The sequence below is a fragment of the Podarcis vaucheri genome (genome assembly GCF_965113315.1).
Source record: "Podarcis vaucheri genome assembly, chromosome: 3".
In the NCBI taxonomy this organism is placed as follows: domain Eukaryota; kingdom Metazoa; phylum Chordata; class Lepidosauria; order Squamata; family Lacertidae; genus Podarcis; species Podarcis vaucheri.
Window position 1 is genome coordinate 95,184,255 of NC_138761.1, and position 71,885 is coordinate 95,256,139.

At 44.5% G+C, this 71,885-nt stretch overlaps 2 protein-coding genes and 1 long non-coding RNA gene across 3 annotated transcripts in view; 1 reads left to right on the forward strand and 2 right to left on the reverse strand.

The window, feature by feature from the left end:
- Positions 1–1,900: 1,900 nt before the first annotated feature.
- On the reverse strand, positions 1,901–28,027 carry TRIB2 (tribbles pseudokinase 2). The gene is made up of 3 exons (XM_082218369.1): positions 26,054–28,027; positions 20,228–20,520; positions 1,901–4,526 (listed from the first exon to the last, which is right to left on the reverse strand). The coding sequence occupies exons 1-3, from the start codon at positions 26,321–26,323 to the stop codon at positions 4,058–4,060; spliced, it is 1,032 nt and encodes a 343-aa protein (XP_082074495.1). The 5' UTR covers positions 26,324–28,027; the 3' UTR covers positions 1,901–4,057.
- On the reverse strand, positions 4,939–6,200 carry LOC309529981. The gene is made up of 2 exons (XR_014218579.1): positions 6,126–6,200; positions 4,939–5,095 (listed from the first exon to the last, which is right to left on the reverse strand). It is a non-coding gene; the product is annotated as an uncharacterized lncRNA (long non-coding RNA).
- A 42,702-nt stretch (positions 28,028–70,729) lies between the features above and the next one.
- The window catches only part of LOC309528688 (putative CENPB DNA-binding domain-containing protein 1), a gene marked incomplete at its 3' end in the record, with an annotated part of 3,098 nt that continues 1,942 nt past the window's right edge, over positions 70,730–71,885 (forward strand). Inside the window, exons 1-3 of the mRNA XM_082216292.1 lie at positions 70,730–70,802; positions 71,413–71,484; positions 71,649–71,885. The exon at positions 71,649–71,885 is cut by the window's right edge and continues 314 nt beyond it. Coding sequence (XP_082072418.1) covers positions 71,675–71,885 — 211 coding nt within the window. The 5' untranslated portion in view covers positions 70,730–70,802; positions 71,413–71,484; positions 71,649–71,674. The remainder of the gene's footprint in view (positions 70,803–71,412; positions 71,485–71,648) is intronic.

A 71,885-nucleotide genomic window follows, 5' to 3' on the forward strand; every position in this document is an offset into this window, starting at 1 on the left:
CTAACTATTTCCACCCAAACAGAACAGAAGCTGCTCACAGAGGCTCCAAAGGGAGGTGGGCTGAAGTAAGAGAAGTTGGAAAGAGGTGGTGGTGAAATTCAACTCCTCTTGCCCAAGCAGCCTTTTTTGTTAAAAGGAAGGAATCGCGGCCTGCTTTTTTCTAAGGGCTTTTTCTAAAGCACATTTATTGTAGGAGTTTAATTGGAAAGAGTTTCTGGTAATTTAAACTCTGGCTGCATTTAAAAACCAATTTCTCTCCAAGTTTACATATTAATGATTTCCCCCCCGTTGCCGTTCTGAGGAACAATACGAAACTGCAAGACGGCCGCTGCAGAGGCAGCAATAATTGTGCCAAAAGCCACAAGGAAACACTCTGGGAGGAATCTCATCTCGTCAGATTCTCTTGGATGCAGAATGCACCTCTGAAAGTGAGACTTTATATGCCTTTTTTTTTTAATTAAAAAGTCATTACCTGAGGAATGGTAGCTATTGTGTGCTTACAACAACCTGTCCTCAGAGTGAAGGGGGGAAAGTGATGACATTTGAGAAAATTTTAAACTTATTTATCAGTTGCCTAGGGATTACCCTATACAAAGTGACTAATAAATTAAATGAATGAATGAATCTCTGTATCAACAGTTGGTGCCAAAATATTCAGCACACTTTGACAAGTGTCCTGAGCCTCCCAACTACAGTGGTACCTCAGGTTACAGACGCTTCAGGTTAAAGACTCGGCTAACCCAGAAATAGTGCTTCAGGTTAAGAACTTTGCTTCACGGTGAGAACAGAAATCGTGCTCCGGAGGCGCGGCGGCAGCAGGAGGCTCCATTAGCTAAAGTGGTGCTTCAGGTTAAGTACAGTTTTAGGTTAAGTACAGACCTCCGGAACGAATTAAGTACTTAACCTGAGGTACCACTGTACAATGCGTCTGGCTAATTTTAACCTAATAGCCATCTCATGAGGAAAGGTCTGTGTGTGTAATTCTAAACTGCACCTTTCATAAACAGGACTGTGTTGTTTTGAAATGCAGTGAATATGCTCTAAAATAAAAGGAAAGCATTTTAAAATCAGCATCTCTAAGCAAATCAAGCTTGTATGTAGCAGAGTTAAAATCAAATGTTTTTAATTCAGACTCTAATGCAGATTCAGTCAAATATCCCAAGTCTTTATGTCTAGTATTCAAGTCTGACTTCAGAACTAACACTGTTTTTTTGAAAGAAAAATTCACAGGAAGCTGCATTATACAGAATCAGATTATCCATTGTCTACATTGGCAGGCAGTGACGCTTCAGGCAAGGAGTCCTTGTAAGATTCCAGGGGTTATATCTTGGTCTTCCTGCATGCAAAACATGTGCCCTACTCCTATGGGCCTTCCCCCTTTATATTTTCAGAATCTTGTGCTTGCATGCCTCTAGCCATGGGTTAAGAAGGGACGCGGGTGACGCTGTGGTCTAAACCACTGAGGCTTTTGGGCTTGCCGATCGGGAGGTCAGCGGTTCAAATCCCTGTGACGGAGTGAGCTCCCATTGCTCTGTCCCAGCTCCTGCCAACCTAGCAATTCAAAAGCACACCAGTGCAAGTAGATAAATAGGTACTGCTGTGGCGGGAAGGTAAACAGTATTTCCGTGTGCTCTGGTTTCCATCACGGTGTTTCGTTGCACCAGAAGTGGTTTAGTCATGCTGGCCACATGACCCGGAAAGCTGTCTGTGGACAAACACCGGCTCCCTCGGCCTGAAAGTGAGGTGAACGCTGCAACCCCATAGTCACCTTTGAATGGACTCAGTCACCTACATGGCTTAATAATGAGACCCATGTGTATAGGGCAGTAAACTAATAATAATAATAATAATAATAATAATAATAATAATAATAATAATAATAAAGCCTTCACAAGTTGAATTTAGTTAAATATGCACAATTTTGTTTATTGAAGAGATTAGGACAAAAAACATTAAACCAAATACAAGACAAAGCACCAGAGGCAGTAAAATCCCACCATGCACATCACCAATCTTTCCTCCTACAAGTTTATAAAATAATAAACATTGTTGTTTTGTTTGTTTTTAAAAAAGAAGAAATCCCTCAACACAGCACCATCTTCAGAGTGTAAAAACATTACTCCTTTATATTCTTAAGATACCAAAATAGAACCAAGGCAGGTCAGCTGCAGCTTTGTCTCTTGATAAGGAACTGTGGAACTATCAACTTGAGAGTGGGATCGAAACCTTCCCTGCCAGAGCAGGTGTATAGCATCCATACGTCAAATGCCAAGTACGCACATGCCACATAACTATAATTAAGCACGAAATTCAAGTAACATTTACATACTACAGAGTCCACGTGTACCTATCCAAAAAACATGACCACTTCACAAAAAACGCATACAGGCAGTAACATCAGAACAACTGAGGTACCGGAAACACAAATATTTATGCCAAGAGATCTCTGTTTTGTTTGTTTTCTTGTGTCCCCACCCACCCCAACACCCCCTCAATATCATACAGCAATATAAAAAGCAGTAATAAAAATCATTTGCCAGTCTAAATCAAAATGAAAGCTCTCTAAGGAAGGTGGTGGCGTTGGGTGGGCGGGCTAAAATAATAGTAAAAAATAAAGTATTATCATTTAGGGACAGGAATACCTGAAGAGCAAAACAGAAGTGTGTTAACTACAGCATGTAACATGTCACCCCCAAGTCAACCCGTAATTAAGTACTGGCTTAATTCATCACAACTGTGACAGTTTAATCAATAAATAAGTCTTGACAATACAAAAAGGTGCATATTACCGTGTACTTTTTAGAAGACAGATCTGTGTCGTGGTAATATTCAGCTTATTAATAGATCAATGAGAAGAAAATTAAAAACAGTATCCTGTTTAGAAAACGAAAACAAGAAAACCCAAGTCATTGCCTTTCCACAAAGTAAGTGTAGGGGTGCCTTTTCCCCTTCAAATATAAAGAGCTCTTCTGATCATGTTCAGGGGTGTCAGAGGAAAATTTGTTTACAGGGTTAGGGCTTTCCCCCTTTTTCTTCTTTAGGTGATGCAAAGGTGGCCTTCCCCAAATATTGTGGTCAAAATTTATGTGCAGTATAGTGGAAGCCAGCGTTTTCAATCCCGGTTTAGAAGAAAAACACATAACCCCAAATATGGACAATTATTCTTTTTCGCTGTTGTCGGTTTTGCTAATAAAAAAGTCAAATACATCTGAATGTCTGAATTGTAACTGCTTCCTGCCACAAAGCCATTTGACCAATAATAATAACAATAATCAAACTAACCCTGAACAGCTTTTGAGTTTTCATCCCTTCAAGGGATGTGGAAAAGAACATTTTAAATGTTAATTCCTCCTGGCCCAAAATAAAATAAGGAATCTAGGAGAAACGTGAACTTTAGAACAACCTATCAAAAGGCATGGTTTAGCACCCACTTCTCGTGTGTTCCTTTTTGTGCGCTACCCCCCGCCCCGCCCGACGAAAATGAATCCCACTTGTAACTATTAAACATCGGATTTTTTATTTTTTTTGGGGGGGGGGGAGAATAATCCAGGAAAACAAAGAATAAAATAATAGCTAGTTGTACCTTCCCTGAATAATGGCTGAAGTTAAATATCTAACAGTGCGATGCCAAGATGCAAGTTGAGGCAAAAGTTTCTATTTACTGGGAACTGTAAATACATGAAACAAAACGGAATCAGGAGTGGATTAGTGGCTGCACTGGAACTTGGGATGCGTAGTGTCCTTGGCTCCACAAAGATGAGAAGCTACAGTCTCTCTGTGTGCTGCCGCCTCCGTTATTTTCTATGTCAATCTAACTGAATAGCAACGATTCCTCCCATCTAAACCATCCACATGCTACATCTGTGGTTTTAGCTCACTTATTGGGCGTTCCTTCTCCAACCAGGAAAAAAAAGAACTCCAGGTTGTCTCTCTCTCTCTCTCTCTCTTGCTATCAAGCCAGGCTGAGACACAGATATAATTCTGCACGGCCAGAAAGGACTCCCTTCATGTTGTCCCTTCCTGGCTATGCAGAACCCAAAACACTAGTCCCCGACGCTCAGTTGAAGAACGGGTCCGAGTCCTCTTCCATGTTGACGTCAGGCACCAGCTGATCCGTTGCTTCCTTAGCACCATATCCTGAATTAGACACATTAAAATCTGTAGAAAACCAAGGGTGGTCCAGAATTTCCTGCGAAGTCAGCCTTTCTGAGGGCTCCCGGCGCAGAATGCTACGTATAAGGCATTTCGCCTTGGGGGATAGAGTCTCTGGAATGCTGAACTGCCCGCGGCGGATCTTGCTGAAGAGAGAGCTAGGCTCAATGTCATGAAAGGGATAGCGTCCAACGAGCATGGTGTACAGCATGACTCCTAGACTCCACACGTCGGCCGCCTTGCCAGAGTAGCTGCCGTTTGTGTTCAAGATCTCTGGGCTCACGTAGGCGGGGCATCCATGCTTATCGGAAAGGGAGTCATCATTCCCTCGCAAAATGTAAGCGTCTTCGAGGCTCTCCAATTTTACTCGAGTCCTGTGGGGCAAGAAGAGACAGGCCACAGTTAGACTCACTGACAAATACCCACGCAGTTGCCTTGTTGCGCCAAGACAAAGGACATTCAAGAATGATCACAATCTTTTTTTCAATTCTTGGCCCATCAAGGGAGATAATGTGTACATGGACATCAGCGTCTGAAATTCTCCAGGCACTGGGAAATGGCCCAGGTATTTCCCAAAATGCCAGAAGCTGGTCCGGCAAATGAATATCCAGGGAGTTAAGATAGGCACTGACTATTTCAGAAGTTTCCTTTCACACATATCATTGGACTTGTTGGAAAGCAAAACCCCAGTGGTTTTTAGTTTAGAAAACCGTTGGCTTGCAGAGAACTACATAAGCCAAATCAAAGCCTATCATGTCCATTACTTTTTTACACTTTTTTTTAAAAAAAGAACAACACTTGAGGTGCTTTATAAACACAGCTAAAGACTACACTGAAAAGATACCAATGTAACTCATAACCCAATACGTTTTCCCTCCAAGGCATGGTTTTACCATTAGACACAATCCCCATTTCTCAAGTTTAAGGTATTTGTTTCCTTTTGCTTAAGGTATTTGTTTACAAATTGACATAAAGTGATTTTTTTTATTATTATTAACTCAAACAGTTATAAGACTACCCCTAAAATAAAAAGAAGAAAACAGTAACAAGGGCAAAAAAACCCAGTAACTTCAGATCATGTTGACTCACAGGAGAATTTTTACTTGTGCAAGAAAAAAAGTATTTAGACATGCCTTAGAAGTCAACCAGACTCTCACACTTAAGTACAGAAAATGAACACAAGTGATGCAAAGTCATGTGTTTGTTTAGTATAGCAACTGGCCTCTGCAGTAGCCTCGTAAGCTCTGGAAGTTTCCCAGAAATCTAGCACCCCAAAAGGGTTCATTTATTCACTAAATCTTCCTTTCCTCTAGTTTTCACCCACACCCACTCATATCCACAGACAACCGAGCACTTAGCTCAGTATTCTACCACCAGCTAGTTAGGTTCTAGTTTAGAAAACAGATAGCCAATAAAAAAACTAAAAGCATCCAGCCATATTTACCAGCAAGTCCTTTTGACAAAGACCCTTTGGACAAGGAAGTCATAAATTGCTTTAATTCACTAGTTCTTACCTAACAGGACAGAAGCTAGCATTTCACCATGGCTAAAAAGCTATTGTTGATTTCTCCCTCAGTGCATCCCCTACATTCCAAAACCTTCTCAAAAGCAGCAATCGCATGCCACTGGAAGTCAACCTCCAGTTCTCAGTGTCAATAAGGAAGTAGTAAAACTTGATTTGATAATGTCCCAGCTAGTCCATAATAATAAAATGTGGGAAACGCCAGTGCTAAGGGATGCTACTCACCAGCTTTCAAAAGCCCTAGCAATGTATTATATGCTTTTTATCCTATCAAATCACAAAGAGGATCTTTTATAATTTAAGAAAGCAGTGTGGGAATGCGACAAAACAGTATTTGGGAAAGCTTGCATTGCTGATGTTGTCCAAGGCCTAACTGAGGTGATAAACCTGTGTCTTCTGGACTATACCACTTCAGATGGGGCTTGTGTGATTGAATTCTTATTCATTAAACAAAACTTATTCTACATAGAAAAGTAATATATGCCACTGAGTCAACTAGACTAGAAACTTTCTCCCTAACCTGGTACAGTGGTGCCTCGCAAGACGAAATTAATTCGTTCCGCAAGTCTCTTCGTCTTGCGGTTTTTTCGTCTTGCGATGCACGGTTTCCCATAGGAATACATTGAAAATCAATTAATGCGTTCCTAGGGAAACCGCCTTCAGACCAGACTGTCCCCGGACCTCTTCTGAAGGCTGGGGGGGGGGACAAGGGCTTTTCTTTCCACCCCCAGCATTTAAAAAAACCCCGGGACAGCGGAGGACTTCTCCGCTGTCCAGGCGATCTTAAAATGCTGGCGGGCGGCATTTTAAAATCGCCCCGGACAGCGGAGGACTTCTCCGCTGTCCGGGGCGATTTAAAAGCCCCTGGGAAGGCAGGCAGGGGGGACAAAGACTTTTGCCCCCCGCCAGCCTTCAGAAGAGGTCCTGGACCTCTTCTGAAGGCGGGTGGGGGGCCAAAGTCTTTGCTCCCCCCCCGCCTGCCTTCAAAAGGTGTCCCCGCTGCGGCGGGAGGTGTCCCCTGCCCCCCCGCCCGGCTTCGGAGCACCGGGAGAAGCCATCTCCCCGCAGCCCCTTGCTGCAAAAGACGTCGGGGGAAGCGGGGAAGCGAAGCGCTTCGCTTCCCGCTTCCCCCGGACCTCTTTTGCAGCAAGGGGCTGCAGGGAGATTGCTATCTCCCCGCAGCCCCTTGCTTCAAAAGAGAAGACCCGCTGTCCCCGGGGCAAGCTTCGTTTTGCGAAGCAAGCCCATAGGGAAATTCGTCTTGCGAGGCAACTCGAAAACGAAAAAACCTTTCGTTTTGCGAGTTTTTCGTCTCGCGAGGCGTTCGTCTTGCGGGGTACCACTGTAGTTGCCCATGTAGAAGGATATGAAAAATAATTAATGAAGGAGCATTGTCCCATGAGGAGCGTTCTGTCCACCAAACAATCTGAAGTGGTACATACAGCCCAAACAAAAATTATGCCACATCATTGAGAACTAAATCCCAGGTGCCATGTTGAGCATAAAGTAGGGCTGGATGATATATTGACTCAAACTGATTTGGAGTCCATATTATGATATCGGTTTCATAATTTTTGACCTGGCAATATATCGTGAATCATGATACAGTGGTACCTCTGGTTGCGAACGGGATCCGTTTCGGAGGCCTGTTCGCAACCTGAAAAGAACACAACCCGCCTCTGCGCATGACGTCATTTTGCACGTCTGCGCATGCGGCAAAACCCGGAAGTAACCCTTTCCGGTACTTCCGGGTCACCGCAGGACACAACCTGAAAATGCAAAACCTGAAGCAAACGTAACATGAGGTATGACTGTATGTGTGTGTGTACGGGGGAAACCGTGAAGCTAGACAATGCCTCTGCGTAGTTCCATCCTTATTTCAGACATCATGATATATTGGTATATCATTAACCCTGGATCCAGAAGCGCCTTTATTACATTTGCAACCCTGGACTCCTTTCATAAATAATCATAATCATTACATTGGTACCTTGGGTTACAAACACTTTGGGTTACAGACTCCACTAACCCAGATGTAGTACCTCAGGTTGAGAACTTTACCTCAGGATGAGAACAGAAACAGTGTGGCGGCGGCGCAGCAGGCCCCATTAGCTTAAGAACAGTTTCAGGTTAAGAACGGACACCCGGAACGAATTATGTTCGTAACCAAAGATGCCACTGTACTTTGCTTTCATTTCCATGCCATTCTTATATAACTTGACTACTTCCAGAAACAACTGTTTGCTTTTTAAAAAAGCACCAGCAAAAGCTGCCCTTGATTGCTTTGTCTCTCTTGGAGGGCCGATTCACGTTTACGATCTAGAAATACTATGTGCACAACAGACACCTAACCTATGTGTGTGTGTTACCCAGCAACACACAATGTGAGATATATGGCCTATTTCCACTGTTTGTCCGCTTCCAAAAATAGGTGGAAGGTTTGCAGAAATCCAGGCCAACGTAAGCGCAGCTGTAGCTGCACGTTGAGTCGCACATTTTGCCTGATGTACAACGGAGGTGCTGCCAGAGTGCTGCACATGCACCCATTTCCAAAGGGGCAACACACGGACCAGCTTTAAGTGAAACCCAGGAACAAACATAGAAATGAACTATTACGGGGCACAGCCACTATCTCTTTAGCTGCAGTCAGACACAGCTTGCTCGAAGGATGAACAACCGGAGGCAAGCAAGATCTGAAGCATATCGCCTTGACCCTTCCAATTCTTAATCAAGGCTTACTTAAAAACTTGCTTGCAGCTTCTCTTTTAAGTCTGCCCCCCTCACTGATTGTTTTGCAGATAACAGCTTAGGACACATCTGCTTACAGAGGCATTTGGGAATGAATATGACCATTTCAGATGCTGCAGCTGAATTGTTCCGGATAGTTTTTATTGATCTAATGTGATTTTAACGATGCTTAAATTAATTGCTTTATGCTTTTTATTATGTATGCTCTCCTCCCTGAGATCTTCCTTGATATGGGGAGGTTTACAGATGCAAATAACAAGCAAACAAATAAGAGCTAGAAACTCAGATATACAAGCTAGGCGCCAAATGGCTCCTTAAACCAGGGTTACAGTTGCCAAAAAGGAACACCTGTTTGCCATTTTGGGGCCAGACAGCTTGAAAGTTGTATTTTTCAACACAACCTTTCATTTCCTGAAATTATTTCTGATTGTGCTAATTAAATACAATGGATAGAATACTACAGGATATGTTGCTGATGTGTGAAAACATGCACTTCCAGATGGTGGGAGACATCAGGCGCCATCTTGGCGCTTGGTCACAAAATGGTTGATAACCAGGTGCAGAATGCTCCTGGCGAATTTCGAATGCTGAATACAAAACAATGACACTTGAGGTGATTTTCTCAGAAGCACATACCATTTATATCTCACTTACAATCTGAGGGAGCAGGGGGAAAGGTCATGTGCTGTATCACTGAACTATACTTCTTCTCCATGCCCAAGACCTGTGGAAGCCTATTTGTTTCCCAGTCCCCACAAATGATGTTCCCATATAGTTCTAGCACAAGTTCAGCGTATGTGAAATCCCTACCACCAAGTGTTGCCAGCTTTATCATAGACAGATCCACCCCAGCAACAGATCTTTTATCAACGTAGGAGGGTTGGTTAGTTTGGGTCTCCGGAATGAAATATAGAAAACACAGAAACTCTGAAGAATATAGAAGCTGCCTTTCCTTTGTACACCCTGTTAACTTAAGCATGTGTCATGCTGAATATGCATACAGGGTATTTGCTTTATTCTGTTCATCTCCTGGCAATTTATGTAATCATCATCCCCACCCTTTTGCCAACCCTGTTTTCCCTCAATTATCTAGCTGCTGCTGTTTCAGTCAACATGCAATGCCCATAACTGCCACAGATAAGAAACCAGAAAGCAGCGTGCTTTTTGTCCTTGCCTTGGTTACCTTTCCAAAAGATTTATGCACTTCCCATGTCTCTCTCTCTGTTCTTCTGTTTATTCTTTAGCAGAAAATCTGACATTGGAGGGTCAGGAATCCTCCCCACCTCAACTCTCGTCTCCCTTCCTGAGATATCTGTTGCTTAATGGACTCCGGGTTTTTTCTGAACAAAAGGGTGTCCTTTTGTTACATGTCTGACTCCTGCCACAAAGACTGGAATACCAATCTTGGCTTCGTTTGATTCTCAGCACACACGCACACACCAACCTTTTCTATACTGTACTGAAGAATCAAGACCTGCAGTCACAGCAAAGCAGATTTTGTTTAAACCAGGCCACTGAACAACAGCTGGCCTTTATCTGCATGTTCCACTATAATCTCTCGCAGGATAAAGAAAAAAGGAGGAGGAGGAGGAGCCATGCTTTCATCCTGCTGAATGGATTGGACCAGAGCAAATACACCGTGGATCGAAGTCTGGGTAGCTTTTTACTCACACACGGAGGGAGAGAGAGAGAGAGAGAGAGAGAGAGGGAGAGAGAGAGAGAGAGAGAGAGGCTTCATTTGTTCATAAAACTGATTACGGGGAAAGTACAAGAACCCTAAAATTATTTAGCATAGACAATTGCTACCCTAGTGCATTCGAAGAGTAAGAGAAACAAAAGCATGACACATTATGATTAGGAACTGCGGTATTGTCCATAATTTTGGTTGTCTTGGCATCACAATCTCAAATGCAGGGAAAGAGAGACTGCCTGCAAGACAGTAGGAAAGCCCAGGACAATGAATTGTCACCTCTCTCCCAAGTCTGTAGAAGTGAATGCCAGAGGGTGATTCTTTGCATCTAGCACATGGCAGAAAATGGGGGGGGGGGGAGGGAGAGAGAAACATGTCATTTCCAAATTATCTGCAATGTATAAAGAGTAAGCCACATTGTGTCATGAATCCAGGGTAGGCGCAGACAGCAGTGACCAGGGTTGCATTTATGACCAGGGTTATATTTATGGCATCGCCTGCGATGCTCTTTTTTCAACCCAGCTGCTAAACAAAGTGCCACAGGCAGAACGGACACAAAACTCCAATGGATATTTCAAGCAGCAAGTTGCCAGCATCACATTTTAGGTTAGAATCTAGATTTAGAGTCGGAATGAAGAAAAAAAATATATTCTCCTAACCCGAGCTTCCATTTTTAAAGACACCCTGTGAACCAATCGTTTTCCTGTTCCTCTTAGCCATGGGAATGGTTGCACTGAAATTAGTTAGATAAATAGGGGCTTCCACACAGCTAGATAAGATCCGCTTTATAAAACTTACTATATAATGCAAAGCCTTCTGTCAGAGCCAGTGTAATTAGAGTATATCATTTCAGTTCGGAAGAGGAGATAGAAGAGGCACTTGGGCAGACAGCATTATGCAGCTCTCAGATCACTGACAGAACCCTGCATTAGTCTAATGCTTAAAAAAAAAAAAAGCAAGCTTGAATCATTGCTATTTAAAAAGGGGAAGCTATTCTGCCTGTGAATGCTTTCCCATTACTGGTGAATGAAACCACAGAAGTGCAATCAGAGGGCAGCAAATAGCACTCAGACGGGAAATGCGTCTTTGTCCCCATAGAAACCGTCAGGGAAGCCCATGAAAAACAATACCATTCTGAATTTCTTATCAATATGCCATTCATTACTCGAGTACATTCAGACTTGGCCCTTTTGCAATGTAACAAAACCTGATCAATTAAGCCTTTTCCAGAAGGACCTTCAAAGTAAACTCCTGAGTTAGCATCCGTTTCTGGCAAACAATCAGCCTGTCCTACACATTTCCCCCCTCTACAGCGGTTCACATTATTCTTCCCTGATGAATCCGAGGGTTACAAAAGAGATTCTGATGCACAGGGAAATCCTATCCTTGAAATGAAACCCACTGAGCACAATGTCATTGCTCCACTTGCCCAGGATGCTGGCAGAGCACTATGCAACACTAGTAGTGGGTAACTGTGCAAGCAGAACAATACACTTGATCTGGAAAGAGCCTACGCCTTGAGTCTCTGCCAGGGCTAAGAAGACAACATGGTGACCCTGCTGGCACGACAAGGAAGGAACAGGATGGGTTGAGAACTTGCAGCTCTTTAGATGTTATTGGATTCCACCTCCCATTAACCCCCGTCAGCATGGTCAAGGATGAGGGGAACTGGTCCAACAACACATTTGGAGAACCACAGGCCCCTTCAACCCTGGAGCTGTAGTCCGGATCTGATGGTGCTTTATGACTGGGACCCCACCAGGGATGGTGGAATGTTATGTTTTCAGAATGAAGCAACATGACTTTACAAACCCCTAAGCAAGTCAGTGGGGATCATCACAATGGGAGGGCAGGATTCAAACAAAGGAGTCAATCGGAGCATGTCACAAGGGGTATATGGAATCACATTGAGTTCCAGAGCATGGAACTACAACATCCTTGCCACTATGTGCATTCACAGTCCTGTAGACCTGCTGGGTCTTTGGCGATGTGGCACTTTGGAAAGAGGGAGTAAAAATTAAGGAGCAGGTGCAAGACTTGATTTCTCAAACCCTTACATGTACCATGTCTTGAGATTCCAGGGACCAACATTCATCAGGACGATCAACTCCACTGCTGCATCTTTTGTTATACAATATAAACGAATAATAATGATCCATGATGTTGAAATCCAAAAAGAGTAGTCTAAACTCTGATGCCAAAGGAAGTTGCATAACTATTCCCTTTCTGTTATTTGATAAATGAGAGTTATTGCCCAAAGAGGACGAAAATACAAACAAAAAACCCCTCCCACAGTCTTTCTACACATGGACAAGTTCAAAAATCATGAGAAAAAAGCGGGGTGCTTCTGGGATGAAAAGTGATCTCTTCTTTCACCTGCCACAGCAAAGATGACCCTCCATTTGACCTTGTGACTTTCTTCTCGGTTCTGAGTTAATGAGGACTATCATCCTCCATAGTTACATAAACATGGCTTCTCAGCATGTGTGCACCTCAAGGGGGGAGAGTTACACAAGACAGCAAGAGGGAATGGCACAGATATCAAAGTGGATAAAGGAAAGAATCCGGAATACAAAGGAAAATGGAACACCACTCAATTTTTACCGGCGAGATCTGCAGTACCATAAAACCAACTGACGTCGTCTTGCAGAGGATGGGTCGCATATGACATAGCCGTAAAAGGATGCAATTCAATTTAATACTAAATGCAGATCTTTATTTTCCCCTCCTCCAACATTCTATCCAAGCTCTAAGCATGCTTTTGGCTGGTCTTCCAAATGGTGAATTTCCTTTCCTACGCTGAGTCAGCCAGACCCACAAACCAGGCAAAGAGTGCTGGTACAAACAGCGGATCAGGGAGCAGCAAAATCGGGTGCAGGCGGCAAAGCCTATTGGGGGGAAATTCAGCAAAATACCATTCTAATTGATACCCCACATACACACAATTCCAGCTCAAAACCAACCACAGACGTACTGCAATCTGGGCTGTCAGAGACTCCGATAAACTTCTTCTCCTGCTGTGATCCCACGAAATATTCCCATCCCCATTTGCACTTGCAATTACCGTATTTTTTGCACCATAACACTCACTTTTTTCCTCCTAGAAAGTAAGGGGAAATGTCTGTGCGTGTTATGGAGCGAATGCCTACGGGTGGCGGGTGGGATCTGCTGCAGTCATGAGCAGATGATCCATGGTTCCCCTTCCTTTCCTCCTCCGTGGTTACAAAGCATGGATCCACATGGATCCTCAGGATTTTTGCATTGGGCTACTCCAAACTCACTGCCAGATCACATGTCTGTGGCCACAGCATGAACCACAAAAATCATATATCCACTATTTCATTTAGAATATTTTTTTTCTTGTTTTCCTCCTCTAAAAACTACGTGTGTGTTATGGTCGGGTGCGTGTTATAGAGCGAAAAATACGGTAACTAAAATTAAAAATGGGCGACATCCTGGCACACTATACATTAAGTGCAATGTGTAGCTTGGCGCACGGATCCCTGGAAATTTCATATTGGCATCTAAGGCAGGGATACCCAACGCGGTGGATCTCAGATATTGTCAGACCACATCGGGCGAAGCTAGCAAGGTCCAATGGTCAACAATGATGGAAATTTTAGTCCAACAACCTCTGGAGGAGCACATCTGCTACCCTGATCTAAGGATCTGGAATATATACTCAGTCCTGTCTGTGTTGGGCCGATGCTTAACAGATCAGTGCTGCCACCTGATGTTGACAACTAGGACAAATTCAGTGTGGAAAAAAGTATGGGACTCCCACCGCCGAACCTCTGCAACCAGGAGTCTGTCAAATCCCAAACTCTACAGCCTCAGTTTCTCAAGTGGAAAAAGCAACAGGCTACCACACAGGGTTTATGAGATGAAGCACGCTACGAAAGCTGCAAAGCATTTTGTGACCTAGCATGACTGCAGAAACCCATCACCAATGTCGTGATCGTTCCGGAACCAATAAATTCATAAGCTCAGCCTTAAGAGGCATCTTAAAACAGGGGCATCCCATAATTCCTCCATGGCTCTCCCCCCCCCCCTTTACCCAAAGCATTGCTCAAAAGGGTTACTAGCTCCAACTGTAAATCACTGTAAATCAGCCGGCTGCAATAAAGGGTGACAGGCGGTTAAAAAACCAGAGTCATTCATTGCTCTGAGAAATCTTACTACTTGGCAACCGGTAAGGAATGTAACAGCTTGTGTCTCTGGTCACATTTTTGTGGGCTGAGTTTCCTTTCGCTGAATTGTTAAATAAAACAAAACAGAGCACAGCAAAAACCTGAAATGATCTGCCCAAGCATCATCTAATGGAAGGTATAACTAGAAAGCAATGCAGTAGGACTGTGCATGCCCCATTAGAAATAAATTATTATTATTATTATTATTATTATTATTATTATTATTATTATTATTATTAATATCCCACCCATCTGGCTGGGTTTCCCCAGCCACTCTGGATGGCTTCCAACGAAATATTAAAATACAATAGTCTATTAAACATTAAAAGGTTCCCCAAACAGGGTTGCTTTCAGATGTCTTCTAAAAGTCTGGTAGTTGTTTTTCTCTTTGACATCTGGTGGGAGGGCGTTCCACAGAGCTAAGCCTTAGGTCCAGCTCCTAAGGAGTAGGCCAGTGCGAGAGCATCCCAGGTTCAGTCCCCAGCATCCCCAAGGAGGTGGGACTGTCCCCTGCCGGGAATCCTGCCTGGAAACTTGCTACGAGTCCAGTGCAGACAATGCTCTGTTAGATGGACCAATTGTATGACTTGTTACAAGGTCACTTCCTATGTGCCACAGTGGCACAATACCTACTTTCCTGCAAGCCAGTTGTGTCTGGCTGCTGTCTTCCCTGGAGGTCCAGGTACCAGGGGCATAGGAAGGAATCATACCTACATCTAGGCATGACTGTGCCATGAGGAAGCAACTCCTACACTGCTGCTACAGTGATATGCTAATTGATCAATTTAGGTCTTTCTAGGACTGACTCTGGCCTTTGTAGATTTTGGTTGTAATGCAAATCCTAGCTAAACAAGGTGAGCAGGTGGGATTAGATAACCAAAGCATATAGACCAACATAACTACATACAGACATAGTAGGCATTCATGTACCACACTGGCTTTTTAAACTATTGGGACTGATGTTTATATTAGCACAAAGCGCAAAGGCAAGTCAGGTTCTTTCTCAACTCTCAACTAGAGACAAATCTCTTTTTATGAAAGGAAATTCAGAAGTAAACAGAACGCCTGAAGTCTCAATATTTTAAAAATGATCCCAACCTTGTTAACAAGACTGATTAACGAGCACAAACTTTTTCAGTGTCAAATATTGTGACAGCTAATATTTGAATATAATTGAAGATTTAATACCCCCCAAACATTAATAATTTGCTGGCAAGAAAAATTAATCTATCACTCAAAGCAAGCTCTGTACCTAGGCAGTGTTTTAGCTCTAGACTCTTATCATTTAAAAGAGCATGAAAGTTATTTTATGCAAGACCCACAGATCGATCCTTCTCAACAGACTTGAAAGATAGATGGAACCATGCCTTTGTGCTTTGGCCCCGACATCAAATTATTTGCATCCATTTTCCTCAGACAACTCCATCCACACAAGAGATCTAGGTGTTGCCCTTTCAATCACACAATATCGTAGGCAAAGTTGTATGCACTGCCCATTGGCTTCTCGGCCAGTTCCCAACAAACAACGGAATGACTAAAAGCATCTAGGACATATTTGCTGCATAGCAGCCTATTGAAGCTTCCATTCAGGTAATAAAGAAACCTTAATTCTTGCATCATAAAGTACTCAAAGTCTTACCCACAGAGCAGAAAATGTAAAGCTGGGGAACTGCACCTCCAAGCATTAAGGATCACAATTTACAGTATACACTTGTACAAGGAGAGTCTATGAGCATCCTGTTCGATAAGGTTGGGACTCACCTAAGCACCTGCACAAGGCTCCATTTGCAAGGTAACTAATGAAGAATAAGAAGAGTTTTGATTTGATAACCCGCTTTATCACTACCCTAAGACGTCTCAAAGCTGCTAACAATCTCCTTTCCCTTCCTCCCCCACAACAAACACTCTGAGGTGAGTGAGGCTGAGAGACTTCAGAGAAGTGTGACTAGCCCAAGGTCGCCCAGCAGCTGCATGTGGAGGAGCGGGGAAGCGAACCCAGTTCACCAGATTACGAGTCCACTGCTCTTAACCACTATACCACACTGGCATCAGAGTCAAGGACACACATAACTGCAATGTCAGAATAGAGCATCTGTACTGAGGTGGGCAGAAGCAGTTGATAACAGTGTCCCTGAGCCACACAACAGCTAAGAACTAGGGAGAATCAAGGGAGACAAAATACAGCCAACAAGCAACCATGAGAGTACAAGATCACAGGAGTATATAGTAAGGAAATAAGGAATGTGCAAACCAAATGCCAGTCACAAAAGGGAGCATGCTCTCTACACACACTGACCTAAAAGATTCATTGGACAAAAATGGGTGTGTGTGTTTAAATGGAAGGGGGTTTTTTTGTTTCCACGTAAGTATTCCAGTTCAGGCTTTTGGGCACATGCCCCAACTAGGCTTCCCAAATTCATAGTTGTGACAAGGTGTGCAAGGAAAAAGACCCCAAAGCCGTTGCATGAAAGTAGCTGCAAATCAACTGATCTTAGCCACCTCAGTTAAATTAAGTTCCACTACAGGGGAACATAGGGATCTGCATTCAAAATCCTTCTCATTCCAACCAAGACCCCAGTTACTCTATTGTAGGCCCAGGGGTGGGGGTGGGGGGAGAAACCAACACATTACAAGCAATTGGGGGGGGGGACGACGCAGGTGGTGCTGTGGTCTAAACCACCAAGCCTCTTGGGCTCTGTGTGACGGGGAGAGCTCCCATTGCTCTGTCCCAGCTCCTGCCAGCCTAGCAGTTCAAAATCACACCAGTGCAAGTAGATAAATAGATACCGCTGTGGTGGGAAGGTAAACGGAGTTTCCGTGTGCTCTGGCTTCCGTCATGGTGTCCCGTTGCGCCAGAAGCACAGCTGTCAACTTTTCCCTTTTCTTGCGAGGAATTCTATTCAGAATAAGGGAATTTCCCTTTTAAAAGGGGGAAAGTTGACAGCTATGGCCAGAAGCGGTTTAGTCATGCTGACCACATGAACTGGAAAAGTCATCTGGGGAGAAACGCCAGCTCCCTTGGCCTGAAAGCTATATGAGCACCTCAACCTCATAGTCAAATTTGACCGGACTTAACTGTCCAGGGGTCCTTTACCTTTACCAAGCAATATCCTTTCCCTTCCTCTCTAACAACACTCCATTCAAGCTGCATCAATTTACAGAACCCAACAACAAATACTGTTGCCTGACAGCAGAAACACAAAATATCCCCCCTCCAAATCTTTATAGATGTTTGAGTTCTAAATCAATAGTACTTTGAATACAATCAAAAGTTCCTTCCATGTCACCCAGGAATTATGCTAAGAAAGTTTGAACATCACAGCTTGAGAAGGCACTCCAACTAATCAAGTTTGCAGTTAACATTTCCTATCACCAACCACCACCAATTTTATTCTGCCGAATCCATATTGCCAGCTAGGAATTGGGCATTTTGTCAGTATTTGGAAAATGGGAAGCAAAGGAGAAAGACTTCCCTGTGTGAGCACACGTGTGTGCATAGTGTGTGTGTGTGTGTAACACAACAGGCAAATGTTCTGTCTACTCTTAAAAGCTTTCCTGGTTTCCTTGGTAGACGGGGAAACAGTCAAAAATTGTGAGAGCATTTTTAACATTCATCCAGAGATGGCAAAGGAAAGGAAAGCTGAACACTCTCACCAGCCAGTCAAACTCACTGGCCAGTTTTTTCTTTGTAGATACAGTGGTGCCTCGCAAGACGAAAAGAATTCGTTCCGCGAGTCTTTTCGTCTTGCGATGTTTTTCGTCTTGCGAAGCACGGTCCATCGCAACTGCGCCTCTTCAAGCGGCTTTTAAAAAAAGCGCAAGACGTTTTCGTCTTGCGAAGCAAGCCCATAGGGGAATTCGTCTAGCGAAGCAACGCAGAAACGGAAAACCCTTTCGTCTAGCGAGTTTTTCGTCTTGCGAGGCATTCGTCTTGTGGGGCACCACTGTACCAATTATTGTGGTTTCAGGAATGTACCGTTTCACACTTCGCATTTGAAGAAGACTTTATGAAACATGCTAAGGAGGTTTCAAGTAATGCAGAAAAATTTCTAACTCTTTTTTAAAAAGTGTTTTGCAGGTCACCCTGAAGACTGAGCAACTTTTTGTTTCTGGTCCTCATTGTTCTAGCACCATTCCCTGTTGTGCCTGTCATCTCCAGCCGAGGCATTTACCTTATGTGATGTAAGTACCCTAGAAAACTGATAAGCACAGGAATGGAATTCTAATCATCAGCAGCCCCAAACGCACTGATTAGGAGACACTCACTCTTGCTTGCTTGCTTATGCTGCCAAGATGGAAAGGTAAAACACCCCTTTGCCTTATCTAGTCATCCCAAACATCTAAGAATCCTGCTGTATTTACAGGACATCACACAGGCAACATGTCTTTTTTCCCTTCCACTGCCTCCTCCAGTCTCCTTACCTTCTTGGATATTATTAGCAAGCTTAAGAAACCAGCTTAACATGTGTTAATTCATTACATTAACAAAGAATTACAAAAGGTCCCTTCAAGTCAAGCTTAATGCATTGCAAACGTGTGTGTGTGTGTGTGTGTTTTAGAACCTCTGCTCCAAAAGTGACATCTCCACAAAATGCTTAAAAAAGAGAGAAAACAACAAACATCACACAGGAAACTCACATCTTATGCTTCTTTTACGTACACAATCACAGCTTTCTGCAGGTGAGGAGGAAATAAATGAATGGAAAGAGGAGGAAACCCTCTCTTGATTTATTTATTTCCACCCACCCTTACACAGCTATTATTGCAGCCTTACTCAGCTTTGGGGAGGAAGCAGGTAAGCAGCCCAAAGGCAGGTAAGCAGCTCCCCACACCTTGCACAGGGGTGGGCGGCAGTTCCGAGGGTTCCTGGCTTTGCACGTTTTTGGGTTTTATGAGTGGACCCCCGGAACCAAACACTCGTGTAAGAGGAGAGTTTTCTGTACTAAAACAACCCAGACGTCCCCATGCTTTCCCCGCTTAGTAAAGAAGCAGTGACACCTGTCCTAGCTTTACAGACCAGTAAGAGGTCTATTAAGTGATTCACACATTTTTACCTGAATGAGAAGGCACACTCTTTGCCTCTAGTCTCCATGTTCCCACCTATAACCAACAGAGGCAGCCCTTTGGGCCGCTTGGTGCAAGATCTCCATAAGGCAGAAGTGAGTCCCGGCCAAACTTTTGAGTGGGTAGGGTAGGTTGGGGCTTATGTCACCGTGGCAACAAGGGCTTAATGCTCCAAAAAGAAGAATATAGATCAAGCAGTCACCAAACCGGGGGGGTTGGGGTGGTACACACTTTATTCACCCCTTCTTTTTATTTATCTTATAAACCCATCCATTGCTTTTCTACCACAAAGCAATCTCTCACAGTAACTGCCAAAAAACAACTACCCACTTTTTCCCAGGAATCAAAATAGAAATCCACAGTTCAAAAGATATGTTTGTGAGTGTAGATTGTGATTGTGACTCTGTGTGTGTGTGTGCAGAAGGAGTATTAACTTTGGTTTTAAGAGGAAAATCACAAGGTATCTTGTACAGATTCTAGTTTATGAGGAACACTGTGGGGGGGTATGTATGCATGCGTGTAATTTCATTACATCATAATCCCATGTTTCTCTCATGTTAACTCATCGCCATACAGATTCTCACGCGTTCTCCCGTCCAGGCACTCACCCCACCTAGACCTGCTTAGCTTCAGCTACATGGTGGCGGCGGCTTCACCCCAGGGACCAGAAGGAAACAAGGTGGAATGACCACCACCTGCTCTCCTAGATCTTCCATCAAAACTGGCAGGAATGTTTCCTCTACTTCCAACATGGGGATAACAGTACGAGCCTTCAGAAAACAACCCCTTTCAAAACTGCATCCCTGACACACTCCTTGGTGGATTCCAAAGGGCTGGGAGGAAGGGAGAGAAATCCCTTACCTTTCCTCATCCTTGAAGATGAATTTCCGCAGCTTGAGATCTCGCAGCACCAGCCCGCCGTCGTGACAGTGCGCCACAGCAGACGCTATCTGATAGAACAGCTTGGCTGCTTCCTCCTCCTTCAGCTTCTTGCAGGTACGAACAAAGGAATGCATGTCCCCATAGCTCCTCTCAAAGAACACATAGGCTTTCGTCTCCCCGAGAATGATTTCAGTGATTTGGTTGATGTTGTCGTGAGGGGGCAGGCAGAAGCAGGGCGCGAGCAACTCTTGGTAGCAGCCGATATCAAACACCTAGAGATGCAATGGGCAATCAAAAATGAAAGGGTTAGAAATAGAAAGGAAACAGGCTGTAGCAAAGGCACACCGATTTAAAAACTAATAAAAACCCCTCTGCATATTACAAAAGCGAAGATGTCCAAACTGCAAACTGGCGCTTGTGTTTCAGCACACTATGCCCTGGAAGTGCTTTCTTCCTTAACGAAAACTAAATGAGGGTTTCCACCCCAACACACACTCCAACCGGCCTACGTAAATTATATCAGCGAGAGAAAGGAAAGTGAATGGCCTAATTTCCTGGCTGATAAGAGGGAAGAAGCATAAATAGGCTTGTTTTAAAAAGGAACATCCGGTTCTTTGCAAACAAAAGCATCAAAAAAATTCGACGGCAGCTCAGAATCTATGAAAATTCTGATTCTGGATGGCCAATAGTTACAGCAAAGGGGAGGGGAGGGAAGTACAGTCATACCTCGGGTTGGGAACGCTGCGGGTTGCACGTTTTCAGGTTACGGACTGCGCCGAACCTGGAAGTACCGGAATGGGTTATTTCTGGGTTTTGGCGCTCGCGCAGAACCACTAAATTGCACTTTACGCATGCGCAGAAGCGCCGAATCGCATCACACGAGTGTGCAGATGTGGCGCTGCAGGTTGCAAACGTGCCTCCTGCACAGATCACGTTCGCAATCCGAGGTTCCACTGTATCATGCTTCAAAACATTTAGGGTACCCCCACTCGTTCTGCTTTTATGCATTGCTTCTGAGGGGCTGTCCAAGCTGTCCGTCCACCCATACCACCAATGAATCCAGCACCCAGACACTCATTTAGCTGTGATTCCTGCACTGCAGGGGGTTGGACTAGATGACCCTCGGGATCCCTTCCAACTCCTCAATTCTATGGTTCTATGCATTTACATTTTCTTTTTTCCTCCCAAGGAGCTCAAGGTGGCAAACATAGTTCTCCCGCTCCTCATTTAATCCCAAGGTAGGTTAGGCTGAGAGGCAGTGACCAGTCCAAGGTTGCCCAGTGAGCTTTCAAGGCCAGGAGAGGATTTGAACCCTTGCCTCCCAGGCCCTAGTCCAACAATCTCGCCACTATACCACACTGGCTCTGTATCTGAATGAAAACTCTGCCATGGGTTTTAGAGAGTAAGCAGAGCATGCTACATTTCTTTAAAAGGACCATAGTCTCTGGTAAACCAGGGCTGTTGTTGTTTTGTTTAAAAAAAAAATAAACTTTTATTAATATTTTTATCATTCACACAAATTGGTTACTGACATAATTCACCTTTCTCTTCTTATATGTGATAATTGCACTCTCGGTTGTCTCCCAGTTTCCCCTTTCCCTCTGTATTCCCATTTTATTTTTAAAAAAACCAGGGTTGAGGCACCAGATATTGTTGGACTCCAACTCCCATCAGCCCCAGCCACCATGGGCTAAATGGTCAAAAATTATGGGAATTGTAATCTAGCAACACCTGGAGGACCACAGGTTCCCCCTTACCCACCCATCTTGCAAACCAAGATGTGCTACTATAACAGCCTTCTGGTTATCAGAGGGGTAAGTCAACATGGTGCCTTTCAGACTTCAATTCCCATCATGCCTGACCACTGGCCATGCTGCCTGGGGTTGGCGAAAGTTGTAGTTCTGGAGGGCACAGCCTTGTTTGCCATTTCTACACACCACCTTCTTTTTCCACAGCCTGGATAGGCGCTGTAGTCCAACAACAGCAAGGCACCCAAGGTTGAAGACCGCTAGACCACCACATAGGAATTTGGAGCGGAGATACAGAAAAGACCTCCCTTGCTGTTTCACAAAAGGAAGGAGTTAAAGAGGCCTTTGGTGATGTCTCAGAGTTGTGTCTGAAATGCTAAAAAAACGAGGGAAGGACTCTGCTGTGTTTCCGTTGCTGAGCAACAGAAAACACAAGGTTTCGGTTGCTGTTCACACGGTGACAGAGCAGGCAGTTGTAAGATGAGGCAAAATGGATAACCCTTCGCTTGTGATGGCTTGCATAGGAGAAACTCCTGGGAGATGTGTAACAGGGAAGCTTAGGTGCAAATGCAATGATGGCGAACATATGAGACATCACTTTGGGGGGGGGGGGCTGAGCCCCCTGGGCTGCGAGTTCCCTACCCATAAGACTAGGGAAATGTTCTAATAGACTTGCAAACTTGTATTTGCCTTTTAATATTTATGGAGATTTTCAGTGCATTTTTTTTAGCAGAACGAGTGCCTCTCTAACCTTGCAGACACATCCACCTTGCGTTCTCGTGAATGAAATGGTAAGGAATCGCCAAGCATGCTGGGTAACTCAAATATATTTTTTTAAAAAAATGTTCCACTAATCCAGCGATTATGAATGAATCAGTGCTTGAGACATTTGGATTCCAGGCAATGGGAACATTTCATTGAGAATAACGGGGGCACTGCAGTAAGAAGGCATAACCAGTGCGTGACACAAAGGCTTTCATTATTCGCGAGATTCTGATGCATTTGTCCCTTGGTAATGAAGGTCAGGAAGTTACAAAGTCAGATTAATGCTGAAGAACGCAGGCCAACCATATTGCGCAACGTAAGGATAAATGACTGTGGCTCACCGCTTGCTCTTTCTATAGCTTGTAGCTTAGCAATTCAGAAATTAATTTAAGGCACGCAAAACCTGTCTTGAAGCCATTATCTTGATGTCATGCTCTGAAGCGGAACAGCATTTGCCTTTGAGGTACCTGCTAGCAGCATCCCGTGCATGTCCATTCAGAACTAAGTCTCCCCCAATTCAATGGGTCTTGCTCCTGGGTAAACATGCAGAGGACTGCAGCAGGTTGAGAAACTCTCTAGCAAGTTTCTATAAATAAGTGCACACTTTGGCATTCCATGAACTGCATTCGCCACAGCTCTTCCTGTTATTCCTGACGTGTGGAAAGAGAAAAGCTCTTTTACTCGGGCTTGTTGACCGGTTAACTACATATCTGTAAAAGGGAAGACCATTGCAAGTGGTGTTTGTTTTTGTCCGTTCCAGATGTCTTTCTTTCAGGGGAACCCATCCATGATACCAGAAGCTGTGGGAACAGATATACATTCCCACCACCACTGCAGCCTCCTTGTGAAATCTTGCAGCACATCATCTGCAAGATATTATTTGTCTACTCTGAAGTCCTGCTGAATCCAATGAGGCTGACTCCTAGGTAACCAGGATCAGGATTGCGGCCATGACCAACTTCTACATACTATAAAAACGTGTGGCCCTCATGCAAGCAAAACGTTTCCCCTTAACAGCCAGATTTCTCCCTAAGAGCCATTTAAATAAATAAAAAAAAGTCATTTTGACTGGCTCTCCAAAAGCTTATCTTTGTTGTTTTTTTATAATGAGAAGTCAGGACATGTGACTTTATAGGTAGTCCAGTTTAGCTCTTTCCAGCAGCGAGAGTAAAAAAAAAGAGCTCATTTGGATTCTAGAATGGCATTTTGCATACTCAGGGGTTCCAGCCAAATTAAATTAAGCCTCATCAGCCCCCCTTTGTTATCTGGCTCTTAATGGGGGTGGGGCAGGGGGGGAATCCACAAGCCTGTTTTTACTTAGACGAGAGTCGGTTGATTATTATTATTATTATTAGCTGTATATGCAAGGGCACTATTTTTTCAGGAACAGCCAAAGAGGCCGGTTTTGTTTTGTTTTTTAAAGGCAAACATAAACGGTTACAATTTTACAAGCGAGGGGAACTGAAATGTTTTTGTTTTGTTTTTAGGGAGGTGTTCAGTTATGAAAAAAGGTTGCCAGTGTCCTCAAAACATGAAAATTCCTAATACTTTCCCATCCTGAAGCTCAAAATTATAATGGACAAAGATGCTCTTTCATATAGGAGTTCTGCTTCTGTAGCACAGTAGTTTCCCATACCTTTAGAACATAATCGCAGGTGGTTTTGGATCGAATTTAACTACTAGATGTGTAAAAAGAAGTTACTAGCTCCTGAAAATCTTCAAGCAGATAAGGCAGCCTTGTGAGATTTGTGCATCTTCATAAAGATGTCATTCTTTGCATTTCAGCTGCTCGTTCTTTGGCTTTCATCTGCTCCTCCCACAAAAGGAGGCTGATAATATTTTGATCTGCATCTATTTTGGACAAACTAATGCATGTATTTTAAATGATCTGCACCATCGCTCCACTTTCTGGTTCCTTGTGCAATGGAAGTCCTTGCAAGGTCAGAGAGGCTCTACTTTCCATAATCAGGTATAAACTGTGCAGAACTAAATCTTTATTAAGATTTAGGGCCCATGACTCACGGGTGGCCAGTACATTTTATACTGACCTGAACAGAGAGCCCTTTGCGGCGAACCAGGGGCTGCAATTTAATTTTGTCACCACATATGAATCTAAATAAAAACATCCACCTGGTCTACAGTGACCAAAAAGCTTGGCTTGTTTAAAGGGTGGTCCATGTGTCTATATCACAGCCTGCCGATTCAACACTAGGATTGCAGCTTGTTTTGGTTTTGTTCTCAAGCCCATAAAAATACACATTTTGGGGGAAATATTCTGTAATTACAAAGGTGGTGTAGTGTGGCAATCTTCCCACGCAGCCTTTCCAGGGGCTGCTCCAGGAGCAGAGCTCCAAGAGGGCACCAGGGAGAGTGAAAGAAAGAGTAACCACAGCAGTTTAGGAACAAAGGAAATAGTATCGCCTTTGAGTGAATGGACGCCACTTCCCTCCATAGGAGAAGCATGTGGACTTCCTTTCTCCACAGTTTACCTTCACTGGGGAGCTGAGGAGACCGAGAAGCCAGCAACCTACCAAGTCTGAGCCCTGTTGTTGTTTTCTGCATGCCCTTCTAACAAAATAAGCATGCAAGTGTGCAAGGATTTATTATTATTATTGTTGTTGTTGTTGTTTCCTGCTGAAACGTGGGCGATTGTGTTTGCAAACAATCCACAGCAAGGAGGCTTGGTGCTCGTGTGCATTTTTTTAAAAAAATAACTCGGATCCACATCCCAACCCCACACATGTCTCCTCGCAAGTAAAACTCCCTCTCTGTGGAATCAGGCTTCCTCCCAAGTAAGCCTACACAGGACTGCAGTCTTACACAGAGGCAAAGCTGCCAACTTGCCAAGTTTGCATCCAGCACCACCCAAGGGAAGTGAAATATCCTCGGAGGACCGGTTGAAAATTAGCAAGGGATTCCCTTTTGGGAAGTCAGAAAGGAAAGAGAGGAGGGAAATTAGATTATACGTACTTCCACCTATGTGGCCTTCAGAGCCTAACTCCCCTCCTCCTCCCCTCCCCAAGTCTTTGGCTCCAGGCCACCGTTATAACGTGGCCATTGTCTGGAAAGTTGCTGAGAGCCGTTTAAATTATGCAAGGGGTTTTTTTCTCCCTGTTTGTTTTAATTAAACTTCTCCCAGTGCTTAAATCAATGGCTCGCCGCCGCCCCCAGCACACACAGCCCCCACTCCGGAGTACTTTCTAAAAATAAACTCGCTAGACAGAGAAAGGCTTAAAAAAAAAAAAAAATCCCAGGGGGTGGGAGAAGAGAAGAGAGGCAGGAAAGTTGTTACCTTGCAAACCAGCTCCTCTTCGCTGTGCAGATGCACGGCTCGAAAAATGTGATCTCCTTCCAGAGGCTCCAGCAGTAAGTATTTCCCGATGCAAGAAACGCAATGCGGCAAGTTGGGAGTCTCTGGCGGGCTGGGTGAGCCGAGGTTGGGGCTGAAACTCTGGCTGGACTCGGTGGGCCTTACAGAAGAGAGCTCTTCAAAATCCTGGGTTTTATTCCGAGGTCTTCCATAGCGTGCGATTGTGATTGGGGTTGACCTTTGTATGTTCATGGGGATGGAGAGAGCAAGCCCTCCAAAAAAAGGTCCGTCCCCCCCAAAATCACACAACACGCACAGATGCAGGCGGGAGCGAGCAGCAGCAGCGCGCGCGCACGCACACACAACCGTTTTGGAGAGGGGGGGTTTATTGTGAAGATCAGGCCGGCCGCAACGATGCCTTTGTGCTGTCGTCGGAAGAAAAGGGGGGGGGATTTCGGAGGGCAGGTTTCCGTGGGGTTAGTGTCCAGTTTATGTCTCCGAGAGAGGAAACCGGAGGTAGGGGGCGCGGAGACTGGAGAGCCGGTGGCCAAGCCGAAGGGTTCCCCTCTCCTAGAGAAGCCCGGCACGTCGGGGAGCTTTTGCGCAAGAGAACAAAGTGACACAAACAAAGCCAAAGCGTGAGTCTTTGCAAAAACGTGGCCTCTCAGGAAATGCAACTGTGGTGTTGCTGTTTTTTAAAGAAATAACAATGGAATGAACAAGTCGAGAACGGAGAGAGGTGAGAATCGTTATTAGTATTTGGCTTCCTCTGCGCTCCTGCAAAATCCTCGCACGACTGGAAAAGTGTTAAGTTCAGGTAACGTGCAGCAACCAGCCAGACGACTGCCCCCCCCTTCTCTTTCTCCCCCCCAATCAATTTTTTTCCCTACGTTTTAACTGTAGATGGCGTCTGAAGCTTTTTCCCTGATAGCAAGGACTATCCAGATATGCAAAAAAAACCCAAAACCACGACGAGGGAGCATTTAACTTCAGAGGGTCAGCAAGGAGCTCCAACAACAACAAAAGGATGAAAAATATAATATATATAGATATAAATATATATGTATATACAAATACACACAGAGAAAAATAGAAAGACGCTATTTGGTCATCGATTTCTTTACTCCTCTCTCTCTCTCTTTTTTTTTTTCTTTTGCGGAAGGGAAAATGTTCCTAAATTGAAAGGCACCGTCACCACCGGGAAAGAGAGAGGTGCGCGAAGATCCACGCGCCCGAGACGACGGCTCTCGTGTGCGCGCGCCCTCGCGTGTGTTTCCTTTGATCAGACAAAAAGTGCAATCAAGGACAAGCGCGGATCAATGCTCTTCCATTTCGCGTGGGGCTGATTTGCTTATTTATCTCCAACAAGAGTGGGGGGAGAAAATCCCTTCGCTTTTCAGCAAATCCTGGAGCGCGACGCGCCTGCAGCGGCGATGATGATGATGATGGTGGTGATGATGCAAAAGAAGCAGCAGCATGAAAGGCGAATACTTAACAATAGTAGCTCTGCAAGAGAGGAGACCTCCTTTCGCCGGTTTCCTCTTTGTCCCTCCTTTTGAGAGTCCTGAGATGCGGAGGAGATGCTGCTACTTTAAAGATGCACGTTGAATATGTGCGTGTGTGTAGAATATATATATATGTATATATACTCAGTTATTTCAGGCGTCGATCTCTCTTAATTCCTGGAGGTAGGAGGAGGAGGTAGGGAGGGAAAGGGATGGCCGAGCCAATCCCTTTCAGCAAGGCATCATCTCCCCACCATGTATTAATAGCTACTTACGTGCGCTGGGAATTCTCTCGCTGCGTCTCTACTTACTGGGTGTCACAAACGGCGGCGGCTGCAGCAGCTCCAGCGCATTTACGCCGACCCGGAGCGCACAGGCAGGCGAGCAGGCTGGCTGGCTGGCTAAGAGACTGACTGCCTGCCCAGTCCCCGCCGCTGCAGAGCCGACTGGCTCCACAGAGAGGGCCCGCCCCGAGCCCCGAGGTGCCTCCCCATTGAGCCAGCGAAGCGCCAATCACACGAGCAAAGCCTGCCCAACCCTCTCCCTCCCCTTCCCTCTTTCCACTCACTCAATGAGCCGGCTGCAGGGTAAACAAGGTAAAATATCCTTCCGCAGCGCGAGCTGTGAAATAGGAGCTTTTGTGAGCCGTGGCTGCTGCTGCTGCTGCTGCTGCTACTACAGCTAGTGACAAGTTGTGGCGTTGCATTGACCTCTGGTTGTTTCCGTTTAAGCCTCAGTTTGCAGTGCGTTTGCAGTGCATTTTCTCTTTCTCTCTCCTCCCGGCATCCTCGTGCATCTCTACATCGAGGGTTTCCTTCTTTTTTTTAATGAAGAACTTGGTTATATAAACGTCGAAATGTTATAATGAAAAGCCTGGCTTCCTCACCCGAAATGATCGTCGGAATGCAACAATCCGTGCCAAGTATACTGCAATGCAACACTTGACATAAAATTTCCCAGTGGCAGTTGCATGGTAAGGGGACACTCAGGGAAGCTTGCACACATAAGTGCCTGCTCCCTATGTGCCCAAGCACCCACAAAAAGGGGCTGGGCACCCACACATTTTGGCGCCAGGATCATGCACAACAGCCCCGGGCACCCATGCTGGTGGGGCCAAACTGGCGCTCCTACTTCCACACAAACCCATAGAGATGGGATGCTCAGCTGCTTCTCTCATAGAATCGCTGAGTTGGAAAGGTGATGTGGTCCATCCACTTGCAGTGCAGGAATCTTTTGCCCGATGTGGGGCTCAAACCCATGAGCCTGAGATTCAGAGTCTCATGCCCTACCAATTGAGCTATTTTACACTTGGAGAGCTAGTGGCTGAACGACAACCTTTGAAATGTAAGGGCACTTCCAGGCAGTCCACCCACCCAGGATCGCAGCACCAGAAAGGAGAGTCCCCAGAATTCAGGCTCGTCATATGCCAGGAAATGTCATGGCTTTGGGGTGTAAAAATGCCATAGGGGGAGTTTGCTCAAAAGCTCAACAACTTTGCGGGTGTCAGGGATTGTACTTTTTGAAATATGGCACCCCTAAAAAAATGCAGCCAGCACCTTCTGCCCCTAAACAACACAGTTTAATGTGGTCAGCATGACTGCAGTGCTGTACATAGCTGCCCCATCAAAGAAAAGAAAACCCAGTCTCTGCTTGATTATTTTTCTCATTCTCTGGCTCTATCTATGGCAATTTCCCTTAAACAAACTTCAAGGCCTTCTCATTCACTTGCCACAGCAAGGAGGGTCCATTAATCACCCAGGCACACCTGGTTCCCTTTCTGAATGTGCTCCTCTGCTTTCCCTCTCCACTACATGCACAGGAGCACTGCTACACAACAACAACAACAACAACAACAACAACAACTTGGCACATCATACTAGAATAGCTGTAAAAGCCCTGTTTTTTCTGGAATAAATGGGCTTACAACACAACCTTTACCATGTTTACTCCGAAGCCCTACCAAATTCACTGGGGCGAACTCCCGGTTAAATGGGGTTTAAGTTGTAGTCTTACTCTGTGGCAGAATCCATCAGCACCCAGCAACTTAAAGGAAAAGAGCTCAGGATGTTTTCTATTAACCACTCTGGCTTAGCCCTTTAAAAGTAGTGAGCCACCCTGAAGGTGAGGGAGGGAGAAACCATTCCCTTGTCGCTTTCTTTCACTGAAGTTAATAATCCTTCACTTTTTTCAGCATTTTTTTAAAAAAAAAGTTACAAAAATGATCTTACTTTATAATAACAATGTGTTTGTGTTGTCATGGTGCAGTTTTCTTGGTCACCAACAGGTGGTGCTATGAACTACAGCATGGCCAGAGGTGGTGAATGGACAGCCTCAAGTGGCCAGAGATGAGATAGGCACACAGAAGCGTTGGCTGGCCTCTAGATGCACAGCATCTAGATGCACAGCACACACAAAAAGGGGGAGGTTTAAGCGGCCCTTCAAGCCCCTATCACTGCTGCCACTTGTGGAAGGAGGGGAACGAAGGGGAGGAAGTCTCCCCCTCCCCAGCCCATCCTGCTGCTGTGGGAGCAAGAGGAAAAAGCTTGCATCCTTCCCTTGGTTTCCACAGTGGCAGGGAGGACAAAGGAGAGAAATAAGCTACTTTCTTGAGTTTTCTTGGCAGAAGGCACACAGGACCCCACAAGGGTAGAGTGGGCAGGGGAGGGAATTGGTGAGCAGAGTAAGCAGTGGGGCAGACCCTAGTCAAGGAATAAAAGCAATGCATATTTTAGAAGACATCTGAAGTTTTAATGTTTGATGTTTTATTGTATTTTTAATACTTTGTTGGGCACTTTCCAGAGCAGCTGGGAAAACCGAGTCAGATGGGTGGGGTATAAATTATCATCATCATCATCATCATCATCAGATTAGGCTAGAACATGAAGTGCAATGATTTTCTCTCTTTGTAGATTACAGAAGTTCCATGAGTTTGCTCGAAGCGGCAAAAGATCTCTTAATACAGCCATAAAACTTAATTTAACTATTTAAAATATTATTATTTTTAAGCTGGAAGAGATACACGGGATTCATAGCCTGTAGTGACCAGAGCTGGATCTGCTGCCACTGCCTTTTATATTGGCCCTGCTCTTGTGCTCTTAACAGCAGTCTGACCCATGGAAATTAGTTTGGTGTCAATTTTTCTGCTACTTATCTTCATGGCTGGAAAGACTTTTGCTGTTTAATCTCTGTGTCAGGCCGTCACTGAGCAGGGCCAGTAAAAACCAAAAAAATGGCAGGGAAGTGGAACTCTAGCATACTGCAGGTGCAGGGAGGCAGTGGAGAAAGAGTGAATATCAAATAAAAATATTCATAAAATGATGATTCGTTTGAAGAGTAATTTATTGTTATTATTACTTCATTGGGGGAAATATCCAGCAAACCAGTACAAATCAAAACTAGATGGGTGGCAGAATGAATTTTTTGATTAGTTTTATAAAGTGTGAAAGCAATTTTCTTCCAACTTGAAAGCGTAGATTGGAATCCCTTTGAAAACTCTGCAAGGCTGTATGGTAGATAAAAAAAAATGTTAGGAAGTTTCATGGAGGCAAGGTCAAGGCACCTTAACAAATTCTAAAATGGCCTTGACTCGGGACATTTTATCCAGGGAATGCATGTCAATTTAATAGTCTTTCCTTTCTTACTCATTTTCTTAGGGAAAAAACGCAAGACATATGCACAATCATCAAAAAAAAAAAATGCTATTGAAATATGCTTTATCTCTGGGGAGAAAAGACAGCATAGGTCAATCACAATAAATTAAAAGGCTTAGCCAACACAAAATTATTTTCCCATTATAATTCAGAACTGGGGAACCTGTGACTTGTAATATGTTGTTGCTGTTGGTTTTGTTTCTATTATTATTATACCACCCTTCATCACTGCTCTTTTCAGGCATTTAAATGGAGAAGAACATAGGCTGGTGCCTTATACCTAGTCTTATACCATCTGACTCAGTATCAAGGACCACCTCTCCCAATATAAACTGCCCCGGACTCTGCATTCATCCTCTGAGGCCTTTCTTTGTGTGCCTCCTCCATGTGAGGTCCAGAGGTTGCAATACAAGAACAGGCCTTCTCTGTAGTGGCTCCCATAGCTGTCAACGTACAGATTTGAAAATAAGGGACCAGCAGCCTCAAAAATAAGGGCTCCTCACGCTGTGGATGTCTGTCCGGCACGTGGGGCGCTCTGTTTCAGGGCGCCCCACCCGTCGGGCAGCAGGCTGCTATCCGCAGCGTGGGGAGCCCTGCAGGAGGGCTGCCTAGGCTGCGGATGTGTTCCCAAAGCGCCGGGCGCTCTGCTTTCAGCGCGCCTGGTGCTCCGGGAAGCAGGCTGCTATCCGCAGCCTAGACAGCCCTGTGGGAACTCCTGCAGGGCTGCCTAGGCTGCAAATGTCTTCCTGAAGCCTGGAGACCGGCCTGCGCACCGACCCCTCTCGCTCTCCAAGCTTCAGCGAAAGCCTGCATTCGCCCCATAGGACGCACCCAGATTTCCCCTTCATTTTTGGAGGGGGAAAAGTGCGTCCTATAGGGCAAAAAATACGGTACATACATTGGTAGGATTGAGAGAAAACTTGTAGTAAAAATTTGAACTATGGATGGACAAATGATTTATAAAAAATAGAGTTATGAAAGCGATGCAGAGGGGGAAATCACTACATTAAGATGCTGCACTGGTTGGAGGGTATACTAAGCAGCATGTTGGGGCTGCCGTCGTCCTGGTGCGAGGAGTTCCATCAGCCCTTCCCCGCCAGAGAAAGAGGGAGGGAAGGAGAGAGACTCTCGCTCACGAGCCTGGCATGAGGCGGTTGTGGGGCCGCGGTGGCCACTGAAGCGCCACCCTTCTGTGTCCCTCCGCCTCCTCTTCCTCCTCCCTCAGGCCGACTCCTCAGTCACTGCCGCTGCCGCCTCCGGCTTCCTCTGGCAGCGCGGTGGAAGTCTCGCAAGAGAGGGGCTGCCTGCCGGCCCGCCGCCACCCGTCTCCTCACAACGCGCCCCTGAGGGGGAAAAGGGAGAGACAGAGACATGGCAGCTCGTGCGCGCGCTCTCTCTTGGTGGAGGACCCCGAGCTGCTGCTTCCCTCCTGAGCCAGGCGAGCTTGAAACCCAGGAAGTTTAAAGGACATCATCAATCCAGGACAGCAGCGGGAAACTGCGCTGGGATAAGGGAGTTTCCCACCAAATAAGGGACGGTTGACAGCTATGTGGCTCCCCATTTGTGGAATGCTCTCCCCAGGGAGGTTCGCCGGGCGCCTTCATTATATATAATTTAGGTGCCATGCAGAAATGTTCCTCTTCAATACCTTTTGGCTGATTAACATTCTACAGCCTTTTAAATTTGTCTGTGGGAAGGGGGGGGGTGTTATTGTTTTGCTGTTTTGTCTTTAATTATTTACTTTTTCCAATCCTGTATTTTATTCTGTGAACCGACTGGCAGCAGCTCATTTGGGTGTTAGGCGGGGGACATTCCCAGCCCTACCTGGGAGCTTCAGGGATTGCATGTGGGGCCTTCTGCATTGCAAAGCTCTACCACTGAGCAACAGCCCTTGCCTCAAACTCCTTCCACCTGCCAATTCTCTCCTGCAACCAGCTCCTCACCTCCCAGGGCTACAGCTGGGAACTTCCAGAGAAGATGCTGGCAACTCCTTATGCAGAGATTTTGAGTCGGAGGTGGGGTGGGAACCAAGCAAATACAGTGGTACCTCTGGTTGCAAACAGGATCTGTTCCGGAGGCCCATTCTCAACATGAAAAGCCCACAACCTGAAGCGCCGTATCTGCGCAGGTGTGCGGTGCAATTTAACGCTTCTGCGCATGCGTGAGCGGCGAAACCCAGAAGTAACTCTTTCCGGTACTTCTGGGTCGCTGCGGGATGCAACCTGAAAAAACATAACATGAAGCAAACGTAACATGAAATATGACTGTAGTCGCATCCTGCTGCCTAGCCAGACTTAAAAGCTTGCGCACTGCTCATTCCTCTTAAGAATAAATAAATCCGGAGGGTGCTGTTTAATAGAAGTGCAAGATTTACAGTGGCGTGCTGCATGACAAACAAAAATTAGATGCGCACAAAGCAGTTTTAGGTGCTGCAGCTGACGAAATGAGGTGTAAAACAGCAAGCCCAGCATTTCAGAAAGCTCTGCCTTTTGTTCCCGTTGTATGGGGGGGGGGGCTGCAAGGAAATGAAAGTGATGTGCTGAAGTGACAAGGGATTGTTTCTGCCAATTATTTATCCTGCACAGTCCTTTTCAGGGGACAGTATCAGATAGTATTCCAGGGGTAGCCAAAGCAATGCCCTTCAGATGGTCAGGGATGATGGGGGTTGTCGTTCAGCAATGTACTACTATTGGTTACAACTATAGTAGCTCATCGCATTCCCCCCCCTCCAGCTGCGAGAGTGCAGAAGTGCTCGTCGACTTATCAACTGTCTAAAATAATAATAATGGAGAAAGAAACCTAAGTCTTTAGAAAGGCAGCTAAAGTAAATCAAAGTAATATAATATAAATTATTTTGATTATGTATTTTGTGATTCTATATTCTGAACCACCCTGAGACCTGTGGGTATAAGGTGGTATATAAATTTATTAGATTATTTATTGTTGATTGATTGATTGATATTAATGAAGTGCAGATGAGATCATCAGCCTTTGCCTCAGGTTATGTTCAGCAACCGTACGTATGACTGAGGGCTGTTCAAAACCAGCTTCCCAAATTCTCCACATTATTTATTGTGGGTAAAATTGGGGAGATGTTGCCAAATATTCTCACCTCCAGAAAATTCTCTACTTGGAAGTTTTGGCTCGTAAAGTGTTAGACAAAACAGCAGGCTAGGCTAGGAGAAGCTAGGAGAAAGGGGTCTGTGCCCATTGCTGGCTTGAGCCACCTTCAACAGTATCGAAACTGGGTCCACAGAGAGCTCAAGAGAGACAAACATTCAAACAGAAATGACTGGACAATTGTTTCCCGAGAAAGTTTGGCTCAGCCCAACTTGAAATGAAATGAGAAGACTGGCTTGTGCTACTGGGATATACCAAATGAATCTTCTAACTTTATTTCTGTTAGTTCCAGAGCTGATTAGTCATTTGCTGTGTGATTTTGGGCATAACCTCTACGACAATGGAGATATCATGAAGGGAGCTAGGAATTAAATTATCAACATAATTAGGCGTGCCAAATATGAAAATGTCTATTTTATGTGTTATAAATACATCTTTTTTATATATAAAAAAGGAGAAAAATGAAGAATGAGGCCTTGTAATTAATGCTCTGCTGCCAGAATGATGCAACAGTTAGTTTATTAAAAAAACAACAAAAAACCCCAAAGCCCTACTGTCTCTGAATAGCTAACTCTGCACTCTGACGCTTGCCAAACTGTGATGTTGGCAGATTTCCAAACCAAGCAGGTCCAGAAAAAGCGAAGACTCCAAGAGTGACCTGCTGCCAGCTCAATGATTTTAACTCCAGGAGCTGACAGCAACAGTGACCTAGCAGAACATAATGCAGATTAAAATAGTCAGAGAACTTCCCGAGCGCATGCACTGCATACAAGAGGTCCCAGGTTTAATATGCAGGTACGGCTGGTCAAGACTCCTGTCTGTCTGAAATGCTGGAAAGCTGCAGCAAACAGTAACAGAACTACATGGCCTAATGGTCTGAATCAGTAGGACAGTTTCTTAAGATTCGTCTCACAGTCACGTTGGGCGCTTCCTGCCGCAATGTGGAAGAGAGGCGAGAGCTGTCCCAAAATAGCGGGACTGTAGGAAGGACATTTTTCCCCCTCCTCCCAAACGTTGGGCAATGTAGCATTCCTAGGAATACAGGAAGTAGCCCTTCACTGAGTCATGCCCTTGATATGTCTAGCCCAGTATTGTCCTTGGCAATGACTCTCTAGGATTTCAGATCAGAGGCATCCACAACGCTAAGAAATGCTCCTTGTTATTGTTCCTGACATCCAGTTTTGAGAGTTCCTGGGGGGAAAGGGCACCAAGGTTCAATTTTAATATTGCACATTTTTCTGTGCATACTTTAAAAGAATCTTAAGTGTGCACATTGAATAAGAGAATGAGACAAGCACATCGTAAAGTACCAAGCAGAGATCCAGAATTGGGTGCATATTCCTGTCCAGCGTGCACTTGATGGGCAAATCGGGTTAACTGATTAATTTATAATAATGTTTCTATCCTGCCACCCTCTGACAGGAAGATGGGATTTTAAGTGTTGTGTTGAAGAAATTTAAAAATGTCTCTACCTAATTCACCCTTTCTGAAACAATGTGTGAACTGGAACACAGCCATCCTTTGCAATTAACATTTCTCCGAATTTTGCAGTGCAGTACACCAGCAAGTAAAGTGTGCATAAAAATTTGAATAATTCGTGAAAACGGCTGTTATGGGGGAGAAGGGTGTTTTGTGGAAGTTTTAATGTTTTGTATGAATCTTTTTTTTTTTATAGATGGTATAATGCATTTGTTTGTTTTTAATGTAAGTCACTTGGGGACTTTTTAGGTGACTAATAAATTTAAATACTACTAATAAAAATGATACATACATGCAAAGGTGCATTACTTTAGGAGAGATGGCATACAATAATGTGTATATTAGAATAAATCTGCGCTAAAACGCCAGTGAATTTTCATGAGGACTCTAAAAATAAATAAATCACAACCTGATTTGGAAGGGTGGGGACCTGAATGGGGAAAAAAGGGGAAAATGTCAGGGACTGGACTGAAGAGGAGGGCTGGAGATTGCCCCCTCCTTCTCCTCTGCTTTCCTTGGAAGAACAAAGGACTCTGCAAAAGCAAAGGACTCAAAGAGTTTGGTTCTTGAGGCCACCTGTAGGGCCACGGGCTGCTGCTTGGGAAAGAAGGGGAGTGAGCTCAGAGGGAGCAACATCACTATGAAGTTAAGGATTGGATTCTTTGTCTTGCAACCCGGTAACTGAATAAGACCATAAATACACACTTTCTTGCTTCTTCTTTGATGCTACCGGGGGAGCAGAGAATCCCCCAAACCTGGCAAAAATGAGAAACTAAGAGAAACCAACATTTATGGGTTTGTCTGTCTCCAGAGTAATTGCTCTAGTTGTATAGGTCCGTATAGTTAAAGCTATGGTTTTCCCAGTAGTGATGTATGGAAGTGAGAGCTGGACCATAAAGAAGGCTGATGCTTTTGAATTATGGTGCTGGAGGAGACTCTTGAGAGTACCATGGACTGCAAGAAAATCAAACCTATCCATTCTTACGGAAATCAGCCCTGAGTGCTCACTGGAAGGACAGAGCGTGAAGCTGAGGCTCCAATACTTTGGCCACCTCATGAGAAGAGAAGACTCCCTGGAAAAGACCCTGAGGTTGGGAAAGATTAAGGGCACAAGGAGAAGGGGACGACAGAGGACAAGATGGTTGGACAGTGTTCTCGAAGCTATCAACATGAGTTTGACCAAGCTGCGGGAGGCAGTGGAAGACAGGAGTGCCTGGAGTGCTCTGGTCCATGGGGTCACAAGAGTCAGACACGACTAAACGACTAAGCAACAACAACAAGAGTAATTGCTCAAGTGAAGTCTCTGCAGCCTCCTTTGGTCTGTAAGGTCTGCTCTGACACCCTGGTACACATTAACACTGGAACCTTCAGACAAGGCCTAAGATGTGGACTTCTTTTGAGGGCTCATTGTCCCATCACAGAAACGCGCTTTGGCATTTGGTCTGGTATCCCTCAGCCAAATTAAAGCAATCCTTTGTACTCTGCTTAGACATGAGACACACAGTGCCAAAGTTTCTGTTTGCATGCTTTTTGGAGGATATCAGTAATTCAGGTTCAGTAATTTACCAGCATGCCTATCAGGCAAAAACTGTCTGGCTGAGACAACTCTGTTCCAACAATGTAAGGTCACTGTGGCCTGGAGCTGTGACAATATACGCCTCTGTAAAGAAGAGTATCAAGCTTCAAGGTCAGATATTATCTCCATTTGCCTTCACCTGAGAATGTCTTCTGCCATCAACAGACAACTGCTGTTGCAGGTCTCCCGTTTGCAGTTTACAAACTCAAAGTCCATACAACTGATTCTTGGGTATGGTTGCTACCAAAGCAGTATGGGGGTTGTTCTATCTACTCACTTTGTTGGTAATCAGTTTTAATTATTAAATAATGACTTGGAAAACTGTTCCCTAATTTTTCTTTGTTTACTTATGCAGTAATTATATGGTAATTACTGTGCAAGTGTCAGAAGGGCTAGGACAAACAAAGGAATGCTACTCATTATGAACACAATCCCATAAATGTTTACTTGGAAATTAGTTTGACTGAGTTCAATGCTCGCTGCTTCCTACTAAGTGTGTTTAGGATTGCAGCTGAAGTCAAAGGGACAACATAGCCTGCACTCCAAATCCCACTTAGCTAAGAGTAAGCCCCATTCAGTAGGACTTGCTTCTGAGAATACATGGTTAGGATCGTGATGTTAGTCATGAATTAAGCCCCATTTATCTCAGAGGAAATTTAGTGCAACTCAGTACATAACAGGAGCCTTTAAGTCTTAATAGGTTGAGATTTCATTTCACACTCAAGATCATTTGTTGCTTTCTCCAAAACACACTCCACTAGGCATAGGTAAATCTGTCGCAATTTATTATTTTTCCAGTCTCAGAATCATCGAAATTTAGAGTTGGGGGGACCCCAAGGGTCATCTAGCATAGCTGTCAACTTTTCCCTTTTCTTCAAAGAATCCTATTCGGAATAAGGGAATTTCCCTGAAAAAAAGGGATAAGTTTTCAGCTATGTCATCTAGTCCAGCCCCCTGCAATGCAGGAATCTCAGCTAAAGCATCCATGACAGAGGGCCATCCAGCCTCTGCTTAGAAACCTCCAAGGAAGGAGAGTCCACCGCCTTTGGTGGGAGTCTCTTCCACTGCCAAGCAGCTCTTATTGTTCTTAAATGCAGTTCACCACATTTCCACATCACTTTGAGATTTATTTATTTTTTAAATCCTCATGAAAATTCAGCATTTCAGTACAGTGGTACCTCAGGTTACATACGCTTCAGGTTACATACGCTTCAGGTTACAGACTCCGCTAACCCAGAAATAGTACCTCGGGTTAAGAACTTTGCTTCAGGATGAGAACAGAAATCATGCGGCAGCAGTGGGAGGCCCCTTTAGCTAAAGTGGTGCTTCAGGTTAAGAACAGTTTCAGGTTAAGAACGGACCTCCAGAATGAATTAAGTACTTAACCCGACGTACCACTGTATACACATTTCTGCAAAGCAATTTCCCCCAATATATGTGTTTTCTATACATAGCATATGCATTTTTTTGCTCATATTACTTGTTTGGAGAACTGCATTACGAAATCCAGAGAACTTTGAGTTTTGAAGGATATTTGTGTTTTGGCTCATGCATTGATTTGGAAACTGCAAAATAGTTTGTGTTTCGATGCAAACTGAATCAAATGTCTCCGCCATCCTTACTCCCTACCCAGCCATGCTTATTTTCCGAGGCAGAACAGATTGAAGTTATTTCTGCCTTCAGAAAAAAAACACAGAAAATATTTTCTATTTATTAATGACAGGTCTCCCAAACTGTGACAAATGCACAAAAAATCATTTTCAGGTGACAACCCAAGCCCAAATGAGCTTTCCTGATCTTTGACAGATACTTTTGCAATGTTTTCACTTGGGGTACCATGAAAAGGTAGAGTGTCTGGCTTCCTGACTCAACACACAGATGGACTATTCCCCCAAGTTCTCTCGCTTCCTCAAATAAATCTCAGCAAGGAAGGGCAGACCAAAGCTTTTGGTATTTTGGGATGTCAGCATGAAGCTTGGTTAGAGAGTAGCATTACTTTGTTCTTTCGTTTTGGTTTTATAGCCTTCGCGGCTGATGTTAAAGAGATCATTTACTTCAGATATTAAGAGAACGCTGGAAAGAAAACAGATAATCAGGAACAAAAGAAACCTGGCATGTTCAGCTGTTTGAATAAGCCACACCTCTCTCCTCACCCCTCCAGATTAAACACAAAAGGTCTCAGAGAAAAATTAACGTTGTAGAAACGCTCCACAGATGTCATTAAAGGTGGCTTTTATGCAACCATCAGACGTAAATATGAAGAAACAACACTCGTGGAGGGGGAAGACAACAAGCTGTTTGCTTCGGAGTTTGAACAGCTCTGCCACCACCTACTTCCCAGCTGCTGTTTTATATAATGAATGGGTTTTCATTGCTAACAAAAACATTTGCTTACTCTCATAAAAAAGTGAAAGGGAAAAGGGTGTTTTGAGGTAAGCTAAGTCACTTTATTAAGAGTCATTCTAGGCATACTGTTGATATATGCAACCCAGAACTGTGAATGTTAATGGGGGCTCTACAATTGAGTTCAATGGGATTGGACTCACCGCTGGTTGGCCTTTGGGCCATGAAATAAATGGCATTTTTAAGCCACCGCCCCCATAATATGTTTGAAATGTACAAAGATCAGCTGCAGCTCCTTGCTGATTGTCCACTCTGAAGCAAACAGGCTGTGTTTCTGCATAACATGTGAAACTAGGCCCCTGAGAAACAAAAAGCTTAAGGGTCATAGGATTTAAATGTGCTCACATGGGTTGTAATAATATGCTTATAGTTTGCTCCATTTGATGCCACACTTGGTTGCCAAATACAACTTAGCAGACATGGATGGTAGTTACCTTGGCTTCAAGTTATACTACCCACTCCTATATTGGACAAAATGGGTTTACCCCCAAGTGCATTGACTGTTTTATTCCTTGCAGTGATAAAATGATAATGTCTCAGAGGAACATGATGAAAAAGGTACTTAGAACATGGCTGCTGCTCTGGATGTGCTAGCAACTTGTTCAACTCCTTAATTACAACAGGTATAGTACCAACCTAGATATATCAGCTTTCCAGTACCATCTGCAAATATGGGCAGCTGCTGTCTCATGTCTGAGTGGCTAGAGAAATCCAAGCCACTTCCTTCATTTCCTCTCGGCCGCACTAGGAAACTCCAGCTGATGGTTGAGGCTTTGGTCATGCAGGGCTCTCAGCTGCTCAGTAATATAATAATTATAATAATAATTTATTATTTATACCCCGCCCATCTGGCTGGGTTTCCCCAGCCACTCTGGGCAGCTTCCAATAGAATACTAAAATACAATAGCCAATTAAACATTAAAAGCTTCCCTTAACAGGGCTGCCTTCAGATGTCTTCTAAAAGTCTGGTAGTTGTTGTTCTCTTTGACATCTGGTGGGAGGGCGTTCCACAGGACGGGTGCCGCTACTGAGAAGGCCCTCTGCCTGGTTCCCTGTAACTTGGCTTCTCGCAATGAGGGAACCACCAGAAGGTCCTCGGCACTGGATCTCAGTGTCCGAGCAGAACGATGTGGGTGGAGACGCTCCTTCAGGTATAATGGACCAAGACCGTTTAGGGCTTTAAAGGTCAGCACCAACACTTTGAATTGTGCTTAGAAACGTACTGGGAGCCAGTGTAGGTCTTACAAGACCGGTATTATGTGGTCTCAGCGGCCACTCCCAGTCACCAGTCTAGCTGCTACATTCTGGATTAGTTGTAGTTTCTGGGTCACCTTCAAAAGTAGCCCCACATAGAGCACCTTCCCACCCCTTTTTAGTTGCCCCAGCCATTCTGGGCGGCTTCCAACACATATTAAAACCTAATAAAACATCACAGTACATGGCTGCCTTCAGGTGTCTTCTAAAGGTTGCATAGTAACCCATCTCCTTGACATCTGATGGGAGGGCGTTCCACAGAGTGGGTGCCACTACTGAGAAGCCCCTCCATCTGGTTCCCTGTAGTTTCACTTCTTGCGGTGAGGGAACCACCAGAAGGTAGTGTGCTTTATGAATGAGTTCTGTCCCCTTCCTTGGGGAGAGCTAAGCCAGCTTGACTCACACAAAGAAGGCTGGCTCTCCTCCAATTCCATACTGGTATATGCCTCATGCTATGCTTCACCCATCACTTATTTCCAGCAAAGCATGTCATCTTTATCTCAAGGATGAAAAGACAGCATGGGAAGACTGAAGTGAACAACACAGAAACTCAGGAATCTGCATGGCAGCCTGATCCTCAAGCTACTTCAGATGTCATAAGTGAAGTACAAATAAGTTGATGGCGCTAAAATGACTTAAAGGACTTAAACACATCACTTCTGTGTGTTGTAAATCAGGCAGAGATTATTCTCTCCCATGCACAAAAGAGCTAAAATGACATAGAAGTCTTAACTGTATAAAATAACTCTCTCCATATAAAGCAGAGATGGGGACCTGTGGCTGGCTGAGGATGACAGGAGTTGTAGTCCAACAATATCTGGAAGGCTGCTGTTTCCTCACCTTGGCATAAAGGAGCTCTTGGATGAATTCCCTACTAGACTTGCTACCAGAAATGCATGAGAAGACAAAATGTTGAGAAAGGTCGATGCAACCCAGTGGACAAGTTCAGTGTGCAGAAGATATCTGCAGGAATGATGGCATGTTGTGAGCTCTTTACGAATGGGGCCATCAGGAATTTCAAAACAGTTATTATTTTGATTTTCTCCTACATTTTGTTTACATAATGAACTCCAGATGTCCTTAGGCAGTAGCTGCATCCTGCGATTAAAAAAATGACCATCATTTCATTACCCATCATCCCCTTACCCGTGTGGAAAAAAAACCCCAGAAAGCAGCAAACATGATAACTGTGAAACAGGAAATATTCTCATACTGGTTCCCATGAGAAATTTTGCTCCCGGGCTGGATTGTCCCTCCTTTATATGCGAAAGAGTTTTCCAGCGTGCTTTCTCTACTCTACAGCAGGGATGGGGAGCCTGAGGCATTCCAGATGTTATTGGACTCCAACTCCCATCCACCCCAAGCAGCATGACCAATGAACAAGGAAAGTGGAAGGTATAAGAAGTTTCCTACAGTCTGGTTTGGTCCTGTCCATTTATACAGTGGTACCTTGGTTTACGAACTTAATCCATTCTGGAAGTCCGTTCTTAAACCAAAGCGTTCTTAAACCAATTTACAAATGGAACACACTCAACAGGAAGCAGAACATGTTCCGCTTCCAAGGCAAAGTTCACAAACCAAAACACCTACTTCCGGGTTTGCAACTTTCTTAATCCAAGTTGTTCATAAACTAAGCTGTTCTTAAACCAAGGTACCGCTGTACTATTCAGACATTCCCAAAACAGATGCTTTGATCTATTTCTTTATGTGACAACAGCAGCAAGAGTAATATACATCCCAAAGTGGAAAGATAAAGAAATAGAGATAGGGAAACCACAGAAGGATGAAGAGGAAGTGCTTATCTTTTGGGAAGAAGGAAGAATCAGTAATGCTATGTATTAAAGTTTTGGGGGAAAAATACTTAAATAGAATAACAATTTAAAAACTCGGAGATGGGGAGCCTGTGGCCCTCCAGGTGTTATAGGGCCAGCATGGCTAGTGGTAAGGGATGATGCGAACTGTAGTAAGCCCCACTGAATTGCCTCTGAGTAACACGCAATGTTAAGCAAAATCATGGCTTAGTGATTGCGACTGCTTTGGACTGTTTAGCACAGTGCAGTGGGACAGTTAAGTCTTGGTGCGTCAGCCAAACTCAAACTAATGGTTAAACTTTCTCCTTCTTAACCATGAACTATTGTCAAGGTTAAGTCCCTGGGAGCAAGCAGAAAAGAGTAGTGGGTAGATCCATACCATATTTTTAAAGCATACTCATGACTGCCCTTCCCCCAAGGATCCTGGGAATTGTAGTTTCCCCTTCACAGAGCTACAGTTCCCATCATGTTTAACAGACTACAGTTCCCATTTTATTTTATTTCATTTTTAAAACGTGCATTGAATCTGGGCAAACCAGGCCATAGGCAAGAACGTGCTGCAAACGAGGAACAGGTACCTTTTGTACATTACAGCCGCACTTCGAGATAATTGCGCAGAAAAGCAGAACGGCTGCAATATTTACCAGGTGAATCTCAGTCCCTCCTTGAAATGATGAGCATCGAATCTGCTTTAAATTGTGAGCCATTGTCCACAGTGGAGGTAATCCTTGGGGCAATTGATATCACAGGAATTAACAATGTTTTTTCTATCATTGCTTCGACATCCGCCTTCATATAAAGCTAAATAAGGAAAATGCCCGTTCTACTGCGGAGTGGAGGAAATTATTTTGTAAAACACTCTGGTGTAATGTTCCCTGCTCCTCTCACCTGCCTCCTCTGGCCCCTTGGCCACCCATGCTTTTCACAACGGCGGGCTGGCTTTAACGACCCCTCTGAATGTTTGTGCAGATTCCATTACGCTTCTCGCCAGTTTCCACGCACATGCACACGGCGTCTCATTACTCCTTCCTTGTTTGTGAGGAGCAGCCTGAGCCCTCCCCATGGGGAATGCATTCTTTCTTCAAGCTGCCGGAGGTGGGCTGTTGCAACCAGGGATTCTGCCACTCCTTTCCTAGGGGCTGGTTCTGCAGCCTGAGTTCCTCCCACGTGAAAGGCTTTCGCTGATGCAACAGCTCAGCCGGCGCTGAGAAACTTAGCTGGAAGCCAGTCTCTGGGTGAACTCTAATAATTAGGCAAGGACACAGAAGGTGCCTTGGAAACTTGTATTCCTGGTTTTGGGGAATGTCATAATAGCCGTAGCCTTTGGTAGGACATGTCTGTAAGGACATCCTTTTCCACAGGTGTTGCCTCTTTGCGTGTGATTTATTGGTCTTGCTCTTTCCTCGCCTCCACCCAGCGCTCTAAATACTCGGTGCTGTCCTCTGCATCCACTAGGAGGTCCATCAGGCCATAACTTATTTATCATCAATCCAAAGCCAGCTTTAATTACAGTGGTACCTCGGGTTAAGAACTTAATTTGTTCTGGAGGTCCATTCTTAACCCAAAACTGTTCTTAACCTGAGGTACCACTTTAGCTAATGGGGCCTCCCGCTGCCGCCACGCGATTTCTGTTCTCATCCTGAGGTAAAGTTCTTAACCCGAGGTACTATTTCTGGGTTAGCGGAGTCTGTAACCCGAAGTGCTTGTAACCCAAGGTGTTTGTAACCCAGGGTACCACTGTACCAGGAACAAGGGGGGAATTGATAGGGAAGCTGTGGGTTTGGTAGATTTCCCTTTACGGTGGTACCTCGGGTTAAGAACTTAATTCGTTCAGGAGGTCCGTTCTTAACCTGAAACTGTTCTTAACCTGAGGTACCACTTTAGCTAATGGGGCCTCCTGCTGCCGCCGCGCCACTGCCGTGAGATTTCTCTTCTCATCCTGAAGCAAAGTTCTTAACCTGAGGTACTATTTCTGGGTTAGTGGAGTCTGTAACTTGAAGTGTCTATAACCAAAGGTACCACTGTACATGTATACATGCAGGGCTTTTCTTTTATTTTTTCCAACTGGCAGTTGCTGGAACTCAGATGGGTGCCAATGCCATTATAACAGAACAAGGTAGGTGTTCATTTTTCTAGAAAAATAGTACTGTATACATGTATAGCTTACCTGGATGTGACTGTAATTAATAAGAAGAAGAATAGCCGGAACTCACCAGAACTCAGTCCTGGCATCTCTCAGGTGGGCACCATTGCCGTTATAAGAGAACAAGGGAGGTGTTTGTGGTGAGATCCGGCATCCCTTTTTCTAGAAAAATAGCACTGATGGTAATAATATCCAAACACACCTCCTTAAAGAGATAGTTGATACTGTCAGTCGAACCAGCACCTTATACTGGGCCCAGAAACAAACTGGTAACCACTTCTACAACAACAGGATTGTCTAATACAGTCATACCTCGGGTTGAAGTAGCTTCGGGTTGAGCATTTTTCAGTTGTGCTCCGCGGCGACCCGGAAGTAACAGAACGTGTTACTTCTGGGTTTCGCCACTCGTGCATGCGAAGGTGCTCAAAATGGCGTGAATTGTGACTTGCTCATGCACAGACGCGGGTTGTGTTCGCTTCAGGATGCGAACGGAGCTCAAGAACGGATCCCGTTCGCATCCAGAGGTACCACTGTATCTCAGTTGCCTGAGAGCGAGGATGGTGAGGTGATTTGGGGCTTTCAGACTTTGGGCCAGGGAGATCAAGGTTCAAATCCCTGCTGATCTGTAAAACTCATATTGGGCCATTCTAACTCAACCTAAACAACCTCACAGGGTTGTTGTGATGATAAAATCAGAGGTTGCTGGAAAACTGGCATATACATGGCCCTGAGAAACTTGGAGGAAATGCAGGATGAAAACGTAGCAAAATAAAATAAAATAATGGACTTGAATGTGACTGCTGAGAAATAAAATATATTCAAGATAAAGCATTCAGAAGATTACTTAGTGCTGGTGAACTACACACAGACTTGAGTTCTTGATTGGGAAGAAAGTCAGGCCTTTTCTCTTTTGCATGTAAGTAAAACATGCTACAGTTGTTTATTCTCCAAGGAGAGAAATATTTTTAGCTTCTGTACTCAGAGCATTGTGGTGTACTGAAAACTTTTTGATTAAACGGCAATAAAAGCTCAGCCTGTTACCAATTTTAGGCAGTTACCATGCCAACATGATAGGATGATGTACAGAATAAATAATGGAAGGGTTATGAAACGGAGTTTGAAATGACAAAGAGTTAGGTATGTCCTACATGTTGGGGGACTCTTATTCAGCTCTTCAAAGCTCACAAAAGGATAGTCTCCTGGGATCAGCTTCGGATCTGTGTTCATGTCTATGAAATTACATCTGTATAAGGATTTCGGTTTCTGTAAGGGTGGTGCTGTGGGTTAAACCACAGAGCCTAGGACTTGCCGATCGGAAGGTTGGCAGTTCGAATCCCCGCGATGGGCTCCCGTTGCTCGGTCCCTGCTCCTGCCAACCTAGCAGTTCGAAAGCACGTCAAAGTGCAAGTAGATAAACAGGTACCGCTCCGGCGGGAAGGTAAACGGCGTTTCCGTGTGCTGCTCTGGTTCACCAAAAGTGGCTTAGTCATGCTGGCCACATGACCCAGAAGCTGTACGCCGGCTCCCTCAGCCAATAAAGTGAGTTGAGCGCCGCAACCCCAGAGTTGGTCATGACTGGACCTAATGGTCAGGGGTCCCTTTACCTTTACTTTTATAAGGCTTGTCAAATGGGACAGTCTTTTGGGAGGTACCTTGACATTTTCATCTGCGGACAAGCTAGAACAGGACTGGTCAACATATGGATGCTCCACGGAGCCAACTGGCACATTTGCTTCCCGGTAGAATTCCTGTGCCTTTAATAACTGCATGATAAGTAGAAATTCAACAAGTGAAGCTCTTCCTTCACTGCCTCTTCATGCTGTGCATAAGCAGCTTGGGCCTTTTCCAGGCAAAAAGAGAGAGAGAGATGAAAACTCCATAGCACTGTCTCCCAAACTTGAGTCTCCAGCTGTTTTTGGACTACAACTCCCATCATCCTTAGCTAGCAAGATCAGTGGTCAGGGATGATGGGAGTCTCCAGCTGTTTTGGACTACAATTCCCATCATCCCTGACCACTGATCTTGCTAGCTAGGGATGATGGGAGTTGTAGTCCAAAAACAGCTGGAGACCCATGTTTCGGAAACACTGCTCTACAGGCTGCATGCATCTAGTTTTTGGAGCGTCTGACATCCCAGTGAGGTGTCCAAAGGACAAAAAGCAAGTTTTGACCTGCTCTTGTGCCTTTAAGTGCTGTTTGAGGTGCAAAATTCCGATATCAATGTTCCACCACTGAGCTTCGGTCCTTCCTAAGTATTGGGTTGTGACCTGAACTGGCTTTTGCACCTAGCATGATGTGCCGCCCCATTAACCACTCCTATAAACAGGAAGTGGCCTATATAATAAGCTTTCAGCTATTAAAACAATAGAATAAACCACCAACAGAAACATCAGGTAACATTTTAAAAATGGCAGCAGGTCATTTCTTAAAGCACAGTGCCGTAAAAACACTTCAAGCGATACCTCACCAAAGGCACATCCTGAATTCTGCATTTTTCAAGGTGATGAAAGTAGCATGCATCCCTGCAACGCTAAATTGGCAGCAGATATGGGAGGAAATGGAACTTTGCTCTTCTCCCAGGTGCCAGTTTCCTCTTTGTAATCCTCATCACATTCAAGGTGTGGGAGCATTGCAATATGGCATATCTAGAGAGCATGCATAGGTTACTTACAACCATATTAACTTGGAAGTAAGAAGGCTGTCCTAACAACATCTACTCAGAAGTAAGCGCTATTGAATTCAGTGGGGTTTTGACTCAGGTAAGTGGGGTTGGGGTTGCATTCTACTGAACTCACTGGGACTTTCTTCTACGTTCAGTGCTTAGAATTGCATTGTATGCTCTCATTCCTTTCAATGAGATTTGCTTTCCAGTAAGTCCCCTAGAGCCATAGCTGATGAGAACATAGCAAGCTGCCATTATACTGAGTCCACAGATGGCAAATCTGATAACTTTGGTCTCTCTCCTTTTCTCTTTATCCCCCCCCCCCCAAGTTTAGGTTCAGTTTCTCACATCAGTTTGTGTGTTTCTATATGTATGCATGTATGTATGTATGTCTATAAATATGTGAAACTTTATCAGCATTTCAGTGCACATCCCTCCTAATGTACACATTTTTGTGTGAAATTTTGCACCATACACACTGTTTTGCAGATTTCTATGCTACTTTCACTAATGTGTGTTTCAAGCACACTTTACCCTGGGGTGTGCATTTTTAGACACATTATTTGACTGGAAAACCATGCTGCAAAATTCAGAGAAGTGCAAATTTTGAAGGAGAGCCATGTTTCCATTCGCATTTCAATCGGGCAGCTGTGACTTGGGTAAGTTCACTTTGAAATGCAAACTGACTCGGATTTCTCCCGCGTCCCTAACTGCGTCGGACTATTGCTCCATCTAGCCATGTACTGGCTGCACTAACTGGAGATGACGGGGATTGAACCGAAGACTTTTCACATGCAAGGCAGGATGCTCCGCCACTGAGCTACAGCCCTCCCCTGTTCCATCCTTCCCCCATCACGCCTGGCAGTGCTTCCCAGTGCTGTTGCTCTTTGTCAGCAAGCTCGTGTTGCTTTTACATAAGCGGGAGCAGCCGCTGGTGCAGAGAGGGGCTCAGGAAGAGCGATTCAGAGGAAAGGTATGCAAGTTGTTGAATCAGTAACACGACACCCAAACACCAACTGCCTTTCTTTATTCATAGCTTGAGGTGAAGCAAGAGGAAGAGGAGGAGGAGGAGGTAGGTGGAGGACACCAAATTGTGCAACGCAGCTAGGAAGAAGGCCAACATAAAGCGAGGGGAACATGTAAGCATCAGCCTGCTTGCAGAGGCCAGATGAATGTTAAACTGCCTCGCCTGGACCCTCTGACATGGGAACAAGGGTGACATTTCCAACCAAGCATAAGTGGGAGTAGAAAGTACGTTCTAGGAATTCATAAAACATGCATTATTTCCCCCCCCCCATGTGTTTCAAAATCCATATATAAACCTAAAATTTACTTCCTAAATTTTTAATTTTTCATGTTTCATCGTGTTTTTAATACAGTGGTACCTCTAGTTATGAATTTAATTCGTTCCGGAGGTCTGTTCTTAAGCTGAAACCGGTCTTATCCTGAGGTGCGCTTTTGCTAATGGGGCCTCCTGCTGTGCGCGTGCCTCTGGTGTGCAATTTCCGTTCACATCCTGGGGCAAAGTTTGCAACTAGGAGCAGCTACTTCTGGGTTAGCGGATCTCGTAACCTGAAGCGTTCATAACCAGAAGTGTTCGTAACCAGATGTACCACTGTATTCTGTTGGGAGCTGCCCAGAGTGGCTGGGGAAACCCAGCCAGATGGGTAGGGTATAAATAGTAAGTTGTTATTATTACTGTTGTTGTTGTTGTTACTTCACATTTTCCTAGCAGTTACGTCATACCAGAATCTGGAGGAGTGCCAGCCTTTGTTTTACGTAGACCTCATGTTGTGATTCTCTTACACTTGCTGGAACCTAGGGTGCATCCAGACTTTGAGATTTTCACATTAGCCTTCCTGATTATAATGTCAGCACTTCTGTCCCGGTTTCTAACATTCTGTTTGCACTGAGTTTCCTGTTGCATTTTGGAACTGTGGTTGGTGGGGGTTTTGTATCACCACGTTGCACTAAATTTCATTCACAACAGTGGGTGCCATGTGACACAACAGCGAACATCATTGGACATGTCGCCACCTTTATGAGCATGTGTGCATCTGTTCCCTTAGGATTAACTTATGAAAATGGGGGTGGCGGGTGGAGAGAGCCATATGCCAGAATACCGCTCAAATTGTCATCATATTGCAGGAAAATTACAGCGCAAAACTCCCACAATTTTTCAGGTTAACGGGATGCAAACGTATCTTTTCTGAAGCAATTGACAGCGAAACAAGCACTAAACTTCTGCTAGATTTCTATAAGTGACTTTTCCATCATGTGAAAGATCATATAAAATGTGGTCATTGTCAGGTAAGGAAACATTAGAGAAGCAGAATAAAGTGCTGTCTGAATGTAGCCTTAGCCAGCCAGCTTTGAAACATTCTGGAAGACTTAACTCTTCAGAACGTGTTGATATAAAAGTTGTTTAATTAAAATCATGCTGTGCTGCACATTTCCTGGGTCCCTGAAGTATCCTGCACTGTCCCTCCCTCATTGTTTAAGATGGAACATAATGTGTTTTCTTTCTTTTTCTTTGTCCTTCCAAAAACTGAAATTTTAGGAAAACTATATTTACATGATTGTCCTGTTCCGTAGAATTTCTAAAAAAAAAAAAAAATCTAAAAAAATAATAATGAAGCAAGTCTTATACTTGTCAATAAAAGACAAAATTAAAAGCAGATGTTTAAGAAAAGTCAAAACATAATTAAAGTTAATATTTAAGCTAAAAACAGATTAAAACACACGCCATTTTCTGCATGTCTAAAAAAGCTTGCCTGAACAAAAATGTTTTTAGCAGGTGCCAAAACATGTGAAAGCACATGCCTGATGTCAATTGACACGGAGTTCCAAAGGTGTCACCATGCTAACTTCTTACAAGGGCAGAATGACTATTATGTGGTACCTGTAATAGTGCCAGTAGAAATACACTTTATATTTGGTAATAAAAGCTATACCGGGTTCCTTTCCTATGCAGTACAGCCCAGTCCTGACCATGTTTACACCCATGTAAGCCATATTGACTTCAGTAAAGGCAAAGTACTGGGATTGCAGTCATTCACTCATTCCTTTCTTCTTATTTATTTCCTTAAATTTTTTATCCCACCTTTCTTCCACCATGGTGGTGGTTCTAAGGTGGCCTCTCATCCAAATGCTGACCAGCAAGGTGGCAGCCTCATGGTCCTGTCACACTATATCCTCTCAGTATGTGGGACGCGGCTGGCACTGTGGTCTAAACCACTGAGCCTCTTGGGCTTGCCAATCAGAAAGTCGGTGGTTCGAATCCCCCTGATGGGGTGAGCTCCCATTGATCTGTCCCAGCTCCTAGCACTTTGAGAAGCACACCAGTGCAAGTAAATAAATAGGTACCACTGCAGCGGGAAGGTAAACAACATTTCTGTGCACTCTGGTTTCCGTTACAGTGTCCCATTATGTCAGAAGTGGTTTAGTCATGCTGGCCACAGGACCCAGAAAGATGTCTGTGGACAAACGCAGTCTCCCTCGACCTGAAAGCCAGATGAGCGCCGCAACCCCATAGTCGCATTTGACTGGACTTAATCGTCCAGGGGTCCTTTACCTTGACCTTCCAGTTGCATGACCAAATGCAAAGGAGAAGAGGACCCCTATGCCTCTGACAGCTGTGTTGAATATGGTATATTGATGAATCCAGCTTGTCATGAATGAGAACAGGCACGGCTCAGGAACACCTCTCATTCCCTTTCCTCTTTTGCAGGTGTAGCCAAGTCCCAACTCCCAACACTGGCATCACTGCAGGTTGCCTGGATGGCACTGGGGTGGGTCAGGGTGGTGGATACCCCAGTGCAGCCAATCCAGTGCATCCACACAACCTTGACCTCACTGCCCCCTTACCCCACCTTCTAGGTAAGCTGCAGCAGTGCCTGTGTTGGGAGGGCAGCTCTTGGCCTTTGCTCCACCCACCAGCCACAACTGCTCCTCTTGGATCTTAGCCTATCATTGAAATCAAAAGGAGTTTTGCCACGGGGTTGCATCCCGAGCCCAGTATTCAAGCAGAAGCCTTGATGTCTTGCTTCCCTATGGCTGTACCATAGTGAGGATTATACAAGGATGGCATGACTAAGTTTGCCGCAGCTAATATTCCATCCACAGAGAGAAAGTGCATTTGATCTGGCAAGCGCTTTTTATGTTAAAACGTTGGCACATCATTGCTTGTCAAACCATTTCCCTCTCCATCTCTCTATTATATGGTAATCCCATTTGATACCCTAGATGACAATTTTGTGCGCTGTCACTGTGACATGCCACTCAAAAGCTGTCTCAGGAGGCTTATGTAATGTTATGCCGCGAACTGGTCTAGCGTGCTTCAAAAGAAGGATATCCAAAGAGGAAACTTCCTACCTGGGTGAGGAGAAAGTATCTGATTGTTGTAGGCAGACAGGAAAATCTTACACATGTCTGTTCAATAAGGTGCAGGAATAGGTTGGGTCATTTAATTCTGGTCAGGTGGCACCTTTTGGTGGGGGGAACATTTGACAAGAACTGTGAGATAGGAAATACGAGTGGCAGGCCACCTTAGGAGAACATACATCTCCCACCTTCCTTTCTTACCACTTCCTTGGAACATCAAAAGAGGCCTCATAAAGTATTGCTTTGATAGCATCTTCTCCTAAGTGAAATCTAAGGGAACTGGGCCCTGGGGCTAATAATTAAGTTCCATTGAATGTAGTAGGACTTTTGAGTAAAACAAAACATTGTGTGAGTGAAAACCTTTTTGCGGGAAATGTTTCAATACTCATTGACTAATACTCTCTTAAATGCTAACATGGAGGGGGGGGGGTTTACACAGTAGTTGCATACCAACTGAGGCCCAAGTCAAATCAGGCGTATTTGGAGGGACTTGGGCATCGGATGAGTTGGGAACAGACAGTTACGGATCGCTACAATTTGGGTTGGATGGCCCAGAGCGATCTGGGCCATCAGGGGAGTGGGCATCAGGTAGCCCTGATGCTAACTCACTCTTTGAGTCATTAGGCATCACTCAGCAAAGTTCTTCCATTAACACAACAATATGTGGCTGTGTGACCGAGTTTATCCTCCCCATTTTCTCTCCCATTCCCCCTAAATCTGTTCCTCCATCTATCTGGAGCAGATTTGAGGAGAGTATGAGGGGCACGTGAGGAAAGAGAGGGAAGGGAATTTCTATGGCACAAACAGAAATCTTTGTTCTAATGGAATTACTTCATTGGGTACCGTCCATTGTTGTCTTCTGCCTCAGAGATAATTGTTTTGCAACTGATCCAAGCTAGAGGGTATGCCTTCGGGCTGGATGAAATAGTGAACTGAACGGAGCCTATTTGGTTCAATTTTCATTCAGTCTGAAATGAATGCTTCAGAAGTCTAAATGGGAATCCCATTCAAGAGTCCTATTCATACTTCTTCGTGCCACTTGGGATGGGTAAGGAGTTTATCTGTCTCCAGTGGCAGAAGAATGTACTCTGGTGAATGCTCCTTGGGGCTGTCAGCTGTCATTTCTCCCCTATTATTTCCTCCCAGATGTCCTGGAGCAATGCAACATCCAGGGTATTGTGGGTAAACAAAGCATGGCAGTCACTGTGAAGACCACTGCTGGAAATGTGTGTAATGCAACAAACATATTCTAACACACGGATGGCAAAATAAATGTAACATTCATGACTAGAGATGGGAGGATCTGTCAATTCCAGTCACCTCAGTTTCTTATTTTTCCAATCTTCTATTCACTTCTCCAGATTTCTCCAACAATTTGCCTTTGGTCTGAAAGAAACCCTTTTGAAAATCATTCAGCATTTTAGTGCCAATTTCTCCTAATAAATGTATTTTTGGACGTAGCTTTGACTCATGTACACATTTTCGCAAGCAATTTCTCTTGATGCAACAATACTTTGTGTTATTTTCACCACTATATTCATTTTGACAACATTAACCCTTAATATATGAATCTCTGCTTGGTTCGAGAACTGTGTTGTAAAATTCGGTAAGTGTGAATTTTGGTGCTCATATTGTTTTAGAACATGCAAATTTGATAGATTCATCTTTAAATGTGAACTGAATCAAATTTCTCTCTCATCCCTCTGCATGAACGAGTAACTAAACAGTTGAGCTCTTTACAAATGAATGGAGTAATGAAAGAAACTACATTCTTGTGCCCTACCAAGCTATGGTTATAGAGCATCACTCATAATAATAATAATAATAATAATAATAATAATAATAATAATAAATTTTATTTATATCCCGCCCTCCCCAGCTGAAGCCGGGCTCAGGGCGGCTAACAACACTAAAATAGTGCAACATTATAAAAACATCAAAGAATTAATTAAAATCAAAATTGATGGCAACCATAAACTAAAGTATTGTAAAGATTGCCAAAGGAGGGAATCAGGCTGCGCCCTGACCAAAGGCCTGGTGGAACAGCTCTGTCTTGCAGGCCCTGCGGAAAGATGTCAAGTCCTGCAGGGCCCTTGTCTCTTGTGACAGAGCGTTCCACCAAGTTGGAGCCGCAGCCGAAAAAGCCCTGGCTCTAGTTGAGGCCAGCCTAACCTCTCTGAGGCCTGGGACCTTCAAGATGTTTTTATTTGAAGACCGTAAGTTCCTCTGTGGGGCATACCAGGAGAGACGGTCCCGTAGATACGAGGGTCCTAGGCCGTATAGGGCTTTGAAGGTTAATACCAGCACCTTAAACCTGATCCTGTACTCCACCGGGAGCCAGTGCAGCTGGTATAGCACCGGATGAATGTGATCCCGCAGCGAAGACCCCGTAAGGAGTCTCGCTGCGGCATTCTGCACCCGCTGGAGTTTCTGGGTCAGTCTCAGGGGCAGCCCCACGTAGAGCGAGTTACAATAATCCAGTCTGGAGGTGACCGTCGCATGGATCACAGTGGCTAGGTCAGGGCGAGAGAGGTAAGGAGCCAACTGCTTAGCTTGGCGGAGATGAAAAAATGCCGCCTTTGTTATAGCTGCAATCTGCGCCTCCATGGAGAGGGAGGTATCGAAGATTACACCCAAACTCTTAACGGACGGTGCTGGCACTAATTGCACCCCCGCAAGAGACGGGAGTTGCCCCCTCAATCCCATATCGTCCCATCCCAGCCAGAGGACCTCTGTCTTCGAAGGATTTAACTTCAACCGGCTCCCACGTAACCATCCAGCCACAGCTTCCAAGCATCTGGTCAGTGTGTCTGGGGCCGACACACTGATCAGATGCTTGGAAGACTAGGGGATAGTTGATGAGTGGAAGCCAGGGGTGCCTAAATTCCATTGAGATCAATGAGATTTAAGTGCTTAATTGTTATTGGTTTCAATGTAGCTTGAGTGCACCTGCCATTGGACTGTGCCCAGTGGTCATGAGCTCAGCCCAGAGTTTGGTATGCTTAAGCCTATTGATTTCAGAGAGCTTAAGTGGACTTAACTCTGTGCTGGATTATAGCCAATATGCTTCGAAGGTCGTATAATAGGAGCCCTACACAAAGGGTTACCTTGGCATAGGGCTTGCACTGACCAGGCTTAGGATACAGAGGAATCTGCAATGCACCTATCTTATGACTATTTCACAGAAGGAATCTGTGATTAATTAAGGGGTTGCCAATGAGGCACCCTCCCAATCTAGGACTGCAACTCGCACCATCTCTTCTGGGCTGGGGCTGACCGGAGTTCAGCAACATTCAGCACTATGTTGGCTACCCCAAATTAAATTTGTATTCTTTGGATAAAAAGTAAACATTTGCAAAACTTACTTGCTGGTAAGGACAGTCTTTTCTCAGCTCTGATAGACTGGCATTCAGGCATCACTACTTTTAAAGGCCCCCAGCCATTCTCAACACAATATTTTGCTGGTCCTGAGGGATGAGGAAGGGCATTGTTGAAAGCCTGCTTTTGGTGCTGGCACCGCTCATTACTGCGCTGGAAACTTGCACATCTGTGTCTAAAACACACTTTGAATCCTTGAGAACTAAGCACCTAACTGTCACCTTTGTCATTGACAAGTCTGGTCCCAAGTCTGTGAGTTTTGCCTTTGTACCCAAGAATCATCAGGAGGTTTCATTTTTGGTCAACAGATGTGATAACTGCTTCCACCGAACTATTTAGAGATGGCTGTGATGTCCCTCTTATTCCCATCTGGTAGATTGAACCGAATTAAACTTGGCAATTGCTGTAAGAATGTGAGAGCAGGAAATCTGAAAACCTGATGAAGGAGGCCTTCCCTGTTGCAAAGGGTACTTTTGATCTCTGACTGAATGGCTAATCTATATTTCATAGCTCAGAAAGTCAGCATTTCCTTTACGTAATTGCACCGGGAGGAAGTGCATAAGGCTTTTGTGGAACCTGAAAAGCCTATTGCCTTGGGCCATTTTTAATGTGCCATAAATTATTCAGCAACAAGGCACTCTCCTTTCTATTTACAGTAAGTTGGAGCTCTGGTGTGCGTGCAGGATACATAACTAACACGAAACTGCACTCGTTGGAGCTGCCAGGGCTGAAGTGATTGCAGGAGTCATTAGTCTTGTATTATGCTCAGTGGGACAGACCCTCCAGTTGTATAAATCAGCAGAACCCCATTGACCTCAGTGCAGCTATGTTGATTTACACCTCCTGTGGATCAGAGGGGTCAGTCGAAAGGGCTCAGCACCATAGTAACTTTAGATGTATGTAATTAAGCACATCCTTAAATTTCTTGTGTCTCAGAGAATTTAGTGCCCATGCACTGTCTTAGCTTCTCCTTCCAGTGAAGTTTCGTTTATTCTCCAAGCAAAGAGCACACATTCAAACGCGCACTCTCTCTGTGTGGGTGTGTGGGTGTGTGTGTGTGAGAGAGAGAGAGAGAGAGATTTTATTTCCAAAATATATCAATGTTGTGGATGGACAAATCCACCAATTTTGGTTTGTCTCACTTTCCCAATATTAATTGCATATCAGTTTGTGATTTATTTATTTATTTAAAAAAAGTCTTCACAAGAAGTCATCAGAATTTTAGCACACACTTCTCCTAACCTATACATTTTCGTATACCAGTTTGCCCACCCAACACATTTTTGAAAGCTTCCATTGTATTATTTTCGTATAGTTTCTATATTATTTTGCATGCTATTATTGTATAGCATTCTTACTAACAGATGCATCCTTGTCCACATTCTTTCTGGCTGAATAACTGCATTGCAAAATCTGGAGATGTTCACCTTTTGAAAGGTAGCTGTGTTTGGATTTGCACATGGTTTCAGGAAGTGGAAAAAGTGGAAATTCTGAGCTAAATTAGTTGTCTCCTATTCTAGTGGCCCACTGGGCTGATCCAGTCTTCAGAGCTGACCATCTTCCTGGCCTGCCTTTCCCTGAAGCAGTGGTTTTTATGTCTGGAGGGGTTATGCTTTTCTTTGGTGCTGGAATGTCAATGAAGGGAACAGCTCTTCTTCCCAAAAGTTTTCAAGCAGTTGTTGGACATAAATATAAAATAGCTACGTGTAAACCAACCACGGGTGAGGAATAGTGGCCTTTGTATTTCCCGTAGATCTAACATTTCAGATGTAACTTTATTACATCTTACACTAGCAATATGGTGGTCTACTCTTCAGAACTGGATCTTTCCAACTTGTGCTTTCAAGGTTCTTGGGGGTTTTTTAAGCCTCAAAAGAAACACGGTGCCACTGCTTATCAAATTGTGGATGGACTCCTCTTGAGAAATATAAGTGACCTTCAGGTAGGCATGAAGTAGACCTGCCCCCTGTTTTGTTCATTTATGGATAATAATAATAATAATAATAATAATAATAATAATAATAATTTATTATTTATACCCCGCCCATCTGGCTGAGTTTCCCCAGCCACTCTAGGCGGCTCCCAATCAGTGTTAAAAACAGTACAGCGTTACATATTAAAAACTTCCCTGAACAGGGCTGCCTTAAGATGTCTTCTGAATGTCAGGTAATTATTTATCTCTTTGACATCTGATGGGAGGGCGTTCCACAGGGCGGGCGCCACTACCGAGAAGGCCCTCTGTCTGGTTCCCTGTAGCCTCACTTCTCGCAATGAGGGAACCGCCAGAAGGCCCTCGGCGCTGGATCTCAGTGTCTGGGCTGAACAATGGGGGTTGAGACGCTCCTTCAGGTATACAGGACCGAGGCCGTTTAGGGCTTTAAAGGTCAGCACCAACACTTTGAATCGTGCTCGGAAACGTACTGGGAGCCAATGCAGATCTCTCAGAACCGGTGTTATGTGGTCCCGGCGGCCACTCCCAGTCACCAGTCTAGCTGCTACATTCTGGATTAATTGCAGTTTCTGGGTCACCTTCAAAGGTAGCCCCACGTAGAGCGCATTGCAGTAGTCCAAGCGTGAGATAACTAGAGCATGCACCACTCTGGCGAGACAGTTCGCGGGCAGGTAGGGTCTTAGCCTGCGTACCAGGTGGAGCTGGTAGACAGCTGTCCTGGACACAGAGTTAACCTGCACCTCCATGGACAGCTGTGAGTCCAAAATGACTCCCAGGCTGCGCACCTGGTCCTTCAAGACCAGGGAATCCCCCACACCAACCCGCTCCCTGTCCCCCAAAAACAGTACTTCTGTCTTGTCAGGATTCAACCTCAATCTGTTAGCCACCATCCATCCTCCAACCACCTCCAGGCACTCACACAGGACCTTCACCGCCTTCACTGGTTCTGATTTAAAGGAGAGGTAGAGCTGGGTATCATCTGCATACTGATGAACACCCAGTCCAAACCCCCTGATGATCTCTCCCAGCGGCTTCATATAGATATTAAAAAGCATGGGGGAGAGGACAGAACCCTGAGGCACCCCACAAGTGAGAGCCCAGGGGTCTGAACATTCATCCCCCACCACCACTTTCTGGACACGGCCCAGGAGGAAGGAGCGGAACCACTGTATGACAGTGCCCCCAGCTCCCAGCCCCTCTAGACGGTCCAGAAGGATGTTATGGTCGATGGTGTCAAAGGCCGCTGAGAGATCCAGTAGAACTAGGAAACAGCTCTCACCTTTGTCCCTAGCCCGCCGGAGATCATCAACCAGCGCGACCAAGGCAGTTTCAGTCCCATGATGAGGCCTGAATCCCGATTGGAAGGGATCCAAATGGTCCGTTTCCTCCAGGCGTGCTTGGAGTTGTTCAGCAACCACCCGCTCTATCACCTTGCCCAAGAATGGCAGATTTGAGACTGGGCGATAGTTGGCCAAATTGGCCAGGTCTAAAGATGTTTTTTTAAGAAGCGGTTTAATGACCGCCTCTTTCAGAGGGTCTGGGAAGGCTCCCTCACAGAGGGAAGCATTCACCACCCCGCAGAGCCCATCGCCCAGCCCTTCCCGGCTCGCTTTTATCAGCCAGGATGGGCAAGGATCAAGGAGACAGGTGGTCGGTTTCACTTGTCCAAGCAGCCTGTCCACATCCTCAGAGGTAACAGATTGGAATTGATCCCATGTAATAGGACCAGACAGAACTCTAGCACTCTCCCGCCCTGGCCCTGCTCCCACGGTGGAGTCTACCTCCTTCTGAATCTGAGCGATTTTATCTGCAAAAAACTTTGCAAAAGCATTGCAGGAGATCTTGGGGTCCCTACCAGGCCCCGGTGGTACAGGTGGTTCTGATAGATTGCAAAACACCTGAAAAAGTCTCCTGCTGCTGTTTTCTGCAGATGCAATGGAGGCGGCGAAGAAGGCCCTCTTCGCCGTCGCCATTGCCACTTGGTAGGCTCGACGTTGAACTCTAGCCCGTATCCGGTCTGATTCAGAATGAGTTTTCCGCCACCAGGGCTCTAGCCGTCTCAACAATTGTTTCATCACCCTCAGCTCCGGGGAAAACCATGGGGCTGTCCGGGCTCCATGCAATCGGAGAGGGCGCTTCGGAGCCAGACAGTCAATAGCCCTGGTTAACTACGCATTCCAGTGTGCCGCCAGGGAATCAGCTGAAAGGCCATCAACTTGGGATAAAGCATCCCCTACCACTCTCTGGAAGCCAATTGGATCCATTAAGTGGTGGGGGTGGACCATCCGAATCAGTCCCACCTCCCTGCAGAGGGGAAGGGTTGCGGAGAAGTCCAGTTGCACTAGGAAGTGATCTGACCATGGCACTTCTTTTGTTTCGCTTTTAGTTAGTGTCAGATCACCAACACCCATAGAGGTGAACACCAAGTCTAAGGCATGCCCACGGCTATGATTTGGGCCAAACTTATTCAGGGACAGCCCCATGGAGGCCCTGCTTTCCACGAAGTCCCGAGCAACCCCTTGTAAGGTCGTGTCGGCATGGATGTTAAAATCCCCCAGGACAACCAAGCTAGGTGTCTCCAGGAGCATATCCGCCACGACCTGAAGCAGCTCGGGCAGGGAATCCTTGGTGCAGCAGGGAGGTCGGTACACCAGTAGGAATCCTGTACTGCCCCTATTGCCCAACTTCCAGAACATGCACTCAGAAAACTGGGTCTTCCCAATAGGACGCCTGGTGCAAACTAATGACTTCCTAAAAATCACTGCAACCCCCCCTCCCCACCCACAAGGCCTGGGTTGCTGTGCGTAAGAGAAACCTGGTGGACAAGCAGCGGCAAGGACAGGCCCATCTGCTTCATCCAACCAGGTCTCTGTCACACATGCCAGGTCAAATCCTCTATTCACAATCAGGTCGTGAATGGCAGTGGTTTTATTCATCATTGACCTGGCATTGCACAGCAACACTTTCAGGTCATGTGGGTTTCCCTTGCTGATTACTGTATCCTTCCGGTCAGGACCAGACCTGGAGGCACAGATAGTCCTCAAACAACGACTAAACCTGCCTCCTCGGATCTTGTTTATGTGTAAGATACATTGTAACTGCAAAAATCCATTTTAACTGAATGCATCACAAGGACGGCATATTTAGGGGGGGGGGGTTGCATCAGTTATGCTCGCTCCCCAAATTAAAAGGTGAATTAGAGTGGCTCTAAAACAGATCAGACCTGCTTCCCAAAGCTACAGATAGATACAAGTTGAATCTTGTGGCCAGTGCACACCCCTGCTATATTTGGATAAAGGGCTGTCCTGACACCCACAACAAAAAGTTTCTTAGTTTCAAAATCAACAATAAGTTTCTTAGTTTCAAAACGTGCTTCTTATTTTAGAGCTTTTCAGGTGGTAGGAAGGACTGTCTGCTCAACTATCCATGCTGAGCAGTTGATGTTTTCCTCAACTGAGAGGTTAGATGGGGACACACCTGCCTTTCTGACTGGATAGCTACAGAGAGACAGCAAAATCCCCTGGCTAGACACCAGTTCTCCTCTGCTGCAAGGGTGGGGAAACTGTGACCTTCCAAGATGCGGTAGAACTGTATCTCCCATCATCCCTGTCCATTGGTTACACTGCCTGGTGGAGTCCAGCAACATCTCAAGGGCCACAGGTTCCCTAGCCATTCTCCACTGCTTTTTCCAGAATTGTGACTGCCTTTCATCTTACCTCTACAAGACTCCAGTCATGCAACAGGGCAAATAGAAGCAGCAGGTCTGGTTCAAGAAGCAGCAGAGGGGAAAGTCCATGGAAGGGAGCTTTACTTTTTCCTTTTTGGTTTCAACCCTTTGTAGACTGGGGTGAGTTCAGAAAGTTCTGAGAAGCAATGGCTTTGTGTTATTAAATTAGATTGGACTGTTGTATGATTTCCAGCCTGTTTGGTGTTATATGTCTTGTAGTGGGTTGGAAGGTATTAGTCATTATAATTGTTGATGGACATGCACTTTCTGAATATTTTGTTGTTTCCGTACATTTGGTTTCAATGCTTATTATCTTTCTTTTAATTGGATAGTAGTTTTCAAATGTACAAAAGGTTTGGTTACAGCATATTATCAAACAAGCACACAGTTGTCATATTAAAAATGAACTGTAAAACATCTAATAACAAGATCTTTGAATAAAGCAAATTAAACAAACCAAAGAGGTATGATATCTTAGGAAGTTGCGCTTCTGCTTATTAGCTTAATTGTATTTTATTAATTGTGAGCTACTTTGAGAAATCTTTTTGTGAAAAGTGATGAATAAAGATAATACGTAATAATAATCAATGTTATGTGAAGTAAAGAATTAACCCAGGGCAGTTCTGCCTACGGTCCCTTGATAGGAAACCTCAGCTACTGGCTTTGCAGTTTAAATTATTATTATTTAGTCAATTTATATTCCAACCTTCCTCCCAAAGGAGCCCAAGGAGGCAAACACACCATTTCAAAAAAAAAAGTATGCTAAAAACAGTTACATACATTTTCTTAGTCAGCGAGTCCAGAGTTGCCAGGAAGGGTATCTTTCAGCCAATGAATGCCTGAGTAAACAATAATGTTTGTAAATTCCTTCTTAAAGTCAATAATGGGGGCAACAGGTGCACCTGGACAGGGAAGACAGATTACAAACAGGGAACCACAGACAAGAAGACCCTATCATGAATTAACACCATTCAGGCAGTCCCCAGTGGTAGCACCACCAAATGTGACTAACAAAGGTGTGTGTGTGTGTGTGTGTGTGTGTGTGTGTGTGTGTGTGTGTTTCACTTTTGTGTGAGCCTGCAGTGATCAGAGGATGCCATTCAACAGAGTTTTGCAACACCATCACTTCATGCATGGCACAAGTTCCTTCTGCATAGGGAATAGGATTGACCTTGTGGGGGTGGGTGTCTTTAAGGAGTTTCCCAGTAGGTGGTATACCCATTTATGCATTAAAACACAAATCTTTTGTGTGTACAGGGGCAAGGGACACAGCTGGTGTTGTGTTATTTACTGTGCAGGTCTGGATCAAAAGCTGGGCTGTAAAGATTGTCTAATTCTTTGCTCCCCTGCCAAATACATTCAGTTATGAACAGTGTTGAAACAGGCATTTGTACACTTGCGATTTCCTCCAGAGCGATAAATCCTATTTTATGTTCTCCAGATGTATGGACTCTGCAATTCCTCTGCTGGGCTTTTTTGTTGGAATTCCAGGAACCTCACAGAAAGAAAATCTAAAACCCATTATTATTCTTATTGAAAAAACCTGCTATTTCTGGCTAAAAAACCCAGACTCACTTTCCACTAAATTCTCTCCACAAGCCTTTTTTAAATTTTATAACCATCACTCATTTTCTTTAACATCCCTTTCCGTTCACATGTTTAACATTAGCAATAAATGCAGCCAGCCAAGATGACCTATAATTTTGCAATATACACTTTATTACACACTTAACACTTTAATAAGTTTCCAGATTGCTGGTTCTCAAAGTGTGAGGTGGGTCTCTCTGAAGAGGCATGAACATTCCTAGGCCTGTTTTTGTAGAAGTCATTCAACAGGCCAGGAAAAAGGAGTGCCAACACACCCAGCCCAACTGGATGGAGCCTCGCCCTGCAGGCCAATTGCCACACACTTGTTGAACCGATTGAGTGCATTCAGACCCAGTAAGGTGGTGATTCTGCATGGCTCCTGTCCTTTGCTTTTCTTTAATCGGCTTTTTTATGGACCTGTGACAAGAATGAATCTTAGGAGCTAAATCCTCCCGAGGAAGCAGGAACAGGTTTGTTTAAGCAACGGAGTTAATTAGCGTAACACACTTTGAGAACATCTGCTTTTGACAATGCCAGATACACAGCCAATATTACACTACCGGTTTTGCAAAGCTGAGCTGCCGTTTGACCTTCTGAAAGATAATGTGGCATCATTTGGCTGAAATGGAGCAATCCAGGCAAGACAGAGATGATTCTGGTCTGCTGGAATGTGGAACTCTCCCCAGGTCACACCACTCACTGGCTTCCCTTTGAACCCCTATTTGTCTAGCTAGAATGCGTCCTTGAAATTCTACTCATGCCTTTTGCTTGTCTGAATGAAAAAATGAGACCTGGTTTGATTTGATTCATTATATTTCTATGCAACTTTTCATTCAAATGAATCCCAAACCGGCTAACCATACCATGACAGAACACAGCCAAACATCACAAATACAGCATAAATTGTATAGAATAATTAACAAAGCATCAGCAAAACAATTACAAGCCCTATGTACTCACCCACCCAAATAAATTGTGCCAGTGATACTTCTGAATATGGACTTCTCTTTCTTCCTGCTCTATTTTTTTTTAATTGTTGGTTTTATGTCTTTTCATTGTTAGTTTTAATGTGGCTGGAAAGTCTTCTGTGGCTCCCCAAATGATGGAAAGTTTGGATACAAGTATTAAAATAAACAAATAATATATTGACTAAATGTTGCTTCCGTGATGCCTGGAGACTTCTAAAGGGGCTCTGACCTGATATGTCATTTCCTCACGTGGGTATATATCTGATACCGTTTTCCCAGTTTTCAAATAAGGTGTCACATTTGTGAATGCACTGAGTTTGAAAACAGGGCAAAGCCCACATCAGGAGAAGGTTCCTACCAACCAGGTGCTGTTGTTTTTAAATCACACATTTGGACCTCTCTCAACACTGCAGCAATCTATGTATGCACTACGTATGCACACACTTCCCTCATGCCGCCGGCAGGAAGTGATGCAATCAAAATTCAATGGTTGCTAGGGTCTGACAGGCTAAAAGGAAGTGAGCAATCTCTCCTGGCCAAGCTACACCAGGGATGGGGAAGCGGTGGCTCACCTAATGTTCTTGGAGTCCAACTCTCATCAGCCCAAGTCAGCATGGACAATGGTCAGGGATGTTGAGTTGAAGTCCAACAACTTCTAGAGAACCACATGCTCCCCAGCCCTACAAAGGGTGCCATTTTTCATTGGATGGGTCTATGATGAGTAGAACTCCAATGAGTTCTACTCATCATAGACCCATTGAAATTTCGAGACATGTTAGTTATGCCTATTAATTTCAATGGGTCTATGATGAGCAGAACTTACACTGAATACAACCCTTTTTTAAAAGGGGGAGGGAAGGACTTGGTGTACATTTATTTTTGTGGGATGGTGCCAACTGTCTCTTTTCATTTTATGCCAAGCGAAGAGCTAAATACTGTGTGGCAAATAAATTGCACAGTACTGAGCTTTCACCTGCTAACACTGCCTGCTCAACATTTCAGTCAGGCAGAACAGATTGCGAGGGGAAAGAACTTCTAGTAACAAACATGACTTTTAGACTTATTTTGTTGGTTTTTATTCAAGGGCAAAAGAAGGTCTTTAAATCAGAGCATTCCAGAGTGGAAGCAATTTCCTAGACTGTTGAGAAATCTTGACATTTTCAACGTTTGCCAAAACAGCAAGGTGTGTGAGGTGCCTCTTCACTCAAAGCAATTCCTCGCCTTCAAGCCTTTTTTTTATAGCTAGGGAACTGAATGGAACACTGATTGACAGCCAACCTGCACTTGAACACATCCTCCTACTGAGATGTCAAGAGCCCAAACAGAGAGAGAAGTCAAGAATGACAGTATGCCTACCTTCTGGCAAACCTATGTGCCAACATTAAATAGAGCACCTGAGCACTACTGACTCTACACTTAGAATCGTTGTGCTGCTCATCAATGCTAAAAAGATCGTTGTCTAGGTTTTGCAAATGTAGATGGCCAGTTCTTTGCAAGAACAGAAGAACTGATGCAATGGCTCACTGGCCATCTAGTGTAGCATTTGTTCCTTATAACAGCCTAATGCTCTTGCTACCTTGTGTCTGCACCCACAGCTGCTGTTTCGGTGTCACACTCTCTTGGCCTGAAGAGATCAGCACTAGTATTGAACTTTAACCGACCCTTCCAAAACCTGAATGTGCCATTCATTGCCATTGCCAGAAATCATTTTGGATTTGAGATATGCATCATTCTGGAATTGGGACTATATATGATATTCATTTGTTATTTATTTAGCATGATTATATACCTCTTGGAGCCAGTCTGTCATGGGCTGTAATGCCAGGAAGTTTACCCTGGCATCCCAATAGTTAATGTGGGGTGGGAGGGAATCTGGACCCTTCACAGGCAGCCAATCTCCCCCTAGCAGAACATCTTTTGTCCCACCACTGAAGCCAAGAGCCAACCAAATTTGGGAGCCCAGCAAATATCAGGGCTGCTGTGCCTCCATCACCAACACACAACAACTGAGAGGCAGCTGACAGCGACCCCAGTGAGGACTGGCAGAATGGGTAGAGCTGATAAGAGCAAAACCTGGACTGTTCACATCAAAGGGTCAACCCAGGAGAGCACACTCGAAGGCATCCTTGGGGAAGGAAGAGTGGTGTCACCATCAAGAAGGTCAGATCCTCATATATCTGTTGTCAGTAGTCAGTGAAGTAACTGAGCATCTTGGAGGTCCTGGCACATGTTTGAATAAAGCTGTTTATAGTCTCAGTAGGGGTAGACTTGCACACGTGGATCTTCCTCCCTTGAGCTTGGGATATCATAAGAGTCCTAGCCAGAAAACTCATGTAGAGGAGCATCACTTCTAAAGTTCTTGATTGCAGGTGAGGGAGGGGACTCACCCATTTCCCCTCTGGCACAGAGCAACTTGCTTTGTTATAGTAACAGTGGACATAGGTAAACTGATTAACTCACCAATAAACTTGCCTGGCTAGTTCAACAATTTTAACCTTTGCAGGACCCCAGGAATTAGAAGGGACTCAGGCAACATGCAGGTTCACACACAACACTATTTTATTCCACCACTGAAGCCCAAAGCAATCCAAATTGGGGAGCTCAGATGTCAGGAACTGGACTGAGGAGGAATGGTGGGGACACCACCACCCCGAACCCTTCCGAGAACAGGAGGACAGTATAGATTTAGAACAGTGGTTTGCAGAAGGTCACAGTTCAGAGGCTGCAGTGGGGAGAAGCTGGGAAATATCAGGAGAGGAACAGCAGGAGAAAGAAACACCAGGGGAGGGACAGCTGACAGACTCAGTGTCCTTCAGCCCTCAGGCATCCTATTGGGAAGACCCAGTTTTCTGAGGGCATGTTCTGGAAGTTGGGGCAATAGGGGCAGTACAGGATTCCTACTGGTGTACCAACCTCCCAGCTGCGCCAAGGATTCCCTGCCCAAGCTGCTTCATGTCATGGTGGGATGTGCTCCTGGAGATACCTAGCTTGGTTGTTCTGGGGGATTTTAACATCCATGCCGACACGACCTTACAAGGGGTCGCTCGGGACTTCGTGGAAAGCATGGCCTCCTTGGGGCTGTCCCTGAATAAGTCTGGCCCAACTCATAGCCGCGGACATGCCTTAGACCTGGTGTTCACCTCTATGGATGTTGGTGATCTGGCATTAAGTAAAAGTGAAACAAAAGAAGTGCCATGGTCAGATCACTTCCTGGTGCAACTGGACTTCTCTCTCTGTGAATATTGAATAAAATACCATGGTAAGAACTTCATGTTTTCCCATTTCTGGCTGCCAGCCGTGAGGGAGGGGGGTCAGATTCCCTGAAGCCTGACATCAGCAAACATCAATGCTCAGGTCTGGAGGTCAAGGATGTTCTGGCCACACTGCCTTTCCAACAGACTTGACAGAGTCGCTCTCCTTCCCTGCCAATGTCTGCCTATGATGGTTTTGAATTGTTAACTGGCTGCCATGTACTTGTAACAAGGAAATGGCACATTTTGGGCCATGGCAGAGGCTCTTCCGAAGGCAAAAATAATTTTCTTATCCATATCGGCTGTCTGTATCTTTGCCAGCATTAATTCACTCTAATAGTGCGTAGCCCTGAAAACTATCCCTCTTGAATTCTCCTTGAAATACTCTTGTAGGTGTGCTTGACGACGCCCGCAAGTCAGTAGGGGATCAGCATATGGTAGTGAAGTATTCACAGGCAAAATGATATCTCAGCACAGCGCAGCATGAAAACACCTTTTAATTCACTGATGGCACATAATAGAAGATGTAGATAGCATTGATAGATTAAACCAGGAAACTGCATTTTGAAGGCTGAGGGGGGAGGGAAGAAGAGGAAAAACCACCTAGCAATTTAAGCTATTTTTTTTTCCACACCACTGCAAGTCCCCCTTTACTGAGAAAAGAAAAGGCTGAAAGGCAAAGAGGCTGTGCCAGTGGTTACTCATGAACAGTTAAGCATATCTGCAAAGGAATAACTGAAATAGGCATCCAATATTGTGCATGGGATGTGGGCCACATATGTATCCCTAGTATACATCAGGATAAGGCTGTTAAGTGAGACTAGGGATGGGAAATCTGTCAATTTCAGTTTCTCTCACGTTCCCATTTTTATCCACATTTTCATAACATTTTGCAATTCTTATTTTTTAATTAATCAGTATTTTGGTGCGAATGTCTCCTAATATATACACTTTTTTTTGCAGAGCAATTTCCCCCAATGTTGTGCTCTTTTTGCCAAAATATTTGCTAATATAGACATTTTTACATATGCATGTTTGCCCTGGTATATGTATTTATTTATTATTATTATTTTGGTGGACATTACTTTGCTTGAAAACTGCACTGCAAAGTCTGGAGAAGTGTGGATTTTGAAGGATGGCTATGTGTTGGTTCATACATTGATAGGGAAGCTGTGGGTTTGGTAGATTTCCCTTTACAGTGATACCTCTGGTTACGAGCTTAATTCGTTCCGGAGGTCTGTTCTTAACCTGAAACCGTTCTTAACCTGAGGTACCACTTTAGTTAATGGGGCCTCCCGCTGCCACCGTGCTGCCACCACACCGCCAGTGCGCTATTTCTGTTCTCACCCTGGGGCAAGGTTCTTAACCCAAGGTAGTACTTCCGGGTTAGCAGAGTCTGTAACCCGAAGTGTTTGTAACCTGAGGTACCACTGTAAATGCAAACTGAGGGCTCGTCCACACTTCTGCTTGCTCCATGGCTAGAAAGCACAGGTCTGAGCAGTTTTTCCACTTGCTCCACTCTTTTGCTCTAAATTGGAGAAAACCCAAATAGCTGTTTGCTCCGATTGAGCGCTAAAGAGCAATTTCCCCAGCGGAAAGCAGCAGGACAAGAGGAAGCATGGAGAAACCCTGAACTGAATTTCTCCCCCATCCCTGGATATTATTCCTAGAATATACTAAGACCAGAACACCTCCTTGGGGCCATTAAGGAACTGTAGTGAAGCTTTCAATGGAGTCAAAGGATAGCCATTTTTAATTCTTCACAATATTTTTGCGCTCTCTCTCTCTTTAAAAAATGTGTATAAAATAGCCAGAGCAACTTAACTAGGCATTGTGTAAAAATGGGTAACTGCTCCATCTTCCTGCACCTCACTTCATTTGGGTTCAGAATAAGGGGGGAAATTTTACAAGCTCTGAAATTTGGGGTGGGGACAATGAAAACAGAGGCAAAATACATACAGAAGTAGTTGTCCTATGATCACCCATGACATAAAAAACATAGGATATTGAGTGTTATAAACCTTTAGGCTAGCGGCAAAGGAAGAGAGAGAGCGAATGAAACAACTTGTAGATTAACTGCTCTTGTTTTGATGTTTCTCCACATGATGTAATGCCCCATTTGACATTATGCTATATTGACCTTTATGTTTACATACTGAAGGGAACAGTTATATAATGGAGAACAGCTAAATTAAATAAAACAAAAGCATGAAAGAATAAATTCCACACCCAGAAAAGGAGCAGCAAAACACACACACATCACAGCAGAGATCACAACAAGCTGCATAGCAAACTTAACAGTAACAATAGTAATTGTTTCTAAAACATTTCTCATCTTCAGTTACAAATTTTAAGTCTCTTGGTGTTTCCAGACCATTGCTATTTTCATTTGGGATTCAGTCACATACTGGCAAATTCCAGCTGCACATTTAAAGTTTTTTGAGAGCTCTTGCATGAGAAACCTGCGTCCCCACAAAATCGGGCTTGATGCAATAAGGAAACAGAGAGGGTAATGCAAATGTTCATTAAATAGCCGAAGTCGTCTAATCCTTCTGCAAACAAATAGGGATGAATATTCCATACGTAGGTCATCTGGAAGCTCCCTCTGTTTGTGACAGATCCTGCACTGCCTGGAATCCATAAGTATTTGACAAAAGCGCCTGTCTTTTTTTTCTTTTCTTTTTAATGAGACAGTTCTGTGAAACCCCCTGTAGTTTGTGAGGGTTATTCAAGAGTTCCATTCTTGAAATAGTTTGACAGGGCTGGAATACTTATTTATTTATTCAGGGTTATTGAAGTTTTGCAATCCATTTAGTTTCCAGAGATTTTGTTTTGCTGCCAAACTTACTAGAATATGGTGGGTTTTGATGGGTTCTGAACATCTCAGAGGGCGTTAGTACTATAGGGCAGGCTATTTGAATTCTTTCTTAAGGATGATGGCTTCGTGAATTTGTTTGTGTGACTGGACCTTCTAATTCTGTTTCATAACTGTCCATCTGAGGAAAAGGAAACCAAGAAGAAATAACACCAAGATATCAACCACCAAGTTTCTACCTTCATTTCAGGATGTCTATACATTTTTTTTTTAAAAAAAAATTATTATAGAAATTTCTCAAAACAGCTTAACAAAAAATAACAAAACGTAACAGAGATAGGCATGGCAGATAAAACACAGCCTTCGAAAAAATCACTTCAACCTTGCAAATGAAAAGTCTGTCATTTATTATTATTATTTTGTATCTCATCAGAACTTCTTGCCCCAAGAAGCTTGTAACAGATTATAAAGCCCTATATACCTTGGGGCCTGATAACTTGAGAGGAGGCCTGTTCCCATTACTGATCAAGCCTCCGTACAGCTCCTGTTCACAGGAGCCAGAGTGGTAAGGGGGCTTACTCAGTCCAGTGAGTGATATTTAGCTGCTGATATTTCACGATGTTGAAAACCAGATATCGCCCAGCCCTAGTTCCTGCTTGGGAAAATCATCAGAAGAATTTGATTGATTTATTTTATTTCTATTTTGCATTCCTACAGTGAGCTGTACCCAAAGCAGCTTACAATAGACACCCACTCATTACAGTGGTACCTCGCAAGACGAATGCCTCGCAAGACAAAAAACTCGCTAGACGAAAGGTTTTTCCGTTTTCGAGTTGCCTCGCAAGACGAATTTCCCTATGGGCTTGCTTCGCAAGACGAAAACGTCTCGCGACTTTGTTTCCATTTTCTTAAAACCGTTAAAACAAAAGGTGCTTAGCTTGAACAGCTGCAGTTGCGACTAGACTTCGAGGAGCAACTGTTAGCACGTGGTTCTGCAGCCTTTTCTCAGACTTTGCTCACTTTTGAAGCTTTTCCAAAACTTTTCCAGAACTTCTCTTGCATCCATTTGGTAAGTTAAACTTTTAAAACTTTTTTTGGGGGGGTTGGATTTTGGGTTGGGGTGTTTGGGATTCAAGGACTTGGTGTTGTGGGGGGGTTTGCGGTAATCTGGGAGCTTGTGGGGCTTTTTTGGGAATTTTTATGATTTTCTGTGACCATTGGGCAAGTTTGTTTTTTTTCCAAAAAAAATTTCCTGAGTTTGAATTTCTGAGTGCTGGCTGGCTGGGGGAATAGTTGGAGAGGTTTCTGCAGGAATCTGGGAGCTTGTGGGGCTGTTTTGGGAATTTTTATGATTTTCTGTGACCATTGGGCCAGTTTGTTTTTTTTCAAAAAAAATTTCCTGAGTTTGAATTTCTGAGTGCTGGCTGGCTGGGGGAACAGTTGGAGAGGTTTCTGCAGTAATCTGGGACCATTGAGCCATGTTGTTATTTTTTGAAATTTTTTTTGTCTGGGTGGGGGAACAGTTGGGGAGGGGTTTGCAGCAGTTGGGGAGGGGCTGGGGGAGCAGTTGGGGAGGGGTTTGCAATTTCTGTGTGGTGGGTGGGTGGTTGTCTGTGGGAACAGTTGAGCTTTTGAAGGCATTGGTGATTTTTGAAGCTTTTCGAAAACTTATTTTGCAGCCATTTGAGGTTTCTGAAGACTTCGGTGATTGATTGTTGAAGCTTTTCCAGAACTTCTCTTGCATCCATTTGGTAAGTTAAACTTTTAAATTTTTTTTTGGGGGGGTTGGATTTTGGGTTGGGTTTTTTGGGATTCAAGGACTTGGTTCTGGGTTTTAATTTCTGTGTGGTGGGTGGCTGGGTGATTTTGAATTTTTTGGATTTGAAGCACATCACTGATTTTTTTTTCCCCTGAGTTTACGAAGGTAAGAGCTGTGCTGCCATGGGACCCAAGAAGACTGCTGCTGTGGTGGCCGGCGAGAGGAAGAAGGAGAAGGTGACGCTGGAAATGAAGAAGGAGGTCATCCGGAAGCACGACGGCGGAATGCGTGTGACGGACATCGCCAGGGAGTACGGGAGGAATCCATCAACCATCGGGACCATCCTGAAGATGAGGGAGAAGATCCTGGCGACTGATGCAGCCAAGGGAGTCA

Bases quoted from the DNA above. Each gene is read 5' to 3' on its own strand.
- TRIB2 (XM_082218369.1), bottom strand. From the start codon at position 26,323: ATGAACATACAAAGGTCAACCCCAATCACAATCGCACGCTATGGAAGA. The intron at 20,521-26,053 runs GTAACAACTTTC...TTGCATCTCTAG, and splicing joins AAGAGGAGCTGGTTTGCAAG to GTGTTTGATATCGGCTGCTA. The intron at 4,527-20,227 runs GTAAGGGATTTC...CTTGCCCCACAG, and splicing joins ATCTTCAAGGATGAGGAAAG to GACTCGAGTAAAATTGGAGA.